The sequence below is a fragment of the Triticum dicoccoides genome, chromosome 2B (assembly GCF_002162155.2).
Source record: "Triticum dicoccoides isolate Atlit2015 ecotype Zavitan chromosome 2B, WEW_v2.0, whole genome shotgun sequence".
In the NCBI taxonomy this organism is placed as follows: domain Eukaryota; kingdom Viridiplantae; phylum Streptophyta; class Magnoliopsida; order Poales; family Poaceae; genus Triticum; species Triticum dicoccoides.
The window spans coordinates 727,865,799-727,921,405 of NC_041383.1; the positions used below are offsets into that span (position 1 = coordinate 727,865,799).

Sequence of the window (55,607 nt, forward strand, 5' to 3'; positions counted from 1 at the left end):
GCAGCTTGCACCGCGATGGTGTAGATGCCGAGGAACTCCGACGGATGCGTCTTGCCGTCGTACTTCTCTGGTACATCTGGTTTGAAATTCTTCGTGCTGGGCCACTGGACCTGCCGCAGCTCACGAGTGAACGCGGGGCAACCTACCGCGTACGGCAAGTCGCCTGGTTCCCCTGGCGCATGCATGTCAACAGAGGGCCCAGCGCGCTTGTCGGATTGACGTCGCGCTTCTCTTCGGCGCTCGATGCGAGTACGAGCGTCTTCTTGCTGTCGTTCGTGAAGAACTTGGCGCTGATCGCGACGAGCTCGTGGGTCCGGTGACGCAGTGGAGTCGCTGTCGAGGTGGATCCGGCGAGTTGGCGATCTTGGCCTTTGGGATGGAGAATGCATGGTGGTTGCACCCCCACCGGTTTCGTCGCCACCGGCTCGTGCCTGGCAGTCCTGCCGCGGCCGCGGTGCACTTGGTTGCCGCGGAGTGTCACCGTTGGCAAAGCCGATGAGACTCTGAATGGTGGCCCTCCATTGGTCGATCTTGTCTTCCGCTGGAGGGTAATCCAGGAGCAGCTGAGCTCGCGCCAAAGCTTCTGCTGGAGTGGTGGGCGGCAGTGGCGAACGGTGCGAGGAGCGGGATATGCTCGGACTTCTAACTATGTTAGAAGGAGCAGCATTCCGTCCAGGCGACCGTGTCTCGCTCGTGCCAGCACGTTGGCGTGCATGCTGGTCTTGAGCACCCCGAGATCCACCAGCTCGATCTTGTCCCAACGAACGTATGGTACTACGAATACCATGACGCTGTCGGTCCTGCGCCTCCTGAGATGGACGCGGGACATGTACGGACGCCGAGGTCTGTGCAGCCTTGTCCTTAGACCTGGCAGCATCGTGAGCTTCCTCGTCGACGTCCGTTCTTCCGTCGGCGTCTACTCCACCACCCGCTTGCTCCGGTGGTGGTGGAAGCGACGTGGATGGAGCAGCTGCCGCCGAAGTCTTCTTCTTCGGTGGCATGTCGATGAAGAAAACGAAGATCTAGCTCGTGTGAATGCCGGATCAGGTTCACGCAATCTCGACGCGCCCTACCTGGCGCGCCAAAGATGTCGGGGAAACTGATCCACGAACACCTATGGGACCGGCGGACCGAGCCCCTTTCGGTTCGGCGAGGGGCGGAGATCGCACGAAGAGCAGATCGAGGCGAAGCACACGAGCAGTTTACCCAGCTTCGGAGCTCTCCGGAGAGATAATACTCCTACTGCTGCTTGTCTAATTGTATTCTGTTCTTGCTCGGGAGAGCTAAGTGTTTTTCTGGCTTCCGAATGAGCCGAACCTCCTCTACGTTGCACATGGGCCTCCTTTTATATGCTCAAGGGGTCACCGACAGGTGGCAATGCAGAGAAGGGTAAAAATGTAAAAAGGAGTTGCGGTTGGTACACCTACTTGCACAGTGTATCCTACCTAACCCTGACGGCAGGGGACAAAGGCATTAAATGCCTGTCTGTGTCGCCCAAACAGTGCAGAAAGGGACCGTCAGGGACGCCACCGTTCGCCACGATGGCCATCTTGTTAGCGTCGCATGCCACCGCGCACCGCTGGCTGCACAGCCTCCTGCCACGCGCGCCTGGAAAAGCCCCAGGGCGACACGTTGGTGGATGCGCTGGAGCGTGGGTACAGGGTGGTTACTTGCCACGGCAAGCACCTTGCCGCGGTCGTCGTCTTGTCGCGCCCGGAAGCTTGTCGCTCACCAGGCCTTGAGATGCCTTGGTTGGTCTTCCCGGCAAGCTCCTCTTGCCGGGGCCTTGTTGCCTTGCCGGGACGCGTGGCGCGTCGCGGCAAGTTCCTTAGGATGCCTTGGTTGGCCTTCCCGGCAAGCTCCTCTTGCCGGGGCCTTGTCTCCTTGGCTTGAATACTTTGTTCTTGAATGGCTTCAAAGGAACCACGGAGGACCTTGGCGGTCGCCCGGCAAGCCTTGCCGCGGGGTGCTGCAACTGCCCGTGCACAAGTTCGGGATACTAGGGTACCCCTATTCTAGTACACCGACAATAGTAGGCTGATAAGCATTGGGATTTGGGGGAATTTCGCCAAGTCGGGCGGGAAGCTTGCACGGGAACCTGCATGGTTGCGCGGGAACGGGCTCAGCACCGTTTGGCCAAAAGAACGCCCCCGCGCGCTGCTCAAGCTTGCGCTCGAACGTCTGCGGCAGCGGGGTGACAAGACGTGCGAGAGAAGGACGAAAGGACACGTACACATGATGAGATAAACACAGACCACACTAGGAAACCCATCGGTGATGAATTCATCAATCGCAAACGGTTGTACACTAGCAAGCGTTTGCCCACAATACAAACGGCTTATTCCATTACAAACAGGTCGGGTGGATCAACTGTATACCACGTATACACATTGTCAAAAAGTAATGCGGTAGACCTTTTTAACATATGTTAAAAAGTAAAAAAAACAAGGACCTCGAGGCTAAATTAGCTAAAAGAATGGGTCATTTCAGTCATTTGACAGAAAAGACCCATCCTATCAGTTAATTTAATATCAACACAACTTCCCATCCAGTCACCCATCGATGGCTGCCCCAGTCTGAGCACACTTAACTTGAGAGTTATGTCACATGAGCTACTGGTGGAACACTAGTCCTTACTGATGTAGGATGCCTCTTCACATCCTTATGGCGTATCCGAATGACCGCCCGTCCCCCAATGGCCAATACATGTTGTGTAGACAGAGCATGTCACATATGTATTATTAGAAGTAATCGTCTGTGTTATTATCGGTTTTCGCACACATTTCTGATTACAGACCTGTTTGCCGCGTATTACACACATCTTGTTATATTGAACCGTTTATGTTCGCTTGTCTCAACACAAATAGTTCATCCGAGTGAACCGCATGTTGTATATCGCATACACCTTGATGTGCCCGACCGTTTCTTTTGTGTTACATAATCACAAACAGTTCATCCTAGTGAACCTATGTTGTGTATCGCACATGCCTTCATCTGACTGCCCGTTTCTTTTGTTACTCATCATCGCAAACAGTTAATTGAACTGAACCGTATGCCCTGCATCGTACACGCAACTAAAATCTGAACCGTGTTTGATGCATCCGTCATCGCAAACGGGTTGAACATTTTTGACGGTTCTCTGACACCACTGTTTGTGATTATTGCATCGCACACAGTTTCTCGAAGGGTCTCTGATCGTAATGTCACGTTACCAGCATCCTGCACTAGTGATATGTCAAAATGTCTGTTGAAGAGGCATGAAATCGCAAAGGTCGTGATGTGTAAGGATTTAATCAAGGAGACAACCCGGTAGAGCTATCAAGTATTAGGCTATAGCCTAACTAAGTAGGTTTATTATCTCGCATTGCACATCTCTTGATCAAGACATGCCACGACCTGGTTTATTGTATTTGTTATGTCACGATGGATTGTCTTGGCTTGCTTTTGGACTAAAGCCTTTTGTAGTTGTCTGGACCAACTGCAATGTACTAAATATGTGTAGTTTGCTTTTGGACTGAAGCCTCTTATTGTTTCCTGGACCAATTGCTATGTACTGGATGTGTATGTATCGATGCAATGCTTCTGATATAAACTTGATATATTAGATTGATAAAAATAATTACATTATGCTATTTTTTATATATTTGCAATGCTTTAATGACTCTATTACCGGATTGAATATGAGTATAACAGCCGGGTGCGGCAAGCCGCACTTCCTACCTAATTAACAAAAATCAGATGATGCTTCTACAAAAACCATCACATGCACCGCTACTAGCCACTGATAGTGGCCCTGGCATGGCCTGTGTATGAAAAATGTGACCATATTTGCATGTTGATGCAAGTTTGATAACTGTAATCATGTATTTTATAAATTTGTGCATCAAACTGACCGTCGCTCGCAAGTTGTTTGGCTCCTAATGTATTTACCTCGAAGAAATTGCATCTGGACGTTAAGAAGTTATTTTACATCCCGGGCAAAAAAACAATTAACTAATTTTACATATACACCCCTAAAAGCAATGAAAACTCCCAGCTAAGTAATCAGTTATCCGGAGCCAAACTCGCACCTCTTTACCGTGTGGTACGTTTTCTCTCCCCTTCCGAACCCCTCGCGTCCTGACCTTCGCTTCCAAGTTCCAACGCGGCGGATCTACCTTCAACTGCCGCTGTGCCGCCTTAGCGTCACCGCCGGCGCCTCGATCCGCCCCCCTCCTCCCGCCTCTCGGAGACGCGCTTCGCCGCCGCCGCCGCCACCGCCACCGCCGTTCCCCTTCTTCCCCGCCACCGGGAGATCCTGGCCATCGGGTCTCCTTCCTTCCTCCGAGGTATGAGCAGCTAGGTTGTTTTCATCACCGCAGCATCAACCCTCTTTGTTTCCAAATCAATCAATTCCACTAGGGTAGGGAGAGGACCTGCACAATTTCTCGGTTTGCCGGTGCACACCCGCCACACCATCTAGATCTGCCCCTGGGTGACGCTAGGATGATCCAGGGGCATGCGAAAGATGATGATCCAGGGAGTTCGCCAGATCCGGCGTTCGATGTAGAGCAGGCCCTGATCCGGGCGGATTCTGCCTACGCTTTTATTTTCTGAAAAACCTTAGGCCACCGGTGTTTGGTAATTCCAGTGTCCATTGAGTAGATCTGAAGTTTGTACTGGAGTTGCTGCTGCCTCATTCATATTGGTTCAGTATATGTTCAGTACTGCCTCTGTATTTTGGTTGTGCAAGTCTTTAGACCCCTTATCTTTGCCATGACTAGATTCAAGGAGAATTTTCTGAAACATTAGATAGAGGGAGGGTATATCTGATCCAGCAAGTTGCAGGATAATGCTGGGAGTTTTCAAGCACCAGTAGGTTATTAGCAATCCTATGTCTAGGGTACAAATTTTGCCACACTAGTAAGTCTGATGTTTTTTCCTTTCTTCCATCCAACTGATGTCTGTTGTAATAGCAGACACTACACATTATGGGTTTGTGGGAAAGTGAGTTGTTGCTTTTCTCCCTGTTGTTTATTGCAACAAGGGCGAGGCTGGGGAAAACACATGCCTTTCTCTGCAGTTTAGTTACCCTGTTAATTGTTTCATGTGCAACTTGGATTGAGTTCGTCTCTGTACGAATTAATAGCACTATCAGGTCTGTTTTCCTGAATCGAGCTCATCACTTCATTTTTAATTATATGTAGGATCAAAGTTCAGGTTGGCGCCAACATGTCGTCGAAGAAGATAGAGCTAGACCACAAGGACATGGTTCACGATTCTGCCATTGACTACTATGGGAAGCGCCTTGCCACAGCCTCCTCTGACTCCACTGTGAAGATCACCAACATTGGGGGTGCATCTGCCCCGTCCCAGCTCGTTGCGACCCTCACTGGCCACTATGGTCCTGTGTGGCGTGTCGGATGGGCCCATCCCAAGTATGGTTCCATTCTCGCATCCTGCGGCTATGATGGCCGTGTGATAGTCTGGAAGGAGGCTGCCACTGGGCAATGGTCTCAGCTCCATGTGTTTGACAACCACAAGGCCTCAGTTAACTCCATTGCTTGGGCTCCATATGAACTTGGCCTTTGCCTTGCCTGTGGGTCTTCTGATGGCACCATCTCTGTCATCTCCATGCGGCTTGATACAGGAGGATGTGATGCTGCAACCATTGAGCGGGCACACCCTGTTGGCGTGACAGCAGTCTCCTGGGCTCCAGCAGCAGCACTTGGGTCCATGGTTGGCTCAGATCAGCTCGTCCACAAGATCGTGTCTGGTGGCTTTGACTGTGTCGTCAAGGTGTGGGAGTTTGTCAATGGTGGCTGGAAGCTGGAGAGTGCTTTGGTCTCTGACATGCACAAAGAGTGCGTGAGAGACGTCTCATGGGCACCGGTCCTGGGCCTGGCAAAGTCAACCATCGCCAGCGCTTCCCAAGACGGCAAGGTTGTCATCTGGACCAGTGGCAAAGGAGGAGGCAAGTGGGAAGGAAAGCTCATGCGCGACTTCGAGGCTCCGGTGTGGAGGGTGTCCTGGTCCCTGACGGGAAACATACTGTCTGTGGCTGCCGGCGAGGGAGACATAACTCTGTGGAAGGAATCGTCGGACGGGCAGTGGGAGTCGCTGTGGACCAAGGCCTCAGAGGAGCCGCCGCAAGAGGAGCAGGCGATTGAGGAGGCCATGCAGTAGGGGAGTCGGCGCCCCATCTCCCGTGTCGATTTCGGACCATGATTCGTGTTTCTAGCGCCAACGCCATGACTTGCTTTCACCTGCTGCCCTGATACTCTTAGAGATACTCGTTGCCATCTTTTTTGCCGTTTGTTGCTATATGGACAATGTCTGATTGCACTGTTAAGTTTTATACTGGTCATGTACTCTTGTGCACACCGTCAGAATGTATCGCATGTTTGAACTGTTTGTATCCTGCACTAGCTGCTATCAGTGTTATATGTATACTCGTGTGAGGTACAACATCATGTTTCACGTGGAAGCCTGTCGACGGCCACCGGAGTGACGCCGCCTGCCGCATCAATGGCCGCCACACCGTGGCTCGATGCTTGGCTGGTAAGAGCAACTCCAACGCGCTGACTCATTTCGTTCGCGCGTGTTCGTTTGGGTAAAAAAGGACACAAAAGTCGGTCCAACACGTCGACCGAAACAGCATCACCATTTTCCTCCACTTCCCAAAAAATTCCCGCCCGCTCGTCATGGACGACGTGCTCAACATGGCACCCGCAAGGTTCGGGTGCGGGTAATGCTCGCCCAAACCCGCACCCGTCTCAGTACCGTACCTGCACCTCGGGTTTCATTTTGTTCCCATACCCGTACATGGCCGGCTGTGGGTAATACCAGCAGGTAAATATACCCGTCTCGGTCGTCTTTCAATTCACATTGTGCCATGTATAATTTCAGTATGTAAAACACAACATTTCAGCACATATATACCACATTTCAACATTTCAGCACATATATATCAGCATTTGAACATATACATTTCAGCATTTCACCGCATATACACAACTTTACAACATTTTAGCAGATATATTGCAACACATAGACATGTCACATTTCAGCATTTCAGCACACACAGAGTCATTTCAGCCACTTAAAGTTCGACACACAAACAAACAAATAAGTTAGAGACCACAAATAGGTTCAACATAGAAATGACAAATTAGTTCATGACACAAATAAGCATATGGGTATGCGGGTACACGGGTAAGGGTATTGTCTTCTCATACCCGTACTCGGCTTACCCCATGGGTATAACTTTTTCTCATTTATAAACCCATGGATAATTATTTTTCCCAAACCCTTACCCTAATAGGGTTTTTACCCGTCGGGTTCGTGGGTAGCGGGTACCCATTGCCATGTTGACGACGTGCCGACCCTCGACGCCGCCGCCGGCCTCGCCTCCTTCGGCCTCTCCTCCGTCACCTCCGCCAAAGCCAAGCCTCGCGCGCCCCACAAGACTGCGGCGCCGCCAAAAGAAGCAATTAACGCCGAAGCAGCGGGCCATGCAGACGGCCAAGAGGAAGGGCCGGAGGCACGATCAGGACACAAAGCGTAAAGTTGTCGCCGCCGCTGCACTCTCCGTCGCCGCACAGCAGGAGGAAACCAATGCCCGAGTCGCTGCCGCAACGAGAGAGGCCCTATTGTACCTAGGGTTAAGCACTGGTCATCACAGGCTCATCAGCACCGCCGTGGATCGTGGCCAGCACGGGCTCGTCGGCACTTCCTCGGGTGGTACTGCCAGAGTCGCCGCGCGCGTCTGCCACATAGATTCCCGGCTTCCATGTCTATCTGCATGCTTCCCGCTTCTCCGGAGAATGCTCGCCGGAGGTGAGCGTGGTGGCACCATCCACGCCCACGGCCATGCCCATCGACCTCAACGCCACACCGGTGGCCGGTGGATCATCCTCCAGAGAGCGCGAGGAAATGCCCGCGAGAGATGCCAGCCGACAAGCTTCCCAATGCCCGCAACCTGTTCGATGGAATGCCGGCCACCGGTGATGACGAGAGGACCAGCTGTTTCATCATCGAGAACATCATTCTTCAAAGACGGTGCGGGCGCAGCTGCCTTCGATCCCGACGAGACCCAAAGCCAAGACGGCCGAGCACCCTTCATGCCCGCCACCTTTGATCAAGCTGGCATGGACGACTCCTTCATGCAAGACCAAGTCGGCATGGGCAGCACTTTCCCGCTCGACCACGAATTCCCGGAGGACTACGACCTTGAGGAAGAGGATGAAGTGGAATCGACGGGGAGCCTTTGTTCGAGGACAAGCTCACCACCAAGCCAATGCAAAGAAGAAGCGCAAAAGCAAGCGGACAAAGGCATACATGCAACGGGAGGACAAACTCCTTTGTGAGTGTTGGAGCAACATTGGACAAGACCCCAAGGCCGGTGCCGAGAAAAAGGCATCTACATTTGACTTCGTGTTCATCGTGAGTACCATGAATGCAAGAAGTGCGCGCCCTACCAAATGAAGAGCAAGCATAGGTGGGTGTCTCTCTCGAAATGATGGAGGGTGATACAACAATAATGCAACAAGTTTTGTGCAACCCTTGAGAGCATCCAAGCATGTCCCGTGAGCAGCCTTGCCCTCAAGAATATGGTATACATGTGCCACTCTTCGTATTTGTTTCCGTTGTGCTTGCATGTCCATTTGCCCATATGCTTGCATGCTATTCATTTGTAGGCATTCCAAGCTTTGGAGGCATTCAAGGCCCAACATGACGGTAGATCCTTCAACCTCTCCCATTTGTTTGATGGTCATCAACGGTGAGGAGAAGTTCAAGGCGCAATATGTCGCCGCCAAGGCGCGCGGGGGAGGAAGCCGTGGAGGAGCATGGGGAGGGTGAGAAGCCACGGTCGCGGGGGGAGACCAACTCCAAGATGGAGGACAAGCGCGGTGCGACATTGATTGCCTTGCATGCCGCTTTGGAGGGCGTGATGAGCAAGAAGGGCACAAGGGAGGAGAAGTGCCGGCAAGACAAGGAAGAGCAAATGAACGCCTTCATGGAGATCCAAAAGAGAAGGCTTGAACTCGATGTGGAGAAGCAAGCCAAGATGCTCGAGTTGGAGGCAAAGAAGCAAGCGAAGATGCTCGAGATCGAGGCCGACAATGCCAAGACCAAGGCAAAATAAGTGGCACTTGCTAGCATGATGACAGAGCTGGAGATCATGAATGTGGAATTAAGCACAGTGTCGCCGAGGAAGAGGCCATGGTTCAAGAAGATGAGGGCCGACATGCTCAAGTCTGATGACGAGTGATCTGTGGCGGAGAGTGCCATCCTTTTTTTGTATGCCAACAAGTGTGCTGGTGATGTCTACTATGTTGGGGAACGTAGTAATTTCAAAAAAATTCCTATGTACACGCAAGATCATGGTGATGGCATAGCAACGAGAGGGGAGAGTGTTGTCCACGTACCCTCGTAGACCGTAAGCGGAAGCGTTATGACAACACGGTTGATGTAGTCGTACGTCTTCACGATCCGACCAATCCAAGTACCAAACGTACGGCACCTCCGAGTTCAGCACACGTTCAGCTCGATGACGATCCCCGGGCTCCGATCCAGCAAAGCTTTGGGGATGAGTTCCGTCAGCACGACGGCGTGGTGACAATGATGATGCTCTACCGGCGCAGGGCTTCGCCTAAACTCCGCAACGATATGACCGAGGTGGAATATGGTGGAGGGGAGCACCGCACACGGCTAAGGAACGATCTTGAAGATCAACTTGTGTTGTTGTGGGGTGCCCCCTGCCCCCGTATATAAAGGAGCAAGGGGGGACGTCGGCCGGCCCTTGTGGGCGCGCCAAGGAGGAGGAGTCCTCCTCCTAGTAGGAGTAGGACTCCCCCTTTCCTACTCCTACTAGGAGGGGGAAGGAAGGGGGAGAGGGGGAAGGAAAGAGGGGGGGCGCCGCCCCCCCTCCTAGTCCAATTCGGACCAGAGGGAGAGGGGGCGCGTGGCCCACCCTGGCCGCCCCTCTCTCTTTCCATCAAGGCCCATGTGGCCCATTATCTCTCCCCGGGGGGTTCCGGTAACCCTCCGGCACTCCGGTTTTCTCCGAAAACGTCCGGAACACTTCCGGTGTCCGAATATAGTCGTCCAATATATCAATCTTTATGTCTCGACCATTTCGAGACTCCTTGTCATGTCCGTGATCACATCCGGGACTCCGAACAAACTTCGGTACATCAAAACTTATAAACTCATAATAAAACTGTCATCGTAACGTTAAGCGTGCGGACCCTACGGGTTCAAGAACTATGTAGACATGGCCGAAACACGTTTCCGGTCAATAACCAATAGCGGGACCTGGATGCCCATATTGGCTCCCACATATTCTACGAAGATCTTTATCGTTCAAACCGCATAACAACATACGTTGTTCCCTTTGTCATCGGTATGTTACTTGCCCGAGATTCGATCGTCGGTATCCAATACCTAGTTCAATCTCGTTACCGGCAAGTCTCTTTACTCGTTACATAATGCATCATCCCGTAACCAACTCATTGGTCACATTGCTTGTAAGGCTTATAGTGATGTGCATTACCGAGAGGGGCCAGAGATACCTCTCCGACAATCGGAGTGACAAAACCTAATCTTGAAATACGCCAACCCAACATGTACCATTGGAGACACCTGTAGTACTCCTTTATAATCACCCAGTTACGTTGTGACGTTTGGTAGCACCCAAACTGTTCCTCCGGTAAATGGGAGTTGCATAATCTCATAGTTACAGGAACATGTATAAGTCATGAAGAAAGCAATAGCAATATACTAAACGATCAAGTGCTAGGCTAACGGAATGGGTCATGTCAATCACATCATTCTCCTAATGATGTGATCCCGTTAATCAAATGACAACTCATGTCTATGGCTAGGAAACTTAACCATCTTTGATTCACGAGCTAGTCAAGTAGAGGCATACTAGTGACACTATGTTTGTCTATGTATTCACACATGTATTATGTTTCCGGTTAATACAATTCTAGCATGAATAATAAACATTTATCATGAAATAAGGAAATAAATAATAACTTTATTATTGCCTCTAGGGCATATTTCCTTCAGTCTCCCACTTGCACTAGAGTCAATAATCTAGTTCACATCGCCATGTGATTTAATACCAATATTCATATCTGTATATGATTAACACCCATAGTTCACATCTTCATGTGACCAACACCCAAAGGGTTTACTAGAGTCAATAATCTAGTTCACATTGCTATGTGATTAGCACCCAAAGAGTACAAAGGTATGATCATGTTTTGCTCGTGAGAGAAGCTTAGTCAACGGTTCTGTCACATTCAGAGCCGCATGTATTTTGCAAATATTCTATGTCTACAATGCTCTGCACGGAGCTACTCTAGCTAATTGCTCCCACTTTCAGTATGTATCCAGATTGAGACTTAGAGTCATCTGGATCGGTGTGAAAGCTTGCACCGATGTAACTCTTTACGACGGGCTCTTTTATCACCTCCATAATCGAGAAATATTTCCTTAGTCCTCACTAAGGATATTCTTGACCAATGTCCATTGATCTACTCCTAGATCGCTATTGTACTCCCTTGCCAAATAAAGAGCAAGGTATACAATAGGTCTAGTACATAGCATAGCATACTTTATAGAACCTATGACTGAGGCATAGGGAATGACTTTTCATTCTCTTTCTATTTTCTGCCATGGTCGGGTCTTGAGTCTTACTCAACTTCACACCTTTGCATCATAGGCAAGAACTCCTTCTTTGACTGTTCTATTTTGAACTATTTCAAAATTTTATCAAGGTATGTACTCATTGAAAAATCTTATCAAGCGTCTTGATCCATCTATATAGATCTTGACGCTCAATGTTTAAGCAGCTTCACCGAGGTCTTTCATTGAAAAACTTTTATTCAAGTATCCCTTTATGCTATCCAGAAATTCTATATCATTTCCGATCAACAATATGTCATCTACATATAGTATCAGAAATGCTACAGATCTCCCACTCACTTTCTTGTAAATACAGGCTTCACTGCAAGTCTGTATAATACTATATGCTTTGATCAACTTATCAAAGCGTATATTCCAACTCTGAGATGCTTGCACCAGTCCATAGATGGATCGCTAGAGCTTGCACATTCTGTTAGCACCTTTAGGATCGACAAAACCTTCTGGTTGCATCATATACAACTCTTCTTTAAAAAATCCATTAAGGAATGCAGTTTTGACATCCATTTGCCAGATTTCATAAAATATGGCAATTGCTAACATGATTCAGATAGACTTAAGCATCGATACGAGTGAGAAAATCTCATCGTATTCAACACCTTGAACTTATTGAGAAACTTTCGCAACAAGTCGAGCTTAGTAGATAGTAACACTACTATCAGTGTCCGTCTTCCTCTTGAAGATCCATTTATTTAACATGGCTTGCTGATCATCGAGCAAGTCAATCAAAGTCCATATTTTGTTCTCATACATGGATCATATCTCAGATTTTATGGCCTCAAGCCATTTTGCGGAATCTGGGCTCATCATCGCTTCCTCATAGTTTGTAGGTTCATCATTGTCTAGTAACATGACTTCCAGAATAGGATTACCGTACCACTTTGGTGCGGATCTTACTCTGGTAGACCTACGAGGTTCAGTAGAAACTTGATCTGAAGTTTCATGATCAATATCATTAGCTTCCTCACTAATTGGTGTAGTTATCACTGGAACTGATTTCTATGATGAACTACTTTCCAATAAGGGAGAAGGTACAATTACCTCATCAAGTTCTACTTTCCTCCCACTCACTTCTTTCGAGAGAAACTCCTTCTCTAGAAAGGATCCATTTTTAGCAACGAATATCTTGCCTTCGGATCTGTGATAGAAGGTGTACCCAACAGTTTCCTTTGGGTATTCTATGAAGACACACTTCTCCGATTTGGGTTTGAGCTTATCAGGATGAAACTTTTTCACATAAGCTTCGCAGCCCCAAATATTAAGAAACGACAACTTGGGTTTCTTGCTAAACCACAGTTCATATGGTGTCGTCTCAACGGATTTCGATGGTGCCCTTTTAACGTGAATGCAGCTGTCTCTAATATATAACCCCAAAACGATAGTGGTAAACCGATAAGAGACATCATAGATCGCACCATATCTAGTAAAGTACGATTACGACGTTCGGACACACCATTACATTGTGGTGTTCCAGGTGGCGTGAGCTGTGAAACTTTTCCACATTGTTTTAGTTGAAGACCAAACTCGTAACTCAAATATTCGTCTCCGCGATCAGATCGCAGAAACTTTATTTTCTTGTTATGATGATTTTTCCACTTCACTTTGAAATTCTTTGAACCTTTCAACTATTTCAGACTTATGTTTCATCAAGTAGATGTATCCATATCTGCTCAAATCATCTTGTGAAGGTCAGAAAATAACGATACTTGCCACGAGCATCAACACTCATTGGATCGCATACATCGGTATGTATTATTTCCAATAAGTCAGTAGCTTGTTCCATTGTTCCGGAGAACGGAGTTTTAGTCATCTTGCCCAAAAGGCACGGTTCGCAAGCATCAAATGATTCATAACCAAGTGATTCCAAAAATCCATCTTTATGGAGTTTCTTCATGCGCTTTACACCGATATGACCCAAACGGCAGTGCCACAAATAAGTTGCACTATCATTATTAACTTTGCATCTTTTGGCATCAATATTATGAATATGTGTATCACTACGATCGAGATCCAACAAACTATTTCCATTGGTTGTATAACCATCGAAGGTCTTATTCATGTAAACAGAATAACAATTATTCTTTAACTTCAAATGAATAACCGTATCGCAATAAACATGATCAAATCATATTCATGCTCAACGCAAATGCCAAATAACATTTATTTAGGTTTAACACTAATCCCGAAAGTATAGGGAGTGTGCGATGATGATCATATCAATCTTGGAACCACTTCCAACACTCATCGTCACTTATCCTTCAACTAGTCTCTGTTTATATAACTCCTGTTTCGAGTTACTAATCTTAGCAACTGAACAAGTATCAAATACTCAGGGGCTACTATAAACACTAGTAAAGCACACATCAATAACCTGTATATCAAATATACCCTTGTTCACTTTGCCATCCTTCTTATCCACCAAATATTCAGGGCATTTCCGCTTCCAGTGACCATTTCCTTTGCGGTGTAAGCACTAAGTTTCAGGCTTTGGTCCAGTTGTGGGCTTCTTCGCGGGAGTGACAACTTGCTTGTCATTCTACTTGAAGTTCCCTTTCTATCCCTTTGCCCTTTTCTTGAAACTAGTGGTCTTGTTAATCATCAACACTTGATGCTCTTTCTTGATTTCTACCTTCGTCGATTTCAACATCACGAAGAGCTCGGGAATCGTTTTCGTCATCCCTTGCATACTATAGTTCATCACAAAGTTCTACTAACTTGGTGATGGTGACTAGAGAATTCTGTCAATCACTATCTTATCTGGAAGATTAACTCCCACTTGATTCAAGCGATTGTAGTACCCAGACAATCTGAGAACATGCTTACTAGTTGAGCGATTCTCCTCCATCTTTTAGCTATAGAACTTGTTGGAGACTTCATATCTCTCAACTCGGGTATTTGCTTAAAATATTAACTTCAATTCCTGGAACATCTCATATGGTCCATGACGTTCAAAACATCTTTGAAGTCCCGATTCTAAGCCGTTAAGCATGGTGCACTAAACTATCAAGTAGTCATCATATTGAGCTAGCCAAACGTTCATAACGTCTGCGTCTGCTCCTGCAATAGGTCTGTCACCTAGCGGTGCATTAAGGACATAATTCTTCTGTGCAGCAATGAGGATAAACCTCAGATCACGGATCCAATCCGCATCATTGCTACTAACATCTTTCAACACAATTTTCTCTAGGAACATATCAAAATAAACATATGAAAGCAATAACGCAAGCTATTGATCTTCAACATAATTTGCAAAATACTACCAGGACTAAGTTCATGATAAATTAAAGTTCAATTAATCATACTACTTAAGAACTCCCACTTAGACAGACATCTCTCTAGTCATCTAAGTGATTACATGATCCAAATCAACTAAACCATGTCCGATCATCACGTGAGATGGAGTAGTTTCAATGGTGAACATCAATATGTTGATCATATCTACTATATGATTCACGCTCGACCTTTCAGTCTCCGTGTTCCGAGGCCATATCTGTATATGCTAGGCTCGTCAAGTTTAACCTGAGTATTCTGCGTGTGCAACTGTTTTGCACCCGTTGTATTTGAACGTAGAGCCTATCACACCCGATCATCACGTGGTGTCTCAGCACGAAGAACTTTCGCAACAGTGCATACTCAGGGAGAACACTTCTTGATAATTAGTGAGAGATCATCTTAAAATGCTACCATCAAACTAAGCAAGATAAGATGCATAAAGGATAAACATCACATGCAATCAATATAAGTGATATGATATGGCCATCATCATCTTGTGCTTGTGATCTCCATCTTCGAAGCACCGTCGTGATCACCATCGTCACCGGCGCGACACCTTGACCTCCATCGTAGCATCGTTGTCGTTACGCCATCTATTGCTTCTACGACTATCGCTACCGCTTAGTGATAAAGTAAAGCAATTACAGGGCGTTTGCATTTCATACAATAAAGCGACAACCATATGGCTCCTGCCAGTTGCCGATAACTTCGGTTACAAAACATGATCATCTCATACAATAAGATATAGCATCACGTCTTGACCATATCACATCACAACATGCCCTGCAAAAACAAGTTAGACGTCCTCTACTTTGTTGTTGCAAATTTTACGTGGCTGCTACGGGCTTAGCAAGAACCGTTCTTACCTACGCATCAAAATCACAACAATAGTTCGTCAAGTTAGTGCTGTTTTAACCTTCGCAAGGACCGGGCGTAGCCACACTCGATTCAGCTAAAGTGAGAGAGACAGACACCCGCCAGCCACCTTTAAGCACAAGTGCTTGTAACGGTGAAACCAGTCTCGCGTAAGAGTACGCGTAATGTCGGTCCGGGCCGCTTCATCTCACAATACCGCCGAACCAAAGTAAGATATGCTGATAAGCAGTATGACTTGTATCGCCCACAACTCACTTGTGTTCTACTCGTGCATATAACATCAACGCATAAAACCTGGCTCTGATACCACTGTTGGGGAGAGTGTTGTCCACGAGAGGGGAGAGTGTTGTCCACGTACCCTCATAGACCGTAAGCGGAAGCGTTATGACAACGCGGTTGATGTAGTCGTACGTCTTCACGATCCGACCAATCCAAGTACCGAACGTACGGCATCTTCGAGTTCAGCACACGTTCAGCTCGATGACGATCCTCGGGCTCCGATCCAGCAAAGCTTCGGGGATGAGTTCCGTCAGCACGACGGCGTGGTGACGATGATGATGCTCTAACGGCGCAGGGCTTTGCCTAAACTCCGCGACGATATGACCGAGGTGGAATATGGTGGAGGGGGCACCGCACACGGCTAAGGAACGATCTTGAAGATCAACTTGTGTTGTTGTGGGGTGCCCCCTGCCCCCGTATATAGAGGATCAAGGGGGGAGGCCGGCCGGCCCTTGTGGGCGCGCCAAGGAGGAGGAGTCCTCCTCCTAGTAGGAGTAGGACTCCCTTTCCTACTCCTACTAGGAGGGGGAAGGAAGGGGGAGAGGGGGAAGGAAAGAGGGGGGGCGCCCCCCCTCCTAGTCCAATTCGGACCAGAGGGAGAGGGGGCGCGCGCCCACCCTGGCCGCCCCTCTCTCTTTCCACCAAGGCCCATGTGGCCCATTATCTCTCCCCGGGGGGTTCCGGTAACCCTCCGGCACTCCGGTTTTCTCCGAAAACGTCCGGAACACTTCCGGTGTCCGAATATAGTCGTCCAATATATCAATCTTTATGTCTCGACCATTTCGAGACTCCTCGTCATGTCCGTGATCACATCCGGAACTCCGAACAAACTTCGGTACATCAAAACTTATAAACTCATAATAAAACTGTCATCGTAACGTTAAGCGTGCGGACCCTACGGGTTCAAGAACTATGTAGACATGACCGAAACACGTTTCCGGTCAATAACCAATAGCGGGACCTGGATGCCCATATTGGCTCCCACATATTCTACGAAGATCTTTATCGGTCAAACCGCATAACAACATACGTTGTCCCCTTTGTCATCGGTATGTTACTTGCCCGAGATTCGATCGTCGGTATCCAATACCTAGTTCAATCTCATTACCGGCAAGTCTCTTTACTCGTTACATAATGCATCATCCCGTAACCAACTCATTGGTCACATTGCTTGTAAGGCTTATAGTGATGTGCATTACCGAGAGGGGCCAGAGATACCTCTCCGACAATCGGAGTGACAAAACCTAATCTTGAAATACGCCAACCCAACATGTACCATTGGAGACACCTGTAGTACTCCTTTATAATCACCCAGTTACGTTGTGACGTTTGGTAGCACCCAAACTGTTCCTCCGGTAAATGGGAGTTGCATAATCTCATAGTTACAGGAACATGTATAAGTCATGAAGAAAGCAATAGCAATATACTAAACGATCAAGTGCTAGGCTAACGGAATGGGTCATGTCAATCACATCATTCTCCTAATGATGTGATCCCGTTAATCAAATGACAACTCATGTCTATGGCTAGGAAACTTAACCATCTTTGATTCACGAGCTAGTCAAGTAGAGGCATACTAGTGACACTATGTTTGTCTATGTATTCACACATGTATTATGTTTCCGGTTAATACAATTCTAGCATGAATAATAAACATTTATCATGAAATAAGGAAATAAATAATAACTTTATTATTGCCTCTAGGGCATATTTCCTTCATACTACACAACTTATTCTTGTAGATTCGTGTTGGGCCTCCAAGCATAGAGTTTTGTAGGACAGCAACAAATTTCCCTCAAGTGGATGACCTAAGGTTTATCAATCCGTGGGAGACATAGGATGAAGATGGTCTCTCTTAAACAACCAGTGATGGCAATGGGTAGGGGTATGTGCGGATACGACCTCCTTCTGCCCAAACCCATACCCATAGAAATTTTTGATACCCACCCATTTCAATACCCATGGGCATAAATTGGCACCCATGCCCATATCCATCGGGTATCATATACCCAATGGATATTAACTGGGTACAATATATATCATTTAAATTTTATAAATGTAGATAAATGAGTTTAACATTCAAGTGACGATGGGCGAGTAGTAGGGCACTGCCATGGTTTCCTCTGGTGGGTGGGTTGTTGGAGGCATCAAGGGAGTATGAGTGGGGGTTGGTGGAATCCCGACGCTGTGGGAGGTAGTGGTCGGAATGGGGGATCGCTGGATTGTGAGCTAGATATGAGTCTGGTAGCGAAGATTCGAGATTTCATCTTTTTTAAGTCACATAGGATGTAGGAGGCATGGCGAGCAGGTGATTACATGCCTATGAGCTATGGTCGGTTTAACAAATACGAGACTTATGGTGAGCCTTAGGAGTTGGAAGTTTATCCCGCATGTCATAGCAGCTTATTTTTATCTATTAACTTTTTCTAGGTATCCATTGGGTTACCCATGTGCATAATTTCATTCCCATACCCTACCTATATATTTGTGGGTATGGATACCAATTTCCCACGGGTACAAAATCTCTTCAAGTCTTGCCCATGCCCATTGTTTTTGGGTACGGTACCCATGGGTACCCATACCCATGGACAAAACTCCCATCCCTACAAACAACCCACAATCAAATACAAGAAATCTCTTGTGCCCCCAACACACCCAATACAATGGCAAATTGTATAGGTGCACTAGTTTGGTGAAGAGATGGTGATGCAAGTGTAGTAAGGATAGTAGATATAGGTTTTTGTAATCTAAAAATATAAAAACAGCAAGGTAGCAAGTGATAAAAGTGAGCACAAGCGGTATTGCAATGCTTGAAAAATAAGACCTAGGGTTCATACTTTCACTAGTGCAATCTCTCAACAGTGCTAGCATAATTGAATCATATAACAACCCCTCAACATGCGACAAAGAATCACTCCAAAGTTATTATCTAGCGAAGAACATAAGATGAAATTGTTGTAGGGTACGAAACCACCTCAAAATTATCTTTTCCAATCAATCTATTGAGCCATCCCTATAAGTGTCACAAAACAACCCTAGAGTTCATACTAAAATAACACCATATGATACGCATCAACCAACTCTAGTGTCACCTAAATACTCCAATGTCACCACAAGTATCTGTGAGTTGATTATTCGATACACGTCAAACAACTTCATATTCATAATATTCAATCCAACACAAAGAACTTCAAAGAGTGCCCCCAAAGTTTCTACCGGAGAAAGTAGGACAAAAATGTGTATCAACCCCTATGCATAGATTACCCAATGTCATGATAATCTGCAAGTTGAATACCAAACATATATCAAGTGAATCAATAGAACACCCCATTCTCACCACGGGTATCCATATGCAAGACATATATCAAGTGTTCTCAAATCCATAAAAAAATATTCAATCCGATAATAGTGAAACCTCAAAGGTAAAACTCAATTCCTCACAACAATATAGAGAGGGAGAAACACTATATGATCCAACTATATTAATAAAGCTCGCGGTACATCAAGATCGTGCCAAATCAAGAACATAAGAGAGAGAGAGAGACCAAACACATAGCTACTGGTACATACCCTCAACCCCGAGGGTGAACTACTCCTTCCTCGTCATGGAGATCGCCGGGATGATGAAGATGGCCTCCGGTGATGATTTTCCCCTCCGGCAGGGTGCCGGAACAGGGCTCCAGTGGAGATCGCTTCGGTACAGAGGCTTGTGGCGGCGGAACAACTCATCTAGGTTTTTTTTCGTTTTTTTATAGTTATAGGTTTTTTCAGCATTGGATTCACACAAGGGGGGCCATGACGGAGAGACAAGATTGGGAGGGGGCACCCCCAGGGTTGTCGTGCACTCGTGGCTCTTCTAGCACTTCCTCAAAGCTTTGGGGATCTCTTTTTGTCCATAAAAAATATTGTAATTTTTCAGCTCATTCCGAGAACTTTTATTTCTGCACAGAAAATACCACGATAATTCTACTGAAAACAATGTCAGTTCCATTCAAATCATTCCAAATCATATAAAATTATTGTAAACATGACATGAATACTTGATAAATTATAGGTACGTTGGATACATATCAGCTGACATGACCACGGTTGAGATGACGTGATCGAACTCCCGCCCCTTTTTGTGTGCTGACATGTGTGCCGGCCGCTGACAAATGCACCAATATGAACTGTGTGGTGTTTTTTTTTAGGTTGACATGTATGCCGGCCGCTGACATGGCGTCGACATAATTCTGGGCGATGGCATGGCTGCTGGCACGATCTATGGCTACGGGTCTTTTTAAAATTTTAGGTGCAGACATGAAATGAGTGTGCGCTTTAGACGCACGGTCGACCCAAACGCAAAACGGGGCGGATGACGAGCGGGCGACTGGCCCAAACAGATAAAAAATGGACAAAACGCGTCCGTTTAGATCGGTGTGCTTGTGACCGATAACGAACCTGAGCACCGGGGAACAATTCTTGCCGGCGCATGTGTCCTCGTGGGTCTGAAAGAACCTGATTGTTTCTCGTATCTCTATTGCATGCGTCCTTGCCACCGGAGACCTGAGGCTGCAACTGCCCGCTGGCCGACGTCTCTTACTCGCCGGTCTGCGTGGCGTTGACACCATGGACATCCGGGCTACTTTTTCTTTCGAGATTCTTTTTGAGGGGATTTTTTTCCGAGATTTATCCGGGCTATTTACCGCCTCAGAGCTTGATTGAGAAAAACCAGAGATTTTTTTGAGGGGTATTTTTTTCGAGATTTATCCGGGCTACTTAGGCCTTGTACAATGCTAGGTGCTTAGAGAAATAAACCGGATTTTTCTGAAGCACTGGTGCCTACTTCTACAGGAGAGACGCCTAATTAAGCGTCTGCCCTGTATAAATAAGCACCGGTGCTTAAGAAAAACCTGATTTATTTCTCCAAGCATCTCCTCTAAGCACCTTGCATTGTACAAGGCCTTACAGCCTCAGAGCTTGATTGAGAAAAACCAGAGATTTTGTTTTGAGGGTTTTTTTTTTCGAGATTTCTCTGGGCTACTTACCGCCTCAGAGTTTGATTGAGAAAACCAAACTTCGGCCCAGCCCAACCACGAGCCTCTCGGTCCATCCCAGGCCACATCCCCTACGCTGCTTACCCGTAAAGAAAAAACAAAAAAAAACATCTCTGCGCTGCTTCGGCTCTCCCCACCGTCCTCGGCCCCCGGTGGATCCCGCCCGTCGCCGCCGCCGGCCCTTGTTGGTGCTGCCCCGGCAGTTGCAACTTCGAATAGCGCTGCCACCACCGCCTCCTCCCTCCCCGCCAGTCCCGGCGCCTGCGGCAAGCGCTCCTGGGCAGCTCCCTCCACCCACCTCCTGCCGTCAGATCCCCTCGCTGTGAGTTCCGTGCGCCCAATTTCCCTTGATTCCGATTTCCCAGTGTCCTCATAATTCGCTCGTGCCTGATAGAGGCTAGGGTTATCTATCCTCCGATGTTCGGTTAGTGCTGTTTATGCTGCCGTGCCCCGTATTAGGGTTCAATTCGTTCGGGTCAGTTTCATTGCAATACTAAAATAGAAGACGGATATTCTACCATGCTGTGTTGTTTTGCCACGCGTTATCGATTTTGATGTATGATTCGAATTTCATATCAACTGCACCTCTGCCTCATATACTTCTTTCTATGTCAAACAATGCGTCTGCTGTGGGTAGGTTACTGCGCTAGTTAATTTTCAGCCTAGGGATTTATATTGTTTCAATGAGTCAAGTCCCGCTGCCATCATGACTCATGAGCAGCTTCTCTGATGGTTGCACAGAGGCACGTTTTGTTCGCTTTGTCGTGCGGCAACAATTCGTTCCAGGTTATTGTTTTGTTTCTTATCTTTCTTGTATATGTGATGATTTGTAGGTAGCAGCTGCTTGGCAGTGAACGGGGCAAGATGTCTGGCGGAAATGTGAGTTGCTGCTACTTTTAATTCTTTTTGTCTGTAGAGAAGCCAGTGTGGTGCATTTGAGGATTTTGAGCTGATCCTCTGCTTCTTATGGTGCGTAGCCTGCAGGCGTGGATAACACTTTCCGTAGGAAATTTGACAAGGAGGAGTACTTGGAGCGAGCTCGACAGAGAGAGCGGGATGAGAAGGTCCTCCACGATGTCCTACTGTTTTCTGAAAACTAAACATGATCGTATTCATACTTCTCTCTTGTTCAATACATTGCTAACATTTGTCCTGTCTTTCTCCCTTGGTTATGCAGGATGAAGCCCGGAGAGGCAAGGGTATGCACTCTGTCTAAATCTGTAGCCTTGCTGTTATTCATGCAATACTGAATTATTTCCTCTACAAACGTCAGATAGGGGCCCTCCTGTGCAAAGACAGCCTTTGAAGCATAGGGATTATGAAGTTGATCTCGAGTCTCGTCTTGGTAAAACCCAGGTTTGTAAAATCATATAGGTTTCAAATAATGTTCCTTATTATGTTTTTCCATGTTTCCTCATTGTTGTATAACCTGTGAGCCCAATTGGGCGTGATTCCTCAATTTCTTCTTATGTATGTATATCTGTAATGCCTCGCGTGGTGCATTTTGAAGTTCCTTATTTAGGTTAATTTGCAACCTAGTATCTGAGAGTTCATGTTTATGCTTGACTTGAATTGTTGGATTTTGATTTGTGGGTATTGGATGTTTTAGTATGTCATGGAATTGTATGTTCTTTATGCTGCTATTTTCCCATAGAGGTTGTCAAACAGACCTTACCAATCAATTAGATGCGCCCAACAATATATGCAGTTTCTGCGTATATACTGTAATGTTGCCATGGCTAGTCTTAATTTGACGCTCTCTGCAATTCATGGAAAGGCCAACAAGCCAACCATCTTTCATGTTCTGAAAACTGCATCCGCATTCTTGCGTGCTGGTGACATATATAATTTGTCCTGTAATGAACCTGCTTAAATGAAAGCGGCGAGGCGAGAGTTCCCTGACTTTTCCTGTAAATTTGGGGAAGCTGAACTGAGACGTTGTCAGTATCTCGCTCCCTGTTTCGTCTGTGTTGGATGTCCAATCTTTCTATGACATCCACTTTGGAAAGCAGAAAAGATTAATTGCACCTTGCATTGCTTGGATACATATATATATATTGAATTCGAACCACAAACACAATCCAAGCATCTTGCATTGCTAGGATGGATATGATTGGGGTGCTGAGCGAGCAACTAGCTTGTAGTTTTGATCGGATGGATTCAGAGATTCAGGTGCTGGAGCAGAGAGCTGCCGTCGAGGCCCTTGGCCCTGTAGCGCCGGACCAGTTCCGCCATGGTGGTGCTCCTGTACAGCGCCTCGCCGTCGGTGACAATTGGCTGTAGCACTCTCATTGACGTGGCCGCGCCCTGCCGCCGGAAGAAGCAGGCCACGGAGACGCGAGGCCCGACGCTCTTGGCCACCACGCGTTGCTCCACGCTCCTGAACTTGCCGTTGGAGACAAGCTACAGGAAGTCGCCGACGTTCACCACCAGCGCGCCCGCCACCGCTGGCATGTCCACCCACACAGCATCCAACTTCTTCTTCTTGTCGTCTTCCTGTAGTCCGTCAACGAGCACCTGGAGGCCGCCCATAGCGTTCTGGAGGACCACGGTGAGGAAGCAGGGGTCGGAGTGGGCGGTGATGCCCAACGTCAGGTGCGGCTCTGGGCAGGACGGGTAGTAGTGGCCGGCGAGCCCCTCCAGGCACGCAGCATCCTCCTCCAGGTGCCCACGGCGGAGGCCTAGTGCCTACGACAGCAGCTCGAGCAGGGTGCGGCCCAACTGCTGCACCAGCCTTGTGTACTCAGGCACGATGGTCCTGCACGCGGGCGGGATCTCCTCGGGTGGCGTCGGCTCAGCCGCCGTCTCCATGAAAAGGGTGTCATGCCAGGTGGCCGCTGGCGACCGGAACAGGTCGAAGTTGCTCTGGTACCTCACGCGCCGGCGAGAGTCCCGGCTGTAGTAGGGCGCCTTGGCCTCCGCCAGCTCCTCGTGAAAGCCCTGCAATGCCGCGAGCATCTCTGACATGACCGCCTTGGGCACGCCGTGGTTCACCACCTGGAAGAAGCCCACCGTCTCCGCGGCCGCCTTCACCGCAGCGATCAGCTCAGCTCGCTTGGATGGTGTAGTAGTAGTAGCACCCACGGCAGCCGCGAGGTCGATGACCGGGATGGTGAAGTGGTGCTCATGATCTGCATGCTGACGGTGGAGGGGGAGGGGGTGGTGGAAGATGGGAGGGGATGGTGGTGATGTCCGTGTCAACGAGGCCCTTGACGCCGGCCTTGGTGTTGTCGAAAGCCTTGAGGGCACGAAGGCGATCGGAGTCGGAGGCCATCATTGTTGTACTACTCCACTAGATGAGTATTGCTGCTCCTTTAAAGGATCTCTGGGCCAGTACAAATCGTGCAAGATCAAAAAGCTCGACCCACTATATATTAATTTTCTGCATTACCTATCTCTTCCCAACTGCTATGCAAGAGACAGCCTAACTTGCAGTTCTTTATGTAATCAGTGTGGTGGTTGATCCATTATTGTTCCCCAATCTTTTTCTGAAAAGCAAAAGAAATCATTGTTTCCCTATCAAAGACCAGGCTCGAATCATCGAATGGTAATTTCACTATTTCGAGGTAGCCAAATAAGAGGAATAATAGCCAAGGCCTTAAGAAGAGCGGGCTTTGAGTAGTACTGCCGCTGTGCTGTAGTACTATATTCTACTCCCTCCGTTCCTAAATATTTGTCTTTCTAGATATTTCAACAAGTGACTACATACGGAGCAAAACAAGTGAATCTACACTCTAAAATATGTCTATATACATCTGTATGTGGTAGTCAATTTGATAACTCTAGAAAGACTTATATTTAGGAACGGAGGGAGTAGGAGTCTAGGACAATGATCAACAGTTTGATATTACCAGCACATGACTAGGACAATGCTGAAAGCCTTAAAACACTTTTGAGTAGCATAATGCAATTCTTGAATATAAAACATAAGGATGGAAATCATAAAAGTGTGCTTAAGATTTGAAGATTAGAAGAAGTATGAATGAGTATTACAAAAGATGAGTAGCTGTCCACGTGTGAATGTTTTATTTGTATAGGTGGTTCGGTTTGGTCATTTACTCATTTATCATCGATAAGCTGTTCTTCTATCCGCTAAAAACAATCTGTATATATAAAGTAGACACTCTATATTACTTAGATGTATACCTAATCATATTATTTTGCCTCTCCTTTTCAGGTGGTAACCCCAATCGCACCTTTGAGTCAGCAGGTTTGTCCCAAAATCTCACAGGGCTTGTTATTTAAGATTAGAAATTGCAATGTTTGTAAATTTTCAGTTTGCTTACTTGATAGACATTCTGCCAGAGTATGTGACTCCATGTTGTTTGTTTGTTGTACTTGAGAACTTGGTGAGATCTTAATCCAGAACTCAGAAGACCTGTTTTATGTGTTGTTCTTTTGTTGTTTTTTAGATTTAGGTCTCATGTTTCCACAATCAGTCTTTACTTATTAGTGTTTGATTCGTCACTTGCTTGTTCTTTTCAAATATCAATGCATGAAATTTAGAACAGTACTATTGCTACCATTTCGCTTGCCATGGGATTGGAGGATGATGCAAATATTAATGCTCAACTAGATACTGTTCATGCTCAGTTTATCGCACAAAAGCTTGTTCTCAGTTTACCATCTTTCTGGCAGGCTGGATACTACTGTTCAGTATGTGAGTGTGTTGTTAAAGATTCAGCCAACTATTTGGATCATATAAATGGCAAGAAGCGTAAGTACCTGCAAACTCTATTTTTAAGTTCAGTTGGTCTAGCAAACTTGACTATCATCAGTTTCATGTTTTATGGTTTGAACATTTGACAGATCAGAGAGCATTGGGCATGTCTATGCGTGTTGAAAGGGCGTCACTCGAACAGGTATAAAAATTGAAGCTTGTCTGTGGACCCGAGTCCATCTAATAACTAAAATCATTATTCATCATGTGCTGGTTATTTCATTGGTTTATCATCGCAAATTTGAAATGAAAATCTACAGGTTATCTAAGCCAAGTGGACAGCTGCTTGCATGGTTAGCTTCCATATGTTTAAATGTCAATAACTCTTTCTGCTCGCAGGTTCAAAAACGGTTTGAGGCACTTAAGAAGAGGAAGGACCCAGCCAGCTTCAGTGAACAAGGTGATGCAATGCGAAAACATCATCTAGCATGTCATTTCTCCTCTCAATTCATTGTCCACAGAATTGTCTACCAGATTACTATCTGAAATTTAAAATTGGCTTCTTCACCTTTTTCTTCAGATTTGGATGAGAGAATATGGAAACAGCAGCAAGAGGAGGAGGAGAAGAAGCGTCAGCGCAGAGAAAAGAAGAAAGAAAAGAAGGTATAAGTACAATCTTTTATGTGTGTCTATGTGTATGTAATTTCCTGTTTCTACTGCGCGTTTTCCATTGAACGCGAGACTTGCAGTCTGTCAGTCCATTGGGCTGTTGAGAATCGTTAAGAGTTTGTAATGGCATGGTATGAATTGGTTTCAGAAAGAGCAGGCTGGCCAGAATGAACCTGAGGACATTGACCCTGATGTTGCTGCTATGATGGGCTTCGGCGGGTTCGGCACCTCTTCAAAGAAGTGAAAATTGCTACTTCAGGTGGCGTCATTCCGTTGGTCTGTGGCTGCTGAAAACGTCGCCGTGGCTCTGTGCACCTGGATCCCAGCATAGGCCAGACACAGCTCTGATGCAGAGCTGCAGTGTTGCGATTAATGTACTGGAGCCTTGTTTGCAGCCGCTACCTGATAATGTCAGCGAAACGATACTTGACGCTGGAACAATTCAGCTTCTGTAATCGGTGACAGGTGATCATTTGAGAAGCATTTCATCTTTGAGAAATGAGATGACTGATTCGTCTAGATGCTGATGTATCATTTGAGAGGCATTTTATCTTTGAGAAATGAGATAACTAATTCGCTTACGCACTGTTTGCGAGAAAAGCAAATGCTCTGTTTGCAGGCTGTTGTTTTATTCTTGCATATTCTCTGTTTTGGAAAAGAAAAGGTAAGTTTCATACGACATAAGTTAGGAGTAGCATAAATGATGGGTTGTGACTGTTAGAGTTATAATATAAGTCATGTACCCCTTTATATTTATCTCGTTGTATGAGGGGTTTCCTGCATATGTTCCACACCTGTACATGTATATATATATCGGCCTATGGCCTCATGGGAATACAAGTTGCATATTCCTAACATGGTATTAGAGCTAGGTCAATTTTTTGCACGCTGCAACTCGTGCTTTTGATCCGTCTGTTCGATCGAAGCAATCCGCTCGATCTCCTCTTCGTCTCTCGATCGAAGCAGGGGGCTCGTCCGCAGGAGCCCCCGATCTCCTCTTCCGCCAGCCGCTAGCAGGGCTTCTGCTGCCGGCCCCGTCCCGATCGGGTGTCTTCCAGCCGCTCGGCTGCCGGCTCGTCCCGCTCCCGTCCAGCCGGCGCTCAGGACCCCCCGATCTCCTACCCAGCCGCCCGTCCCGCTCCCGTCCAGCCGGCGCTCAGGGAGCTCGGCTGCTGGCCTGTCCCGCTCGGGTGCCACCCAGCCGCCCTTCCCGCAGGCGCCCAGGGCGTCAGATCGGCCCAGGGGGCTCGTCCTGCAGGCGCCCTTGATCTCCTCTCCCGCCGGCTCTCGCTGCTCCCGTAGCAGCGCCTGATTCCGATCCGGTCGTTCTCATCGGATCTTAAAAAAAAATGTCTGCTGCATCGGGTTATGTTGCTGTTCCTCGCTGTCCGGTGATCTTTGATGGTACTAACTACACCGAGTTCACTGGCTTCATGCGCATTCACATGCGTGGCATCCGTCTTTGGGGTGTTCTTTCTGGCGAGGTCTGTTGTCCGCCACGTCCAGTTCCTCCGGTGGCCCCTACCCCGCCAACTCCATCGGTTCTTCCTACGGATGCTAATCAGGCTGCCAAGGATGCGGCTAAGGTTGCTGATGAGGTTGCTGATCGTGCTTATGATGAGAGGGTTTTGGCTTATGAGGAGGCTCTTCAGTTGTATCATGGTGCTCTGTCTGCTTACACCCAGTGGCTTGATGATGATGCCCGTGCTGCAGCTGTTCTCACTGCTAGTGTTCTGCCTCAGTTTGCTTCTGAATTTCTGGGTCTTTCTACTGTCTTTGAGATGTGGACCCGTCTTCGTGAGCGCTATCAGCCCTCTGGTGATGCCTTATACCTCTCTGTGATCCGCCAGGAGCATGCTCTTCAGCAGGGTGACTCTACTGTTGATGACTTCTATGCACAGAGTTCTGCTATCTGGCGTCAGCTTGATTCTCTCCGTAGTGCTGGGTGTCGTACCTGCCCCTGTTGCCAGGCTGTCCAGGCCAATTTGGAGTTTCATCGCGTCTATGAGTTCTTGTCTCGGCTTCGTAAGGAGTTTGAGCCCCGGCGTGCTCAGTTGTTTGCTCGTGGCCGTATTTCTCTCATGGAGGCGCTTTCTGAGATTCGTGCAGAGGAGACTCGCTTACGTGGTGCTGGTTTGCTGGAGGTTCCCTCTGTGCTTGCTACTCGTGCTCCTCCGCCACCTGCTCCATCGACCACTTCTCGCTCGAGTGCTCCGCCGCTATTGCCCACTCCTTCTGGAGGCTCCGGTCGCCCCCGTCCACACTGCGCCTATTGCAACAATGATGGTCATCTTGAGTCTCAGTGCTACACGAAGAAGAAACACCTGCGCAAGGCTCGATCATCATCTTCAGGGACTTCGTCGTCTACCTCGACAGCTTCAGCCATTGCTTTGACTGAGCAGGATATTCTGAGACTTAAGCGTCTGCTCGCGGCTTCAGGTTCTTCCTCGACGGGTACTGCCGGTTCTGTGACTGATGCTTCCCGCACTGAGCAATCACCCTCTACACAGTCAGGTACATCCCCATGGGTTCTGGACTCTGGAGCTTCTTTTCATATGTCTTCTCATTCCTCCACTTTGTCCTCTCTTCGATCACTGGATTCTCCTATTCATGTCTTCACTGCTGATGGTACTCCACTTTCTGTTGCTAGTAGAGGCAATCTTACTACTCCTTCTTATTCTGTTCCTGATGTTGCTCATGTTCCTCGACTTACCATGAATTTGTTTTCTGCTGGTCAACTTACGGATTCTGGTTGTCGTGTCATCCTTGACGTTGACTCTTGTTCTGTTCAGGACCGTCACACGCACACTCTGGTTGGGGCTGGCCCTCGCCGCCGTGATTCTCAGGGTCTTTGGGAGTTGGACTGGCTTCATGTTCCTTCTGCTGCTACCACCATCGCCAGTTCTTCCGCTTCTGTTGCCTCTGTCACTGGTTCCTTCCAGCAGTGGCATCATCGACTTGGTCATCTGTGTGGATCTCGGTTGTCTTCCTTAGTTCGTCGAGGCCTTCTGGGGTCTGTCTCAGGAGATGTCTCTTTAGAGTGTCAGGGTTGTCGTCTTGGTAAGCAGATTCAGTTACCATATTCACATAGTGAGTCCGTGTCTAAGCGTCCTTTCGATTTAGTCCATTCTGATGTATGGGGTCCGGCCCCTTTCGCTTCGAAAGGTGGTCATAAATACTATATTATTTTCATAGATGATTTCTCTCGTTACACATGGCTTTATTTCATGACTTCTCGTTCTGAGGTGTTGTCTATTTATAAGCGTTTTGCTGCCATGGTTCATACTCAGTTCTCTTCACCCATTCGTGTTTTTCGTGCTGACTCCGCTGGTGAGTATATCTCTAAGATGTTGCGTGGTGTTCTTGCTGAACACGGGACTCTCTCTCAATTCTCTTGTCCTGGTGCTCATGCTCAGAATGGTGTGGCTGAGCGAAAGCATCGACATCTTCTTGAGACGGCTCGTGCATTGATGATTGCTGCCTCTCTCCCGCCTCATTTTTGGGCTGAGGCCGTCTCCACATCCACCTATCTTATCAATATACAGCCTTCCGCTGCTCTACAGGGTGGTGTTCCTTTCGAGCGACTTTTTGATCGTTCTCCCGATTATTCGATGCTTCGCTTGTTTGGTTGTGTTTGCTATGTTCTTCTTGCCCCTCGCGAACGCACCAAACTGACTGCTCAGTCTGTTGAGTGCGTTTTCTTAGGCTACAGTGATGAGCATAAGGGCTATCGTTGTTGGGATCCTATTGGTCGTCGGATGCGTATCTCTCGAGATGTGACTTTTGACGAGTCTCGTCCTTTCTACCCACGCCCATCTTCCTCGACTTTTTCAGTGCAGGATATCTCTTTCCTCACTTTTCCTGACACACCTATCACCCTCGCCGACACTGTACCTCTCTGTTCCACTTCCTCTCCTTCTCCACATCTCGTTGACTTGCAGTCACCTTCCTCCCCGGTCTCCTCGTCTAGCTTGTCACCGGGTTCTCCACCTTCATCTCCGGTGACTTCCTCTCCCAGTTTGTCACCGGATTCTACACCTTCATCTCCGGTGACTTCTTCGTCGTCACCCCCTGATTCTACCTTGCCGATTCCTCCTTCTATTATTCCATCTCTTCCTCAACATTACACTCGTCGTCATATGGATTTGATAACGTATAAATACCTACAATCATCTAATGAAAGGACAACCATTCACTTTTACATCTGTGCCAAGGCTCTCTCGATTGTCTCTCGTTTCCCATTCAATACGTTATCAAATTAATGCTTGGGATCACAAGGTAGTCATATGGATCTACTGCCTACGCAGATTATCGGTGACTACTGATAAACCCTACATTTTATCATTTTGACACTATGATTGCTTTACAAAGTGCTCTCCCACACATTTTATTAAGTCATGACATAAGGCATTACGAGTGAGTATCTACTGATTTCATCAGATTATACTCCCTAGTGCCGCGAGATCTACTCCATTTTCGAAATTATCTTCAAGCTGTCATATTTAGCAATTTGAGATTCACACTAATGGTTTCAAGATAACTTCTTGAAATATCCATTGATTTTGCTAAGTTCATTACAAATATCATTTATGATGGTCTTTACTTTACTGGCTGTAAATTAATTATCTCTGGTTTATCCATAAAGGTAACATATGGCTATAAAATTGAAGGCATTCGCCCTCAATGGCCACCACTACCCTATCTGGGTCATGGACATCATGATCGCTCTTGTGTCTCGTGGGACAATGTGTGCAATCCTGGATTCACCTCTGGTTAGGATCACACCGCTAACAGAAAAATATTGTCTTATACATCATAAGGCATTAGATTCAGATCTCAGCATCTGGTTATTCTGTAGCAGTAATTCCGGAGACACAATGAAACTCAAGGGAAAAGGTTTGAATCTTACTTCACCCTTTAACCCGACATCACCAGCGATGACGGGCCCTATGGGCACGAAGAATGTGAAGGTTGAATATGCCTCAACCGACATGTTTGGAGACTATGAATAGTCCCTTTGTCTCCTAAGTGGTGTCCATTTATGTTGTGGTAATAACAACTAGATCCGGATCGCGACTTGGCACGAGGGTGCCGGTCCCAATGTTTTGGACAAGCCCGTAATGCACAGTGATTTTAGGGTAAAACTGTATAAGTATCATATACATTACATGAATCATACATAAGGCAACTTGCCACATAATCTCTCTATTCTTTGTATGGCTAAGTTTTATCATTCCGATCAGCTTGATTAAAAAGTTCCTTAAACGAAGGATACGATGCATGAAAAAGATGGTCCAATTTAAGGTTAACATAATTTGTTAAAAATCGAACGAATAGACACATAACAAATAAGAACACATAAGCAATGCTGCAAAAGAATGCGTGGCATACATGCTTCTCTCGGGAAGCAATAATTTCAATAAGATAGTTTCATAAACTCGGTATTACAACTGAATAAACCCAATATACACGAAATGGTTTCAAGCGTAATGTAGGTACACCAACCATAGAAAGCTTAGTTGTCGCGGAACGGAGTATTTAATCCGCCAATTTAGACACCCAATTATCAAACATAAAGACAAATGTTTGGTGCTTTTCATTGAATAAATACACAAATGCACATACCTACAGGTTGACAGCATTAGAACATGCACTCTCTTCTTTAGGAAGGGAGATATGCATGTCTCCCTAGTAGATGCAACAATAATTCATAATTTTCAATGAAGAGCGAGTAGAAGGACTGTCATAGACCAGTCTTTATAGTAAATGTATAGTTGCCTCATGACTGTCACCACAACATCTGGCTTGATGGCCGTATACTGAAAACCCTCGTACGCGTCAACATTACCCCTTGAACAGATGTGCACCATTTATTTCAAGCCACCTGAGAGAAGATGAGCATAGAACAAAGGTCAAAAATCAAACGCATCTTCCCAAAACATGTATGCATCTTCAACATTAATGATGGTTATAATCTTGCTTCAGAAACACAATGAACAACAAATTTATAAGCATTGGATTGGTTATTGTTCAGTTCAGAAATAAAACCAATCTTTTCTCGAATGTAAGTGGTATAGTCGAGTACATAAAAAATCTATATTTACAAAACCTTGTTTGCTATCATAACTGAGATGGGCCTTAGTGCTTCCTTTCCGGCTTTGCAGACAAACGCCTAAGCCTAGTTCAAAAGATAGCATAGAAGAACCATATAAATTAGGGATTGGTTTATAGCACAACCAATCTGCTATGCCATAGAATAACCATATAAAGCAAACGAATAAGAACAGCAGCCCTCTGTTCAAACATAGGATCATACACCAAAAGCAAATTGTACCAGTAGTCGAGGATAACTGGTTTAGATGGTTCTTCTATGGTATAGAGTGATGCAATATTTTGCCAAAAAGGATTGGTTCATAGCAAAACCATATAAATTAGGGGGCAAACGAGTAAGAACAATAGCCCTATGTTCTAGCCTGAGACATGGTGCTACACTACTGCTCAAGTGGTTACGAAGGTGCCTAGTCAAAGGAAGGACACAACCAAGTAACACACATGATATGGCACGACCTACTCTCTGGTTTTGAGAAGCAGACGTAGATCTATGAATAAGAAATGTAGTTGTCGCTGTCAGTCCATATGTGTATATGGATCTAAGCGGCCTTTGTCTAATTACTTCTGTCACCTAATTATACTACTAAATCTGACATGAAACTATTTGGACACTTAACCAATGGTGAGTGTAACCTGTAGTTTAGTACAAGGGAAAACCTGAAAATGCATCGTCGATGGTAATGATTGCTGGTCTATCTCAGTCAGCTTTGGATGGATTATGTTTTACAATCACAACTATGATGGTAGCGGATCCTCATCACCTCCTGGCCAGTACCAAACCAGGCCCTGTAAGCTAAGACAATGGAAAGAGTAGAGACCATGGAAAGTGGAGAGAGCCTTACTGGTGGGTGAGACGGCGAGCCGGTGTGGAAGGAGGGGCAAGAGAGAATTGGCTGGCACGTCTTGCTGGAGAGATGGCCAGGTGCAGACGCATCTTTCCACCGGAGATCTCATCCTCGGCGCGCCCATCATCGGCCGCTTGCGGTAGACCTCCTTGACTCATACGACATATGCAGACCACCTCCATCAGCCACTCCCTCGGCAGTGGCCGCTCCAGGTCCTCCTCCCCTTGCGTTTCCTGCCATGGAATTAATGGAATCACAAAGTAAACTTGGGTCAGTGTCATCTAAACATGGGCATACTGTGATCTCATTACAAAATAGAACAACATGGATTTACTAATTATGACATTGGATAGTTCAACAATCCACAGGAAGTTGTTTTAGGCTTTGGCCCAGAAACAACTCTAATCCAACACGAGTACCTAATTTTTAGGTTCCAACAAAGTTTGTAGGGTTACCTAACAGTAATACCACACCGAGATCTCTGTATGTCACTGTTTGGTACCTGCAGTCCGGCCGACTTGGCTTGGGTTGAGTCAACCATGCATTTGATTCCTCCTTTTTCTTCTGGGACTTCAGGCCACCAACTTGATCTTTCTCTGATTCACTCATCGACCTCTGCCCCGAGTCAAACTGCTTGTCAACCATCTCAAGGTTGCAGCCCAAAACATTGGTCATCTGAATCCTGAAGCATCTAGATGGTTTGCAGCCCAGAATTTGTGCATCTGAATCCTGAAATAAATGGGATGGTTTGCAATTGTAGAGATCAAATTAAGTCTGTTGATCCCAGGAGTGAATGTAAAGGTGTTGGCGACTGCAAAATTCTGAAAAAAAATCATTGTTTAATTACTTTTGGAGAAAAATATTGTCGAGGTTGATATGGGTTTGGAAACTGAGTTGCTCCTTGCGTGATTCCTATGCTACTGACAAACTTTTACACCTGATATATACTACAGATGGTACTAATTAAGCAACTAACAGCCAAAAAGATTGATGAATTAATTATATGGTGAATTATACTGTTATACAACTGACTAAAGGGACCGGTTACAGGCTGACAGTTTCTTGTGCTTGTATTACTCCTTCGTGATAGTTGTTTATCATTTATATGAGAAAAACAGAGCATGCTTCAGGTTTATGTTAACATAATGTAACATGGTGCTATTGCTTGTTGCTACACTCCACTCAATACACATAAGATCACTCAGAATCGAGCTTACCCAGTAGGAAACAGAGGAAACAGGGGATCAGGTATGCATGTATCAAGAAGAACAGAGGCATACACCATGGGGAACAACACTGACCTCAGGGAAGCTCCAGAGGATGCCCCCACGCGATCATGAACCGATCTGCGACAGCGTGGCCAGCTTTGGCGAACTCCAGATTTCTATAGATTTGACGACCTGTGCATGATTGCCAAAATCGTTACTTCTTTTAGATATTATGATCCCAAAGTCTCTAACTGCATACTTATTTAGTATAATCTTACCGTCATCTACAATACACATTCTGACCACGATGCAAACCTAGAGCAGCATAGAAACACGAAATAAATATACTAAAAGATTAAATTAATGGGGATAAATAAATCAATGAAAAACAAAAGATGAACACTGATTTTATCTAAATCTTTGCTACCAGGCGTCTTCAAAGGACTGCTTACTATTTTATCAGATTCCAAGGCTCTAACATCAGCAAGTTTGAGACTGTAGATGATATATTCTAATGGTTTTTGAATTTCGCGAATAGCGTTAGTATGACTGGGAAAAGCATATCTCAACAAAGCACCCAGATATTTAATGGGAGGTCTATTGATCAAAATTGAAACATCTGGGATTACAGGTTCGAGGGGAGAAGCAAAACCAACCATACAAATGGCTGGGCATATCCTCAAAAAGGGCAAGTAAAATAATAAAATCATGAAATAAAGTATAAGCTAATAGATACAGATATTGCATATCCCCAACATAAGTTGTACCTTCGTAGGTCTACATTATTCAAAACACATCCAAGGAAAGAAAGTTCAGGGCCGTGCATGTACGCAAACTGCATTACTATAATGTTACTGGATGTTCACATGTGTGATACAATAAAGAACAGAACAAAGTTTGTCTAGCAAATCTTGCCACTGAGAAAATATCGAAGAGTAGAAATGGATAAACCAAATGACCTCCACATAACAATTAACCCTACACATTCCAACCCTTTCGAAGAACTCGGTACTCAAACCATTTTCATGAATTGCACAAAAGCATCATTTAGTTATAGCTATTTCCTTTTCACCTAAACCTATAACATCAAGAAACATAAGATTTTTATTTCTAAAATGACATCAAGCAACATGCATATACTTTTATGTGAAAATTGACTGAATATATATTTGCATATTACAGGCCACAGGCCACAAGCCACAAGCAAGAGAATAGCAACAACACAATGGAAATAAATACAGAGTTCCAGCAGGACGTAGGATATCATGCTATTGGCCAACCATGTAATATATATTGTATATGTAAAAAAGAGAAGTCTCCCATTATTTATCATGTAGCACAAAAGCTGTCAGAAAATGAGGGGTGGATGGGAACCTGAATCAATAGTTAGGTTTGCCTTGATTATTCAAGCTAGACTATAAATATTAAGTGAGGGGTTATTGCATATATAAAATGGTAAAGATGTAAAAAAATGATTATAGCACAAAAACACAAGCAGTAGATAGTAATGTACCAGATGTTAAATCAGTCAGTGGAAGACTTCTCTCCATGTTATTCTTCTTGCCCATTGAAGAAGCCTGAAGAAAACAGTAGCTAGGTAAAGCATAAATTACCTGATAGAAGATTATCTCCTAATTAATGTCTCAACTCAATCACCAGGAATATTGCATCATTATTCTAGCCAATTCAAAATGAAATAACATATCACCATGAAGCAAAAAAAAACATGCACTAACATAACGTGGATTTTAAGGTGGCAGAGCTCACCTGGTGGAGGGATGGCCAGACGAGGTGAAAAGAGTGTTGATGCAAAATGGATGGCTAGCCTCATCGTCCATCTCTATAGCATGTGCTCCTCCTGCGGAGCCTAGATGAATGGCGATGGCTCAACCTACTCTTTATATTCGCGGTCGACACTCCTTTCGTAGTGGACAACTCGACATCCTCGTCTATGTGTGCAGCCTACGGTCCTCCTGCCCAGTCCTGCAACTCCGCAAGACCACTCACTGATGGCACATGCAAGCTGCATCAAGATGACACGGTCACACATCTCACAGAGCAGAAAGACACAGGGCCAACACATTGTAGTGACTTAACTTCACATGTAAATAACAACAACACTCCGGAAAGAACAGTATCCAACAGTTTCCAACAGTGCATGAAGATCTGAAGTTACCACCGAACTCTAAGAAACATTGTCTATATAAGAGCAGCCAGTACAGTAGTAGTAACCACCAAGAACCATGAATAGGAAACCATCAAGCAGCATGCTACACGAAAAGGAGAGAGCACATATTTACATAAAAACACAGCCGCAAAGAAGCATGAAGCAGAAATTCTGAATTTGAGCGCAACCATTTCACAGAGCTAACTTATGCTTCCAGACATCCATTTTAACAAATCCTAATTCTGAAGAGTGAATATAATATAAACTGACTGAATAGGCCAATTCAGTTAATCCAAGCAAACCAAAGGAGTTTAAGCATTAAATTAGGCACCTGGCATAGTAAATATAACTGAAGATGACAGCCTAAAACAAACAGACCAAATAAACCAGATTAAGCACAACCGTCCAAATGAACCATATTAATCTAAAACCCACTTACTAAATTGCACACAGACATAATAATCCTAAAAAATGCATGCATCACAGATTGAGCTCACGTTATACAAGCGACCACATCTTCTTGACAGCCTACTACCCTAGCTAGACTCCAATGACAATTTTCACAAACCATTTATGCAATGCCGTTGGCTTGTTTGGTAGCCTCAACAACACACACACCTGCAAGTAGGACAAACAAACAAAACCACAGGTCATTGGTATGACAAGGACAAAAATAAACAACATATAAAACCAGCAAGGAAGAAAAGGAGACCACAAAAATCCAAGCAGGGAATAGTACTCTTTGCATGTACCAATAAGAATGCAATAAACTGATTCACTCATTTACCAACCTGCAGACCAACACGAATGACAAGCACAAATAGACTAGATCTATCGGCTTCTCCGGACGCAAGATGAGGAAAACACAACGACATACGAACGCAAGCCTAGTCTGGAAAGGAAATGGAGCAGAGAGGAGTAGGGGAAAAAGGGTCAACCTGCAGATTCTTGGACGAAGACGAGGCTGCCTGACACAGATCGAACATAGAACCGAGGGGATCGACCAAACGGACCAATCTTTAGGAAAACAGAAGTCAAAATACGTAGAAGTAGGAGCGTGAGGCTCTAGAGCCGTTGTGAAGGCAGAGATGGGGGGGGGGAGAGATGGAGAGAGACCACCTCGCCTCGTCGAGGCTCTAGAGCCGTTGTGAAGGCAGAGATCGTGAGCCTTGCTCCCGCTGCGGCCTTCTTGTGTTGCCCGTGTATGAGGAGCACAGTGAGCGGCGGCGGCATGGAAGGCACGGCTGGACGGGGAGCACAGCGAGCGGCGGCGGCGTGGAAGGCACGGCTGGACGGGGAGCACAGCGAGCGGCGGCAGCGTGGAAGGGAGCAAGCGGGCGCCATCTAGGGTTTGAAGAGGAGATCGAGAGAGGGAAAGAGAGCTGGAACGAGGCGATGAGGCGGATAGGTTTGGGATAGGAGAAGGAGACGGTTGGGCGTGAGGCCATGGATGGGTGCCCGGGCGAGCGGCGGCGGCGCCGGCAGCGGGGGCAGGGTTTGGAGGGAGAAAGAGAGAGGTGAGGGCGCGGCGAGCGTGCGGGAGGAGCGGGCGCGAGTGCGGGAGTGTGCGAGAAGGCGGCGGCTAGGTCATCTCCACGCGAGCCGTCGCCTTTTATACGCCTCTAGGCGAAATGACGCAAATGCCCTCAGCGGGGCAACGAATTTACACGCGGTGGCAGGAACGAGAGGTAACTATTCATTGCAATAGTGTCATCAGTTCGATCCAGCGGCTGAGATCAATCCGGGGCGAGATCAGACGGTCCAAATCGCATCAAGCAAACCGATCCGACGGCCGAGAGCTGCTAAACTCTAAGAGCGTCCGGGAAGCCTTCGATCTCTTATTTCTCGATATGTTGTCATCATATATTGTATATCACAATATATTGTATCAGCATTTTGGTACAAATTCATTTGTATGTATTCTATATATCTGACAGTGATTTTTCTTGAGAATGTTCATGTCTATATATAGATTTTTACGGGGGTCAATCTGATGAAAGCTGATTTGTGCCATGTGGACATATGCACCACAAACTCTATACTCAGGGAAGTAAAATGTTTCCACTCTCGTTGAGAGAAAGGAGATATTTTAGTTGAGAGAAAGGAGATATTTTAAAATTGCTAGATGCGATGAGGTATTTGTTGGCTCAACTCGAGTCATATTTACTGTCCCTGTGGGTACTCGAGTAACGTGAGGATGCTTTATTGCTTAGATTTAACTCGTACCCTACTAAACTATAGAGTTATCCGTCAAAATAGTTTCCATAGTGAAATTTATGATGACAACAAAAGAGGAATATCTTATTTTCACCATATGCAACGGATATGGCAAGCACATTTTCTATGTATCATCATGGTTGTACTACACATACTACAAAACCTGTAGCGCATGTTGCGTACGATATGGTTTTCTAGAGTGTCTTTTGCATGAAAAACTTGACATTCCAGCTTTGGTCATCATTGACATTGGGTTGAAACCGAAACTATCAGCAATTCCAATGGTTTATGATTATTATTATGCTAAATTCTAACAATAATTGGATTTTGTGTGCACTACATGTGACACATGGAGGCAAATTTTAAGGCTCGCACACCTTAAAGTCTACGCTGAACCACTCGGACTCCTTGAATGCATCAAGTTGAGGTAAGTGGCTCTTCCCATTCATTAACTAGACAATTCAGGTGTTCCATGGTTCTAAAAGACACATCTATATGATGGTCCCAAGTGTGGGTTTTCCACATGAAACCATTGGCTCATTATCCTGACATCGATTTCAAGCAAATCGAATATATACCATTGCTGAATTCTCCTTGAGTGCCTTCTCTATGGCCCTTGGATTGAAGTTTAGCGATTTGTCCTAATGTCTAGACTCAAAATGGTTTGGTAGAATCCTATATCCAAAGAATTAAGCTTATTGCATGATCTTTACTTTGGAATTGCAACTTACCAACTTTACGTTGGAGTCATGAAGTTTTACACACTCATGACAAACCGCATAATATCATTTCCCTCTATCTTTGATATGTGGAAATCTACCAAGTATTTCCCATCTGCGGTAATTCGGTTGCATACCGATATCACCATCCGACATACATCATTGGCCCCTCAACATATAGTTGGGATCGATGTGAGGAATAACTGTATTTTCGTTAATACCTCAAGCCCCTCGCATGGGGAGTTATTCAAGGTCAGTATGCTAATTCAATGAGGAACATTTCCAGGCATTAGGGGGAGATTTCAAGTACCATAAAGAATGCCAGGAAATTAGTGGAATTTTCAACACATTTCTGCCTCAAATCCACGTACTCAAAGATCTGAACTATGCGTTTAGAATATTTGCAACACATTGCAAATAACCCGCCAGATTCATTTACTGACTATAAAGGTGTCACACAATCCTATAATCCTGCAAAAGTACACCTGAAAGAGTGGGGGTACCAACAAAATCCACTCCACTCCCCGTTCAAAGCAACAGGGGGAGATGTATGGTAGAAGTACATCAGGATTCAGCTCATCACAAGCAAGGATATCAAGGCTTGTGAAGCAGTAAATGCAAGTCAACTTCACGTTGGCAGACACCTAATGGGAGTATACACCCAGTGAAAGGGGAACCTCCACCAACCCAGGTCATAGTGCACACAATGACCGGGACATCGGAATACCCGACTCAATCGCATTAGGAAATCGCGAGCAGTCACCATGGGTAACGATATTTCCATCAACTATATATTGATATATAGATTCTGGAGAATCATATAACCAGAAGTCTACGATTGTCGACATACATTTCTCAGCTAGATTACAAAAACCTTTCAAGTGATTCAGGTCCACAGACCATGGCCATGGCAAAGTGTGAACAATATTCGGACTGAACTCAAGCAAAGGGTATAATCTAGATAGAAATGATCTTGCTCAATAATGGGAAGGTATTCATAAGCAATACCAACACGTACACGTTTTCTTCTGGAAACAGAATTGAGAACAACAAGGTGGTAAAACAAAGAGAAAGTATTGTAGCACAAGGGTTCACGCAGATACCCAACTATTCTCCAAAGGTGGAATCTCATTCCGATAACTTATATCATTGGCAGTTCAAAATCATCTATCTCTGTAGCTGATAGATGTAGTGATTACATATCCATGTAGATCATTAGATTCAGATATAGATGGTTCCCGTCGGAACTTCAATTCTGAATCGAAGTACAAAATGGGACACACATTGTGTAAAGTCAATAAGTCACCATATGACTTATTATTATCGTCGGTACATTTGGTACAACCAATATAATGAGTTCCTTATTCACAAGGATTACTCCTACAATGATGATTATCCATGTTTGTGTGTCTGCAATGATGACACATGTAATCATCTAAATGACGGAGTATAAAAATGAAGGATTTGGTTAAACCAAAATACCGCTTGTTACTAAAAATTGAGCACATTCATTCATACATTATGGTATACTATGTTGTCTATATCCATAATATATTGGAGAAATTCGTTGTGAACAAATCTTATCCATCCTTAACTCTCATGGTAGTTCATTCTCTAGACGTAGAGAAAGATCTATTTAGACCAAGAGACGATGGAAATGAGATATTGGGACTCAACGTTCCATAATGCCATTGGATCCACCAAACACAACTGGTTGGTACTCAAGAATATTTTTCGATACCTCCAAGGCATCAAACATCTTGTCCTGGTTTTTTAGTTTCACAGAAATGTGAACACCGATATCATTGGATACATCGATCAACATATCCCCACTATGTCAGATCATAGACAAGCTTAGTGTTCCTACAAGGTATGATAGCCCTCTCATGAAGAGTTTTCGAAACAGATCTCATGGCTACATCCACCAACCATTATCTCAACGATAATGTTTCTTGTGTTGCCCGGATGCAAACAGGAATGTGTTCATGGAATTGGTATATGACGACTTCGGAATATGCAATAATCAGGGGGAGTATCTTCCTAAATTGTTCTTGTTCAATGCATCATATTATACTCTTTTTCCCTTCATGAGTTTACTATACAGGTTCTCATAAAGGTTTTAATGAGGTAATATCAACATGAGATCATATGTCATACTTTCTGTTTTCCCCACCGGGGTTTTTCCGAAAGTATATACTACATATTTATTGTTCTCTAAACTCTATGAGTTTTCTCGTATTGAGTTAAAAGAGACAATAACCATTATATGTTGCATCATTTTCTCCTTATTTTTTCCACTAGATTTGAAGGAGATTAGCAACATATCAAACACTATACTCCTCACATTTTTCGCACAGGGTTTTTGGAGGAGACCTTTTCAAGATGATGATATTACATGGACAAGTGTAGATTAGGGGGAGTGTTGAAGCTCAATTAACTTGTGTTAATTATGGGGAATCTCCCCTTGTACCAACCACGAGCAGTTTCCTTTGGCAACTGTCACGTCGGTTCCTCACATCTCTCCTGAACGGATGCCTCTTCGCTGCATCCCTTTTGCCTGTATAAATACCTACAATCATCTAATGAAAGGACAACCATTCACTTTTACATCTGTGCCAAGGCTCTCTCGATTGTCTCTCGTTTCCCTTTCAATATTCCCTATATAGGCTGTTTCATTTGCATTGATATAATCCTATATGTTTTTTTTCCTGGTTACTGTGCACTACGTTTTTTTTTGCGGAGTAAAGGGAGTTTTATTCAAGATGTCACAGTGTTACAGTCGAGAGGCCACAACTCCTCAATACAAGGTGGAACCGAGCGCAACCACACCGCTGTAGTCCGCTCGGCCCGGCTATAGTTGGCCAAACGATCGGCAACCCTATTCTGAGAACGACAAATTTTCAGAGGTACAAACTCCCTATTACTCATCAACTCCTTAATCTCTAGAACCAAATGACCGTAAGCCGACCGAGTTAGAGCATTGCTAGAGAGACTCGCCAAGGCTTCAAAAGAATCGGATTGAACGACGACTAGGGCCTCTGAGTGCTGGATGGCCAAGGCCATACCCTGCATAAGTGCGTGAAGTTCAGCCTCCAGAGCGTTGTTGCAGTGGAACAGGACTCTGTAAGCTGCAAATATGATCTGTCCTTGATGATCGCGCAACACCATACCGGCTGCCGCTGAGTTATCCGATGCCTGGAAGGAACCATCCACAGTTAGGGCAACATGGCCCGGGCTCGGCGCCGGCCAAGGTAGAGGTGCATGGTCCTTTCTAGGAAGGACAGTTGGAATCGCCGAAGATGGCATTTTTCCTTTTAGAATCTCGTCCACAGAGTAACGACCAGCAAGCTTGATTGAGTTGTAATAACTGTCCAAGAATTCCACCGTGGCTGAAACAGGTGCCGCATCCTTGCCATGGGTCTGATCATTTCTTAGCTGCCATATGTGCCACACTAACATGATGATCATGTCCCGAACATCATTTGAAACTCTACACAGAAGATGCATAAGCCATTCCCTTCCGTTATCAAGCAGAAACTCGTCGGGTGGGAGTGGCCATCTGTCGCACATCTGCAACCAAATAGCTCGCGCATGATCGCATGCAACCAGGGCATGGAAGGTGCCCTCTTCTTCCAGTCCACATAGCCGACAAGTAGATGTTGTGGGTATATGACGTAGCACCTTACACTGCTGCGTAGGTAAAACACCCATAATAACTTGCCATGCCGTAATCTTCATCTTCTGTGGGACTGATGCTTGCCGTACGCAGTTCCATAAAGAACGGAACCGCTCGCTGAAGCGCTTGTTGCCCCTTCAGAAAATGTTGTATTATGATCGTGTGTAGCTAATCTGTATGCACTTCTGACAGAGAAAACGCCACACTTCTCTGGAAACCACGAGATGAAATCAGATCGCTGTCTTGGAGAGGTACGGATCTTGAGGATATGCTGAACATCCATCTCCCAAAAAAATTCACGGAGGCGATCCGCCCTCCATGCCCGTTAGAATCTAGAAATGCAGAAACACGATTGAGACGGCAGGAGCCTTTTGGGGTGATCGGCCGGAAGGAAGAAGGCCGTGGGATCCAAGGGTCTCGCCATGTCCGAATATGCTCCCCGTCCCCAACCCGCCATATGACACCTTTTTGAGCAGCTCCAAACCATGCAGAATGCCTTTCCACACAGCTGATCCAGAGATTGAAAATACCGTATCCAATAACTGGCCTTGAGGGTAATATTTTGCCTTCATTAGTCTCGAAACTAGGCTGTCAGGAGATTCAAGGAGCCTCCACGCTTGCTTAGCCAGCAGCGCTTGGTTGAACGCTCGCATATCCCTGAAGCCCATGCCCCCCATACCTTTGGGAAGAATCATTTTGTCCCAACTTGTCCATGCCATTTTCTTCTTCCCATTCTCCACTCCCCACCAGTATTGACGCATCAAACGGGTGAGCTCATCACAAACCGAGGCTGGCAACTTAAACACACTCATAACATAAGCTGGAATAGCTTGAGCTACGGACTTTATTAAGATTTCTTTGTTACCTGATGACACATATTTCTCACTCCAATCAATTAGTCTCTTCCTCAGGCGTTCTTGTATTGTTTTAAACTTGCCTTTGTGCATTCTCCCTTCTAGGACTGGAAGGCCTAGGTAACTAGGCTCAAACACTTCCTGAGTGATCTCCAACAAACTCTTGATATTTGCCGCTGTAGCCGCCAAGCAATTGTCTGAAAAAAGAATGGAACACTTCAAAGGGTTTATCAACGGGCCCGTGGCCATCGCGAAGGTGTTCAACAAATCTTTAACCAGTGCCGCTTGCTGTACATTTGCATGAAAAAATAACAATGAATCATCCGCGAAGAGAAGATGAGAAATCACAGGAGCCCCGCGACAAATATTCACCCCTTGCAAGCCCTCTTCCCGCATAGATTTACTGATCAAGGCAGAGAGGGCATCAGCCACAAATAAGAACAGAAAGGGGGACAGGGGGTCACCTTGCCGCAAGCCCCTCGAGGGGGAAAATGATTCCAGTAACCTGCCATTAAACTTCACTGAGTATCTGACAGACGTAACACAAGCCATCACTCTCGAAACCCAGATGTCCGAGAAACCCCACTTTGTCAAGGCCTTTTGAAGAAAATCCCAGTCCACCCGATCGTAAGCCTTCGAGAGGTCCAGTTTATAAGCACATAAAGCCGGGGAATTCTCCTTCACTGATTGAATATGGTGTACACACTCGAAGGCAATGATAGAATTATCAGATATAAGTCTCCCTGGGATAAAGGCGCTTTGGTTTTCTGAGATAAGTTCATTAAGCATAAGCCGCAACCTATTCACCATGCACTTAGACACAATCTTGTATACCACATTACATAAACTTATTGGCCGGAAATCCTTTAGCTCCTTGGGGTGAGGGATTTTGGGGATTAACACAATAGAAGTGTCATTAACACCCTCCGGCATAATCCCCGTGCTGAAAAACTCTTGAACTGCCGCTATAATCTCTGGTTTGAGCACCGCCCAATTGCGTTGATAAAAACGTGCAGGAAAGCCATCACACCCAGGGGCCTTCAAAGGACCAATCTGGAATAGGGCATCCGAAATTTCCTGCTCAAAAAACGCCTTGTAGAGGGCCTCGTTCATCTCAACAGTTACTTTCGGTGCAATGCAGTTCAGAACTTCATCTGAAACCAAGGTAGGATCCTTGGTGAAGATCTCCTTGAAGTAGGAGGACGCCATCCTCTCCATCTCCATTGGGACAGAGCACCAGGAGCCATCCGCCTTCATCAAACGCTGGATATGATTTCCCTAGCTCTCCACACGGCCCGCCGATGTAAGTATTGGGTATTTCGTTCCCCCTCCTTCAAACATGTAATACGGGACCGCTGAAGCCACATTATTTCCTCTCTGTATAGCAGCTCATCTAACTGATTCATCTTAGCTCGGAGAACAGCCCGATCCGCTCCAGAAAGTTGTAGGTCTGCAAGCTGAGACCGGAGCATTTCTATCTCCTTGAGGACATTACCGAAATTTGCTGCGCTCCATTGCTTCAAATCTTTCATGAGTTGCTTTAAAGCAGCCGCCACCGAGTTCAGGTTCCCACTAGGTTTACTAGTGGCCCATGATTTAGCAATTACCTCTAGGAGCGTCTGATGCCTCTCCCACATGATCTCATATCTAGGGCTTGCGCACCTCCTCCGATCACCCTGCACTCCTATTAGCTGCACTAGGAGCGGGCTATGATCAGAACACGGCGAGGCTAGGTGCACAACCCGAGCTGCTGGAAACAACTCTCTCCATGATTCATCCGCACATGCACGATCAAGACGTACTTGCACATTGCGGTTACCATCCTGCTCATTATTAGATGTGTATGGAATACCACTGAAGCCAAGGTCGTCGAGCTCGCATAGAATGAGACAGTCTCGAAAGGCTGACATCTGGGGTTCTGCCCGCATCGTCCTTGACATATGTTCGTGTTGCCACAACACCTCGTTGAAGTCTCCGCAGACAAACCAAGGTGCCGGGGATGTAGCCCGTAGCCTGGTGAGATGATCCCACATGTTCTGTCTGTTCTCAACTCGTGGTTCCCCGTACACAAACGTACTCCTCCACTCTATGCCCGCACCAATATCTGCCACTGAAACATCAATGTATCGCTGACAAGAATCCAGAACGGTGACTGAGAGAGATTCATCCCAAAAGAGCGCTAAACCTCCACTCCGGCCATCGCTACACACACCATGGAATCCTTTTAGACCAAGTCTCCATCTTAGCTTCTCCACTTTATTTGATGCTTGCCTGGTTTCACAGAGGAAAACAAGCTTGGGGTTATTGGCTTTTGAGAGGGCCACGACCTCACGAACTGTCCGGCGGTCCCCCCCGGCAGTTCCATGCTAGGATATTCATTGCGTCCGGTGGTCCTCCTCGAAGGAGGCCGCCGATCTATCTTCAGACACCCTTTGTGAGCTAATTCTAGCCCTTTTACTGTTTGAGCTATTGGTAGGAGAAGTACTCCCCTCACCATCCTCCCCCAAGCCTTGAGTTAACGCTAGCGTTGCGGGCATGGTTTCCTTCTGTTTCTCCACAGCTTCTAGCTCCAGGGCCAATCGCTTCCGGACCCCCGGATCCGCATGCATGTCCCTGGCCACCTGTTTTGATGGACCAGTAGCCGTGTCAACAAGCTCGGGGTCCTGGGACTTTTGTACGCCCTTCTCCCTTGATGGTGTTTGCTGTTGCTGCTTCTGCTTATTGTTGCCACGCCCAAAGTCGTCCGATCTTGTTTTATTTGGCCCATCTGCATAGAGCCAAGGACCAAACTTCTTCTCCTTTCCATCATGAATGCCGGATCCGCACTCCTTGTAGTCATGTCCAATAAGACCACAAACGCTACAAAAACGAGCTAGCTTTTCATAACGAACGAGAAACACTTGCCTTTCCGCTCCTCTGACAATGCTCACGAATTTTGTGAGGGGTTTTCGGATGTCGTGGCGAACCCTAACCCTCACATAGTCCCCTCGGATATTCCCGTTCAACCTCATCTCCAAGATCTCTCCTGATTTCCTCAGCAATGATTCAACTATGTTCTGCTTGCAAAACCCATCGGGAAGCTTGTGAATCTGAAGCCATATCGGCATGAACAGCATGGGCACTTCTTCCGCCTTCGTGAAACCATCATACGGGGCCATCAGTACCGCCAGATTTCTGAACAGCCAAGACCCTTGTTCCACCATACGCTCCCAATCTCCGAGGCACTCCGCCTGCACCACGAATACGTTCGGTCCGACGGGTCTGAACCTCACGGGCTTCGCTTTATTCCAGGCCGCACGCATATCTTTGTAGAAAGCCGTCGGACTGAAACTCTTCTCTGTGTGAACCCTAGCTAGGGCTAGCCAACGTACTCCCTCGTTAACAGCCGAATCATCCTCCTCGATCACCAGATCATCGAAATCTTCCTCCTCCAGGTTGAGTTGTTCCATGTACTCTCCCAGATCTGAAGCTTTGGCGGCGGCGCCGCCAGCGCTAGTACCAGACATGGCATCGGCTACCGGCTCCATCCCCGATGGCAGAGGGGGGACGCCGGTCGGGGCCTCGCAAGCCTCGGCGAGAGGGCTGCGGATCGTGGGGGAACTCACGGGCGATGCGATCGCCCGAGAGGAGCAAAACCCTAGCCTTGGCGTAGGGGAAAAGTAACCAGCGTAAAAAATCCAGTAGTCCCTCTAAAATATCCTTTGCTTTCCGGCTTTCATATGGGTATGATAACAAAAACCAGTAACAGTCCCTTGCTTTTGTTCTCTTTGAATGAATGATGCCTCTGAGCATAATTAAAAGTACGCCCCGAGCATTTCATTTACGCCAAAATCTGCTGAAAACACTGTTTTTCTTAGAGGTGCACAAAAAGTTACTCCCTCCATAAGGAAGTATAAGAAAATAGTAATCTAAACGCTTTTATATTTCTTTACATAGGGAGTACATGTTGATGTACTAAAAATACATATTTGTGCCAAATTTCCCATGAAAACAAGTGATTCATGATCTAGTCCTACAAATCAACTCGAGAAGATGATAACAATGTGTTGATAGCGCATAAGCTGGCTCTCATGACGCTAGATTCAGGACTTGCGGGCTGCTGGTTGGCGAATTAGAAGAAAGGCCAATGATCAAGACATGCTACCTATTCGAAAACATGTCTGTCGTTCAGGTTCAGGGCCACGGCTCTAGTCGCTGAATAATCGTCAGACGATCGCCCTCAGCGCCGCCTTCATATGCGTCCGGAAAAAAACACGACCCAAACTATACCGCGCTCGCGTTTTCGTCGCATTTTCCTGATGACAAGTTGAGCGCGACTATTCGTGCGTGGGCGCCTCCATATTACTGTTCCACGATTCCAGTGTCGGGCAGATGGCGACAGGTTCTACTACTAGTCTGCATCCTTGACATTTCTCTTGTGCACGGCCGCACCTACAAGGCTACAACGGTCGTCATTAGTCGTCTCCGTGAAGAAATATAAAAGCGTTTAGAGGGTGTACTAATCAAGTCGTAATCAAGCGTCCCCTGGCTGACAGGACCGCCTCACCTCACCAGATAAACACGTGCAGTAGCAGTATTGCGACCGGAGCACCACAGCCCACTCTTCCTGCACGCCGCGCGCGGTTCGATCTAATCCGTTAATCAATCGGATGTAATTTAATTTGGATCGGAGAGCGTAGTACTCATAATCAGCGACGGTTATTATGGATTGGAGGGAGTACATGTTTTAGGGGTCAGGAGCAGAGCAGTGGGAGCAGACGTGTGAAGCTAGTTTCTGGAGAATCCAATAATGAATGAACTTCCCTGGCCGGTTTGTATCTCAAGGTTCGGTTGGGATTTGAGGCTTTCGATTGGCCGTAGATGCCCCGTGCTACTAACCAACTACTCCCAGTAGTAGATCATAGACTGGTACGTAGCTTCCATTAGAATGGATGTTCACACGACCTCTCACACTGATTAGCTGAAGAAGACATGTTTGGTTAGCATCATTTCGATTTTCGAGAACGCGACGACAAAATGAAAAGAAAAGGGACGTAGAATTCTACTGCAGTGCCACATTTCAGTACCCATGCAAAGAGATCTATCCGTCCGACTACTCTACTGTACCTGTACTCATAGAGATTTTTTCAGGGGAGACGATCTCTGACTTGTCAGCGGAAACCCTGATCCTTTCGGTTTCCAGCTTCGTTCGTTCCGACCGATCCTTGAATATGCGCAGGACTTGTCCAGAGCCCTCGGTCCGTGACAGCGAACGGAAAACGATTGTAATTTAAAAACGTGCTCCGTGCATGTGCTCCTGAGGTGTTTACGTCCAACCACACCAGTGATAGCGAGTGAGCGAAAAAAGTCATGCGCACATCCGGTGCTGCTGCTAATTATTAGTACCACTGCATATCTCTCCAGCTTTGAGGATTTCATTTGATAGTACTCCCTTTTGGTGATCTAAACGCTCTTATATATTTTTATGAAGGGAGTACTAGTAGCTAGGGAAAACTCTTTGCTCATAGGCTGTTGAGGACGAGATGCTGGTGTTGTTTGTTTTTAACGACTCAATAGTGAATTGATCCTCGCTCAAAAAGCATTTGCTTAGGGCATTTCTACTAACCGATCCCCTGTAATTTATAGGAATATCCAACCGAGCAAAGCTATTTTATTCCAGCCCATTTCCACGGAGTATATTTAGGGAAACGAAAGGCGCCGGAGTATAATTTTTTACTTCCTTATATCGGATTGAGGATTGGTTAGATGCGCGTTAGACGAGTAAAACCGACCTTTTACTCCTCTAACACAGGATAGAAATGCTCTTAGCTAGTTAGTTTTGACCGAGATAGGCATATATGGTTTGGGGTAGACTTTGCCTGAGCTGATAATACTATTTAGTTTTCTCTAACAAATATTGCAAGGGGAAATCGATCAATAAAGTGGGTCGCCATCGATCGAATATCCGGAGACCATCACTCCACTCGAATTATCTTATCCATTGGGTACTTAGAGCAACTCTAGCAGACCCCGCATCCCGCCCCGGCCCGTAAAATAACCGCCAAAGTGCAGATCGAGACGGAAAAACCTGCCCGATCAGACCTCGCATCATGCCCCGGCTCGCAAATATTTTTGGAGGGAGCGGCAAAACTTCTCTCCCAACCTCTAGTTTCACGGGCTGGGAGGCCGACCCGAGCTCAACCCCTATCCGCAGCGAGATTTGGCGGGAGGGACATTTTCGCACGCCCTTTCCCGCTCCCCCACCCTCCGCCACCATTGCCCCGCCGCCGCATGCTCCGATGCATCCTCCGCGGCCGTCCCTCGCCACCATGGACGACTCCCAGCTGCCCCCCGTCACCGTCGAGGTCGCCCATGCCCCTTCCCCTCGGGCGGATCTCGTCGCCGGCCATGTTGGCCCCGCCGTCGCTCAAGCTAGCGCCGGCCTGCCCGCAAGCGGCAGGGCAACGTGGTCGTGAAGGGCGGGAATCCGGCAGCCCTGCCGCCAAGGCTCGCGCTCCCGGCGCCAACGTTGTTGCGCGATCTCGGCCGGCGGCGGAGAAGGTGACCAAGGCCGCGGCCGGCAAGAGGAAGAGGGATCCGGCTACAAACAAGGCGCCTCCTTCATCCTCGAACTCCATCCCGGAAAGAAGTGCCCCGCCGATGCCATCCAACGGCGCTCCTCCCCCCACAAGCGAGGTGTTCGACGAAATGGCCGGAAGGTATGCGTCTTCGGTCATGGTGCTTTCCTTTTGTTTTCGCCATTTGTTGCTAGCTCGTGACTTGTTATCGTTCAATATAGCGGTGGTTCAAACAATGGAACTGCAGAGTTCATGAACTTGTTGGACACCAATGCCGTTGACATTGATCAAGCCCTGTTCGCATTCGAGTACAATGAAACGGAGGGCGGCGTGGATGATCATGGCTGTGAGGACGAATTGGCCGAGATCAAAGCGGAAGCGTTTGAGCAATCGCAATCAAAATCTAGGAAAAGCCAAAGATCGAAGAACTACACGATCTTGGAAGATCAAGCTTTGATCCAAGCATGGAGTGCGGTGTCTCTTGATGCATGCACGGGTACTTCTCAAACCGCCAAGAGATATTGGCAAAGGATCGAAGATCAGTACTTCCGCATCATGACAAAGTATCTCAATAGGACTCCATGCACATTTCGGCCGCTTCAAGGCCGTTGGGAGAACATCAAGCCTATGTGCAGCCGTTGGGCAGCTTGCTTGGAGAAAGTACGCAATGCACCTCCAAGTGGTACCGTGGAATCCGACTATGTGAGTTTGTTTTGCCTTTGTTCAAGTTGTGCATCATCATATTTGCATCATGAGAATTGATTACATCACTTTGTTCTTCACATTGTGTAGGACAAGATTGCATAGCATAGATACAAAGACATGGAAGCTTCGGAAGGCAAATTCTTCAAACTAGAGCATGGTTGGGAGTTGCTCCAAAAGTGCGAGAAGTGGAAGTTGATCGACAAAGAATCTCCACCGAAGAGAGGCTCACTTATAAATATGGATGAAGATGAGGATGATGATGGCCCAAGAAATTTGAACAAGCCCGATGGCGACAAGAAGACTAAGGAGAAGATGAAGAGAAAGCAAGAAGCATCGAGCTTGAGGGGGAAGGTTGATGCCATGGTGCAATCAAACGAGTTGATGTTGTTGAAGTCATTGGAGATCAAGAAAGATTTGGCCAAGAAGAAGGCAAAAGAGAAGCAAGAAAAGTGGCAATTGCTCAAGGAAGAGGGGCTCCGCAAAGCTGCCATTAAGGAGAGAAGAGCACGCGCCGCTGAAAACAAATCCATGTCTTTGTTGCTCGCCCAAGATAACAAGATCATGTCAATGAACCACGATGACATGGACGACCTCACCAAAACATGGCATGCTATGGCAAGGAGAGAAATTTTGAAGAGGAGAAGGGTCGCGTCGGCCAGTCCGTGTTACAGTTTTGGAGATGTTTTCTCTGCTCCATATGGTGGCAATGTTGATGATTTCGGTGCGGGATTTGAGACAAGCGCCGGAGGTGGATTCGGTGGTTGATACGTCTCCAACATATCTATAATTTTTGATTGTTCCATGCTATTATATTACCCCTTTTGGATGTTTATGGGCTTTATTTTACACATTTATATCATTTTTGGGACTAACCTACTAACCGGAGGCCCAGCCCATATTGCTGTTTTTTTGCCTATTTCAGTATTTCAAAGAAAAGAAATATCAAACGGAGTCCAAGCGGAATGAAACCTTCGGGAGCGTTATTTTTGGAACAAATTTGATCCGGAGAGCCTCGAGTGCAAGTCAAGAAAGCTCCGAGGGCCCCACGAGATAGGAGGGCGCCCCCCTGTAGGGCGCGCCCCCTGTCTCATGGACCCCTCGGGCGTCCACCGACGTACTTCTTCCTCCTATATATATCCACGGACCCCGAAAACATCCAGGAGCACCACGAAACACAATTTCCACCGCCGTAACCTTCTATATCTGCGAGATCCCATTTTGGAGCCTTCGCCGACACTCTGCCGGAGGGGTAATCGACCACGGAGGGCTTCTACATCAACACCATAGCCCTTCCGATGAGTTGTGAGTAGTTTACCATAGACCTACGGGTCCATAGTTATTAGCTAGATGGCTTCTTCTCTCTTTTTGGATCTCAATACAATGTTCTCCCCCTCTCTTGTGGAGATCTATTCGATGTAATCTCTTTTTGCGGTGTGTTTGTCGAGATCCGATGAATTGTGGGTTTATGATCAAGTTTATCTATGAATAATATTTGAATCTTCTCTGAATTCTTTTATGTATGATTGAGTTATCTTTGCAAGTCTCTTCGAATTATCAGTTTGGTTTGGCCTACTAGATTGATCTTTCTTGCCATGGGAGAAGTGTTTAGCTTTGGGTTCAATCTTGCGGTGATCTTACCCAGTGACAGAAAGGGTTGCAAGGCACGTATTGTATTGTTGCCATCGAGGATAACAAGATGGGGTTTATATCATATTGCATGTGTTTATCCCTCTACATCATGTCATCTTGCTTAAGGCGTTACTCTGTTCTTATGAACTTAATACTCTAGATGCAGGCAGGAGTCGGTCGATGTGTGGAGTAATAGTAGTAGATGCAGGCAGGAGTCGGTCTACTTGTTATGGACGTGATGCCTATATACATGATCATGCCTAGATAATCTCATAACTATGCGCTTTTCTATCAATTGCTCGACAGTAATTTGTTCACCCACCATAATACTTATGCTATCTCGAGAGAAGCCTCTAGTGAAACCTATGGCCCCCGGGTCTATCTCTTATCATTTTTGCTTTCTATCTATCTTTATTTGCATCTTTACTTTTCGCATCTATCTTATAAAATACCAAAAATATCATTATCTCTATATCAAATCTCACTTTTCATGAGCGGCCGTGAAGGGATTGATAACCTCTTTATTGCGTTGGTTGCGAGTTCTCAGTTTGTTTGTGTAGGTGCGTGGGACTTTTGAGGAGCCTCCTACTGGATTGATACCTTGGTTCTCAAAACGGAGGGAAATACTTACGCTAAATTTTGCTGCATCACCCTCTCCTCTTCGAGGAAAACCAACACAAGATCAAGACGTAGCAAGAAGGATTTCTGGCGCCGTTGCTGGGGAGGTCTTCGCTCAAGTCAAGACATACCAAGTACCCATCACAAACCCATCTCCCTCGCATTTACATTATTTGCCTCTTGTTTTCCTCTCTCCCACTTCACCCTTGCCGTTTTATTCGCCCTCTCTTTCCCAATCTCCTCCTCTCTTTTCGCTTGCCGTTTTTCTGTTTGCTTGTGTGTTGGATTACTTGTTGCCATGGCACAAGATAATACCAAGTTGTGTGACTTCTCGAATACCAATAATAATGATTTCCTTAGTACTTTGATTGCTCCTCTTAATGATGTTGAGTCTTGTGAAATCAATGCTGCTTTGCTGAATCTTGTTATGAAAGATCAATTCGCCGGCCTTCCTAGTGAAGATGCCGCTACTCATCTAAACAATTTTGTTGATTTGTGTGATATGCAAAATAAGAAAGATACGGATAACAATATTGTCAAGTTGAAGTTATTTCCGTTGTCACTTAGAGATCGTGCTAAAATTTGGTTTTCGTCTTTGCCTAAAAATAGTATTGATTCTTGGAACAAGTGCAAGCATGCTTTTATCTCTAAGTATTTTCCTCCCGCTAAGATCATCACTCTTAGGAACGATATTATGAATTTTAAACAACTAGATCATGAGCATGTTGCCCAATCTTGGGAAAGAATGAAATTGATGCTTCGCAATTGCTCTACTCATGGTTTGAATTTATGGATGATCATACAAATTTTTTATGCCGGTTTGAACTTTGCTTCTAGAAATCTCTTAGATTCGGCCGCGGGAGGCACGTTTATGGAAATTACGTTAGGAGATGCTACAAAATTGCTTGATAATATTATGGCTAATTATTCTCAATGGCACACCGAAAGATCTTCTAGTAAAAAAGTGCATGCTATAGAAGAAATCAATGTTTTGAGTGGAAAGATGGATGAACTTGTGAAGATGTTTTCTACTAAAAATACTCCTCTTGATCCCAATGATATTCCTTTGTCTTCCTGGATTGAGAATAATAATGAATCTATGGATGTGAATTTTGTTGGTAGGAATAGTTTTGGAAACAATTCTTATAGAGGAAATTTTAACACTAGACCGTTCCCTAGTAATCCCTCTAATAATTATGGAAATTCCTACAATAATTCTTATGGTAATTTTAATAAGATGCCCTCTGATTTTGAGAATAGTGTGAAAGAATTTATGATTTTTCAAAAGAATTTTAATGCTTTGCTTGAAGAAAAATTGCTCAAAGTTGATGATTTGGCTAGGAACGTTGATAGACTTTCGCTTGATGTTAATTCTCTTAAACTTGGATCTTCTTCTCCTAAGCATCACTACAGGAATCAGCTATTTTGCCGTCTGCCATGGCGGACGGCAAAGGCATGAACGGCGGACGGCAAAGGCCTTTGCCGTCAGCCGCGGACGGCAAAAGGCTCCGGCAAAGTAGGCTACGGTAAACAGCTGCTTTGCCGTCAGCTTCCTGGCGGCTGACGGCAAAGGACCTTTGCCGTCTGCCGCGGACGGCAACGAGAGCAGATGGCAATAATTGTGCTCTCACTCCGTTAAGTGGCTAACAGCAGGCCTTTGCCGTCCGCCGCGGACGGAAAACTTTCTAGAGCCTTTGCCGTCCGCTTCCGCCTCGCCCGCCGCATCGGCCGCCCCCGCTTCCGCATCTGCCTGCGGCGCCACTTTCGCCTCGCCCACCGCGTCGCGTCGCGTCGGCCGCCCTCGCTGAGGC

At 46.1% G+C, this 55,607-nt stretch overlaps 3 protein-coding genes, 1 long non-coding RNA gene and 1 pseudogene across 13 annotated transcripts; 3 read left to right on the top strand and 2 right to left on the bottom strand.

Moving 5' to 3' along the window:
- Nucleotides 1–4,070: 4,070 nt before the first annotated feature.
- Nucleotides 4,071–6,407, top strand: LOC119365905 (protein transport protein SEC13 homolog B-like). The gene is made up of 2 exons (XM_037631557.1): nt 4,071–4,328; nt 5,187–6,407. Exon 2 carries the CDS (start codon nt 5,212–5,214, stop codon nt 6,163–6,165), a length of 954 nt encoding a protein of 317 aa, XP_037487454.1. The 5' UTR covers nt 4,071–4,328; nt 5,187–5,211; the 3' UTR covers nt 6,166–6,407.
- A 14,845-nt stretch (nt 6,408–21,252) lies between these two features.
- On the top strand, nt 21,253–27,071 carry LOC119365907 (zinc finger matrin-type protein 2-like). Its single transcript, XM_037631558.1, has 11 exons — nt 21,253–21,483; nt 21,995–22,040; nt 22,139–22,225; nt 22,339–22,360; nt 22,435–22,517; nt 25,339–25,371; nt 25,800–25,878; nt 25,971–26,023; nt 26,221–26,281; nt 26,402–26,484; nt 26,639–27,071. Exons 2-11 carry the CDS (start codon nt 22,026–22,028, stop codon nt 26,732–26,734), a joined length of 612 nt encoding a protein of 203 aa, XP_037487455.1. The 5' UTR covers nt 21,253–21,483; nt 21,995–22,025; the 3' UTR covers nt 26,735–27,071.
- LOC119365906 lies at nt 22,527–24,483 on the bottom strand (annotated as a pseudogene).
- A 623-nt stretch (nt 27,072–27,694) lies between the features above and the next one.
- LOC119365909 lies at nt 27,695–29,627 on the top strand. Its single transcript, XM_037631559.1, has 2 exons — nt 27,695–29,004; nt 29,283–29,627. The coding sequence occupies exons 1-2, from the start codon at nt 27,840–27,842 to the stop codon at nt 29,327–29,329; spliced, it is 1,212 nt and encodes a 403-aa protein (XP_037487456.1). The 5' UTR covers nt 27,695–27,839; the 3' UTR covers nt 29,330–29,627.
- Nucleotides 29,628–31,866: 2,239 nt separating this feature from the next.
- LOC119365910 lies at nt 31,867–38,390 on the bottom strand. Of its 10 annotated transcripts, none has more exons than XR_005175818.1 (10): nt 37,760–38,390; nt 37,390–37,439; nt 36,422–36,677; nt 36,168–36,231; nt 34,933–34,969; nt 34,748–34,846; nt 33,949–34,175; nt 33,444–33,679; nt 33,259–33,365; nt 31,867–32,374 (listed from the first exon to the last, which is right to left on the bottom strand). It is a non-coding gene; the product is annotated as an uncharacterized LOC119365910 (long non-coding RNA). The 10 variants fall into 10 exon arrangements; XR_005175813.1 differs by having other exon boundaries at nt 37,319–37,439; XR_005175816.1 differs by adding an exon at nt 32,600–32,668 and having other exon boundaries at nt 36,422–37,439.
- Between the last annotated feature and the right edge of the window lie 17,217 nt (nt 38,391–55,607).

Coding starts and splice junctions, on each gene's coding strand:
- LOC119365905 (XM_037631557.1), top strand. CDS start 5,212: ATGTCGTCGAAGAAGATAGAGCTAGACCACAAGGACATGGTTCACGAT.
- LOC119365907 (XM_037631558.1), top strand. Junction 22,518..25,338: donor CTCGTCTTGGTAAAACCCAG/GTTTGTAAAATC, acceptor TCTCCTTTTCAG/GTGGTAACCCCAATCGCACC. Junction 26,282..26,401: donor AGCCAGCTTCAGTGAACAAG/GTGATGCAATGC, acceptor CTTTTTCTTCAG/ATTTGGATGAGAGAATATGG.
- LOC119365909 (XM_037631559.1), top strand. CDS start 27,840: ATGTCTGCTGCATCGGGTTATGTTGCTGTTCCTCGCTGTCCGGTGATC. Junction 29,005..29,282: donor ATCACCCTCTACACAGTCAG/GTACATCCCCAT, acceptor TGTTCTGTTCAG/GACCGTCACACGCACACTCT.